The sequence below is a fragment of the Pleurodeles waltl genome, chromosome 7, assembly GCF_031143425.1.
Source record: "Pleurodeles waltl isolate 20211129_DDA chromosome 7, aPleWal1.hap1.20221129, whole genome shotgun sequence".
In the NCBI taxonomy this organism is placed as follows: domain Eukaryota; kingdom Metazoa; phylum Chordata; class Amphibia; order Caudata; family Salamandridae; genus Pleurodeles; species Pleurodeles waltl.
Window position 1 is genome coordinate 843,297,211 of NC_090446.1, and position 72,089 is coordinate 843,369,299.

Sequence of the window (72,089 nt, forward strand, 5' to 3'; positions counted from 1 at the left end):
TGCAGATTATTGACAATGCTGTTATATGGCCTACAGCCAGGAAATGGGTGCTTTCCCTCTGATATTCCAGCACGTCCCACCTTTTTCAGAGGTTCCTACAGTAGCTTGATTGACTATCTGCCTGCCTAGTGTAGCACTAGGGAATCAATTAGTCATGTCTTGTCCCGCATATAAAAAGCAAAGGGCCTGATGGATAAGACCTCTGCAATATCATGGGCATTAGGGACTGCAATTTGGCCCTTAGGATTTGCAGAACTAGTACCCACGGGCTGGTGGTGTGCGTTGTGGCAAAGTTTTTTTTTTTTCGGCAATATGGCGTATTAGAGTACGTTTTCCACATTAATACACCATTTAGTCAATGACAGAGACCACGTTTTTAATTGATGTAATATCGTATTCTCAGATTGTTGTTTATACATTTAGATCATATCAGGCGTCTTATAATACGGGGAGAACACAAAGGTTTTAGGAATTTAAATCCAAGTTTTAATGTGTTACTTGCTTGACTTGGAACACAACTTTGTTTAATCATTTTATTATATAGATTCATTACATTTTAATATCAATTAAGCCATATGTATCTTTTTGATAAAGTACCTAGTGTGCGATTTTTATGTTCTGGGCTTTGGTAATGTGGAACTTTGAGAATTTTATTGTATTTTTGTATGTTGTATTGTGCATCATGGTTTTATGTGTGTATATTTATTGCTTTTATGGTACCTGTGGCCGAAATAAAGCTTAAATGATGATGATGATGATGATGATGATGAATAAGATAGGGCCCAATGAAAAATGTTGCCTTAATCTGGAATTCACACCATCGTCTTGTTATAATCTCCAAACCCCAAATGAGCTTACAACTGAAACATTCTTTTCAACAAGTTTATTGAAAGGTACAGTTCTTACATTCTTGTTACAGAGCTTGTATTTACGCAGTGTCCAATACTGTTTTTTGTTGTTTACATATCCATCCATTCAACATCATTACCACATATAAAGTCTCATTTTAATAACCACTTTTCTACTACATCTGACATGTCAAAAGGTACCACAGCATAACAGACCACTCTAAAGCCCTGGATACACATGGCTTTTTTTCGGCCCGGAGTAAACTCAGCAAAAGTTGATAAGCAGTCTGCTGCAATTAACCCAAGTGTAAGCAGTAAATCACAACACAAAGGTGAACATTACCTCATACCTTTAGCCTGCTAAAACACATCCTTGTTCTTTTCTGGAATCCACTAAATTCAACAACAATTTCGAAGTATGAATTGTTTTAGCCCCAAAAAAAACAGGACTGGTGCAGGTTATTACTTGAAATGTCCTTAAAAGCCTGCGCCTGTTGCAAATAGAATAGTCAAATGAATACAACCAGTTCTGGGTGAGAGATACGTCAGTGGCTAGCTAAGAAGTGAGAAGCTCCTGCCTGCTGTACAAACTAGCAGAAATTATATCTGTACATAGGGACCTCCCTTTCAAGGGCAGGAATTTGTTTTACCTACAACTGCGCTACTGCCTGGGCATTAACTGAAAAGCACAGGTTTTTGAAACATTAATGAGGTTAGAGTTTGATGGATGTTTTTACTTCTCTCTTCAGGGAGAGACTTCACATACGTCCTACCACCAGCAGTGGATGATTCAGGGCAGGCACAGTCACAAAAAAGTCCTTCAGGGTCATTAGCTGTACTTAATGGCCATTATAAAATTCAGTGCATACATGCTTAACATGAATGTTAAAACAATCAGGTCACCTGCTTCCTAGCCAGGTAATCCTTCTAGGTGTATTGTACAACTTTTAATACACCAAAGGAAGAAAACTGTTGCAAGCAACTGGAGATACGTTAAAATGGTGATCAATTTCAGTAGGGCTTTGCCCTATAAGTTTAGCCTATCTCTAAAGTTACAATTTAACATAAAGTGCAAATAAATTTAAAAATGTTCAAGTCCAGGACTTCAAAATTAAACGTTTGACAATGAGGAAACTTGATAACAACCTTCCTGTTCAAGAGCACCACATTCCCCACCCAGCAATCTGTAGTCCAGTACAAAAGGAAAAAACTAACCTACCACTAAAAGGTAGCCAGATCGCATTTCAGTTCCACATCAATATGATATACCTTTCTGGATAAATACATTTTAGTCCTGAACTTTACATTTCAAAAAATTAAATAATGAAACACTCTCGTCTGAACTACCTGCCACATTATCTTCTCTGGTTTCACAGTTTTAATGCAATACTTCATCATCCAATGCTCAATACAATAAGCCAGCATAATGTTCTTTGTAACAGATCTGTGAAAACAAAGTTACACGTTAATTTAGGGTGACCACCATGGCCATCTGTACACATTTGACAGGAGGACAGTAGCTGAATATAAACATGAAGGCTAAAATTGCAACAGTGCATCTTCAGTCTTCAAAATAAATGCTACAAGAAGCTAGCAATTCAGAAGTACCCCCCCCCCCCCCCCCAAAAAAAAAAAAAAAAAATAAAAAAAAAAAAATAAAAGGGGGGGGGGAGCTCGTACCAAAGGAACAGTGAAGAAAACAAAAGCAGGACAGCCGGAGAGGTGGGAATGCAGATAGGCTTGATGAATCCTAATTCTCTGGCTTTCCGTGTTAAACCACTCCACAGGGAGGAGAGCAGTTAAAGTTGCAGCAGACAAAACACAAAATTAGAACCGATTTGATCATATTAAGCTTCAAAGCTCAAACATGCATTTTAATCAGTTAGAAGGAAAATCAACCGTTCCGGTTTCTTTTCTCTCTCTGTATGTCCCTGCTATGTCTGTCTTTTGCAACAGTCAGAACCTCAAATCACTGCAGATACCACAAATTCAAGATTGCAACACTTTTGGTTAGCCATAATAGAAAAGGGGTACTTTAGAAACTCCACTTCGACTCAAAAGCTATGGTTTCAATGGGCTAGATTTGGAGCACTCCTCACTCCACTCACTTTTTCTTTTGTTTCTCGCCAACCTGCTGAGTTCAATGCCCCTCTATTCAGTTGACTAACCTGATACAGAATACAGTGTTGTCTTTAGCAAGCTGCGTCTGTTGGACACTCACTTGTGGGTCAGACAAACACACACCCACTTCCTTTCTTTACAGTGAGTCAGCATTGTTAGGTTTGCAAGTATATCTATCAATACATAAAAAGCCAACTTCTACAGTTTTTCAGCCCTATATGGACAAAGTGATACAAATCAATTCAATTCATTTTAGATTCTTAAGTGTGATCCTCCATTTCGCTACAGTTTCAGGTCGGAGCCTGGGAGAAAAAAAAAAAAAAAAAAAAACACAAACACACACCCCACCCCAACACACCCTACCCTACCCTACCCACCAAAAACACTGCTTTTTGAAAACACTACAATATGGCCAATGTGGTACGGTCTTGCATTGGTTCCGAGATTTCATTCTAGGAATATACCAACTTTTGCAAACAGTGCTTTACAAATTAGTATTTTTTTGTCAGGGATCCATCAAGTGGTATTACCAACCTCTTTACTTAATGTGTTTGATGTACTTAATTTTCAGATCGTTTAGACTATGTTTAAATTAACACAGGCGTATGTGTACTGGTGTGTCAGTTTATTGTAAGAAATTACTGAGGTGTACCTACCCACACTCCATCAATACATGCCTATACTAAAGGAAAAGCTACTTATCCACCCCCATCAAGAGGCTAGAGGCTTAGCAGATTCACTTTTGGTTCCGTGCCAGGTAACCAGAGGACTGTTACCTCTGCTTTCTCATTTTAGCAAGGCACAGAGGTCCCTAGGAGTACAAGCTCCAGAAGAAAACTGGACCTTCATGGGTAAGGCAGAAGGACAAAAAGCATGACAACAAGAAGTTCAGACCAATATAAAACTTCAACACAAGACTGCACGGAGTTCAACGTTTAGATTTATAAAAGGGTGAATGCTTCAGGCAAAGTCAGTTCATTTTCTCAAAGAAAAGTGACAAAGGCTATTTTCCATGCAACCATTTTAATGCCATCAATTGCAATTGGTCCAAACGTCATCGTACCAACAATCAAAACTAGGTTCAAACTATACTGAAGCATGTTTTTGCAGGTGAAATATCTGAGGGAATGCACAAAATGTAGTGTTTGGATTTACTGCATTACTTGTAAGCCTCATTCTTCCATATCTCCTGTCCGTCAAATCAAAGACTTATTCCAAATCTGCAGCGAGGAGTTTAGAGCCAAAAGTAAGAAACACCTAATTTTGTGAAAAGGGGACCAATGTACAAGCATCATGTGGTTTTTACAGATTAAAAAAGGGAAGGATTTGTTTTTGCTACTAGACTACCCAACTAAAAGGAAAATTGGTTTGCTGCACAGGTAGGCTCCACTTTGCTTCTAATCCAGATATTGCACCATCAGAAATGGCACGCTTAAGGTATGCTCCACCAGCTTTCTGGTATACTATTTCAAGAAGTAAGGAAATGTTATCAATGCACCACACTGCACAGCCATTTTGAGTTATAAAATTCCGTGCTATATTGTTAGAGCTAGCTAATCCAATTACATTTTGGATCACTAGCATATTTATTTTTAGTGGAATATTCCTGAATACATTTACCATTTCACTTTCGCTGCCAAGTCTACTCTGGCCATTTTGACCCGAAGCAGGAGATAAGGAAATTAAGGGGCTTGTGCATTAGTAGCACGCCAGCTGGCCTCATGCACAAAACTATTAGCACTAAAACTTCAAAACAAGTGGCCGCTACAAGCTGCTAGTGGTACCAGCCTTACCAATACCTTAAGATCAGTGTGTGCTGGCCAAAATGGTTGTCACTATAGTCTCCACCACTTTTTTTTTTTTACATAAAACTAGAAATTTGGAACTTATCCTTTGTGGTTTAAATAAATACAACTAGTTAGCAAGAAAACATATGTAACTTACTGTACTGGAGCCACTGCATGCTAGCAGTTGCTCTCAGGAATTGTTGGAAGGTGGTCCATCCGGTAGTAACTGTGCCGCAGTTGTCGTGCCGTACGCCCAGACACAATCCACTTCAGTTTTTGGACATTTGGTTTTGAACATTTGGTAGATGAATATTCTGCTAAACATTTTGACACCATCTCCTTCCAAATTAACAAATCTCGGCTTATTATCTATGGTGATAGAAGAGAAAAATAATTAAGCAAAACTCCAAGATAAGATACAATGACCATCTTATAAACACAACAGCTTGTGCAACACTCAAACCAAAATGCAGAAGTGGTTATCAGCTACAGGTTTTTGTAAAACACCAACTCCCACGTTCACAAAATTCAGACGTTGCATCACAATGGATTACATATGTTTATGTTGGATACTGAAAGTGTGATGAACATTCAGAAAATGCACTCCAAAAGGAGACAACAAAATCAGCATAACCAGAGGCTCATGCCAAGACTCTTTTGCAATAATCATTTTGGAAAATAGTAGCCAAATCCAAGTCACAAAAGATCCAACACCTGTGGAGTTCCCCAGGGCTCCATATGGTCTCCGGTCATTTAACCTACAAATGGAGCCACTTTGTGCACTACTCAGATTCCAGAATCAATATACAGATGATACACAACTCTACTTGAAAGTGCCCGCTTTTTCAGACAAACGCCTTGAACACTTCTTTCACAACCACACCTGGATGTCAAGTGCCTACCTGAAGCTCAACCCAACCAAAACAGAACTCCTGTTATTTGCCAAACATAGCCAAGATACAGAACAAATCAGATTCAATGATATGCACCTCACCAGCTTTCACCAAATGCCAAGTCACTTTGATAGGTTTGTGTCCAGGGTGAATCAAAGAACACACTGCCAAAAACAAATGAAAAATAAAAATAGCCTGGGACCACCTCTCTTCTAAAGAAAACCCATTTCTTCCCAGAAAGACTACAGCACTGCTGTTCAATTCCCCCCCCCCCCCATATTCCTGCATCTAGATGATGGCAATGCCCTTGTACAAGGCTATGGCTGAAACGCGTTGGGAGGAATTATTTGTGAATATCTGTAGGATAGTAAAAGCTTCAATTTCACTGGAAGTGTCCTGACCTTTCTTGTTATTACAAGAATTCTTTCTTTTTTTTGTTTTATTTATGGTGTTTCCCGAAACCATGGTCGGGCCGCCACTTTTTTGAGCCTCGGTATTGCGGGTCTCTTTGGTGTATATATATATAAAAAATATACATTTAAAACTAGTGCCTTGTCTCAAATGACTCTCTATAAAACCATTCATTCAATGAGCATTTCAATACATTTTAATTAAGGCTCCCATTTTGCTGTTTTAACTGATTTTTACAGATACAGAAAACAATCCATTTTCCCATCTGCATTGATTTGGACATATGGAAAAATACAGAATAGGTTTTCTTTTAGATGATGCTCCGTAATGTCAACCAGGATTGTGAGGTCAACAGTTGTGCAGAGTGACAAATAAAATGACTTACAAAATGTAAAAGATTTCCTAGTGAAGCTCAAAATAACTGCAGCAATACATCTATTTTTTGTTGTTGCTTCAATCGGTTATTTTTGTATATATAATTGCATTACAGGCATGTAAATCAAGCACAGACATATTACAGTAGGGAAAACTGGAAACAAAGCTCCCAGCACAATTTATAGGTGGACGCGTTAACTGACAATTTACATATCCTCAGTTGGTGTCTATAATGGACATGTAGGTCAAGAAGGGAATGTGTCAGGCCTAGGATTTGTTATAGTCCCCTGGCCGGGGTACTAGTCTCGCCTAGCTTAAAGCAGTCCCGGGGTATCCTCTCAATTGACAGTTCTCACATAGCATCATAGGACAGTGAAGATTCAGCATTAACAGCATGTAGAACAATATAACTACAGAAAGCAATCAAGCTAATTAAGCTGTTCCACACTGTAAACTGTTTAAAATGACTATTGTTCATTAAAATGGCTAAAATCAATTCGACATTCACACGTGAGTACGCGTGTTGGTTATATAAATGTAGAAATCTACCCATTGCAGCTTCATTTGTAACACCAAGCACAAAATAAATAGGATAAATACAGACAGAAATGTCAAAAAATAAATACCATAAAACAGGGAGCCTTAATTTTAACTATGAGGACCACAATCTGCATTTCCACTAAACCAGCTTCATCAACTGGCTGACCCCTCATCTCAGAGTTGTTGGAGTCCAGGGATACCATAGCCAAGTATTTTATGTGCATGCTAGCCCTTTGTAGATCAATTAAAGTGTGGAACTGTGGTTGATTCCAGTCCAAAACTGAGAGGGTACAGGAGGCTTGACATTAACAGGCTATATCTCGTCTAACCAAGTAGACCATAGACACAGGTGTGCATGTGCTCCTTTGACGACACGAAAAGGATCAATTTGAAGACTACTGCTGGTGCTATAGAATCACAATATACATATGTTTCAGGCACTTTACCTATCCATGCATATGTGCCTTAGTGGAAACTTAGGCCTCAAGCCCCCATCCCTGCATTACACTGTATGACATGCAATCTCATTGTGCATTCCAGTACAGGTAGTTGAAATGTCATTGAACGGATACTAGAACTTTCTTCAGCAATATAGCAAATTTCTTTCAGGATGATTAACCACACGCAAGTTTATGTAAAAAAAAAACAAAAAAAAAAAACCCATCTACTTGGTTGTGCTTTTGTTTTACTAACCTTTTGTAAGCAAGATCTATTTGTGTATGAGAGAAAGCCCTGCTATATAAGGTTGGTATGAAACAATGGAACAGAATTAAACATCTCTACAGTTTCGCCAGACAAAAACTTCAGTCAAACTTTATTCGCCCTTCTTTAAGCCATCAAAGTACGTAACGAAGCAGTTCATTAAAAAAAGGTAACAAACAATAGTCATAAAAAATGACAAAGCTTATAAATACAGCAGCAATAAGAGGTAACTAAAACTGTGTGATGATCTGTGTCTATGTATTGTACTGACAGCACGGAATACCAGGACATCATTGTAATGATATTCCATGCTCTCAGTACAATACACAGATCACCACAAACTGCCCCAAAATGGGATCCAACATACATTACAAACCTTAAAATAAGTCAATAAAACCGTGGGAGAAAATACAATCAAGATTTGCAATCCTCAGGAACTGTCTAAGTTAGCTGCAGAACCAAACAGTTCATTATGCTGATCCATACCCATTTCTACTCCTCAAGAACAAAATTTACTACAGCAACACAGAGATCCATGTTGACCAACTTTTGCAAGAAAGCATAGACCTCCTAATAAGAGCTTATACTATAAGAACGTAGATTTGGATGGAAGTAGTGCTTTCTTGCATAGGACTATAAATGACAAAACAGACTGAAGTCAAAACAACAATTGGAGAAGAGGGAGCATAAACGAGCAGTCACAACATCCCTGTTCTAGACATGTAACAAGAATTTTCCCAACAGAAGCAGACATTCTTGTGTTACACGTCTAAAAATAGAATAAAATGCACTGTGCTTTGTTGGGTGACTGTCACAGGGGCATCTCTGCAACAATAAGCCCCACCCAGATTTGAGGAAATATTAATCTGCTGCATTTTCTTTTTTTTTGTAGTACACGTCAATCTTGTTAAATAAGACCTAGGATTCACATTAGAAAAACAGGAGACCTAGGTCTTGCATCCATAGGACAATTTGATTAAATTGTAATTAGAGCTAGCAGTTTGTCAATGTTCACCTGATGTTCTCCACCCTGCCTTCCCTGGGAAGCCTCCTTCATCTGAATTACAGCCTTTGCATTTATATCGGCGGCATTACCAAACAACTTCAGAAAACCTAGCTCATAGAATCCCAACTTAATATAGTTAAAGCAAGGAACTGCATAAACATTATTCATACAAAGACAAACTTCCATTACATCTCTTGATAGCTGTGCTTCCAGATTCTGAGCCATAATAGGATGAGGTTGGAACCTCTCCCTGCTCCCAAAGGAATCAGTCCAACCTCTGAGTGGCACCTAAAAAAAGGGTTAGACTAAGGCACAGCCAGAAGTCTTCACAAATATTTGTTTTTAACCTGCTGAAATGGCTGAGCACCCTCTTAACGGCAACCTTCTGTACCATATGCCACAGAGATACATTTACTCTAATACAATGCTAATCTTTACTCTAATTGGTTTATGTTCGAACCTCCCAGCAATGGTCAAGACAGAATCCATTGCTCTTTGACAATGGACAGCCCTAGCATTATGTAGATTTTTTTGTTATGTTAAATTTTGATCTGGGGGTATTCCAAATTGGTAAACGTCTTAACTATTAAAATTTGAAACACCCAGGTAAGAATATTTTATTTTCACACTTTTTGGGCCAATGCTCACTGAAAATAAATTAATTACTTTTATGATTCAAAAAGCTATACAAATCAACTAAAAAAGCTGCTCTCTATTAGCCGATCAACAGTAAAGCTATATCAGATGTATAAAAAATAAAATAAAATAAAAAACACCCTGGACTAGGTAGATGTTTCCCTACTTGGGCCAGATGAATATCTTGGTCATTATTAATATAAATAAATGAGGAACAGAAGTGGTGCCATCATCCTCACACTCGTCTGCCCCCTAGCAGGGAATGACTATTCAGGGAGAATTTTACCGGGATTAAAAATATTACTAAAATGGTCTACCCAAACTTCCACTGATCTAGCGGTGTCCAGCCATGGTGCCGTAAAACTTCAGTGACAAACCATAACATGGAATTGAAAAGGGTAATATAGGTCTGCAGACACCCCTTCTACTGCAGCACACAAACCACACTGAGGAGCCAATTAAAACCAGCGTAACGCCTTACGCAAGACATACGGTCAGTTACTTGACCAGATGTTGGTGCTTACCTTGGAATGTTTTTGGAGGCCTTCAACAGCATCTGTCAACTCATGTAACTTCTGTTCTTGAATTTCCAGTGCCATTATGGACAGCGCCAACACAGAGGGCTAAGAGACAGATAAGAAATCACCTGGCATTAGATTTCATTAAGAAGAGTAATTTGGGGCTGGGGAGAAATCAGGCAGAAATGTTTTAATCTAGTGTGATTACAGAACTTGAGAATCTGAAGACACAAGCAACATCCTGCAACATTCTTAGCCACCATTCTATATGCAACCTAAACATAGGATGCTCTTCCCTCCTTGCCCAGCCAAACTTTAGATTTTTTGTTTCCAATATTTCTGTGCAATTTACACCCAACCGAACAGTTCCAATCGGGGAAAACCTATCTCAGGATGCTAGTGTTCTGGTTCAGAGAGACTTTGCTGGACAGTTCAGGCTCGACTGTTCCTATTGGAGCAAGGTCACGATTGATTTGCTTATGGCTGGGTCCAAACTGAGGTGTCATGGTGGACAAAAGAACAATGGGTTGGAATGTTAACCCAAGCAATTGTCTGTGGTTGGACTTATCACAAGCATTCCTCCCATCACCTTGTGTGTGGTTAAATCTCTACCCAGACCAGAAGCCCCTGAAGAGACCTCAGTCCCAGTATACTAGTCTGAACGTTCCCCTTCTTATCTAATGCTGTCTCGGGGGGGGGGGGGGGGGGAATATGATATGTTCACAATAATTTGAATGGGGGGGGGGGGGCTTGTCATATGTTCACAATCATTTGCATAGTAAACCAATAACAATTATGTGAAACTTCAATTACATATACCAAGATCACATTTTTTGTAAACAAACTGTTCAGTAAACACAAGTGAGCAGTATGAAAACAGCAAGTGGTCATTATGTCAAAGGACACCTACCCCCCCCCCCCCCCTTCACCCTCCGTTGAAGTCACTCAACTGGAGTAATTGTTCAGATGACCAATGGACTGTGCATACACAGAACGAGGAGACAAGCATAAAGACATTTTAACAGAGCTGCAAACCGCCAGTGATTTACATGACTGGAGGCTATGTTAGTCTTCAGACAGCAGTGAAGTCTGCATACCAAGGGACAGACAATTCACATGAGTATATAGTGAACAGTGCATGGGAAGCAGTGGGGGCCACCCCTGTATAATTAACTGGCCCAGCAATAGGCATGCCACCAGGCTGTCAAATAGGAGTCTAATGTAAGAACCAGTGCACACCTCAAGATCAGTCAGTAATTACTGCTCGAGTATGTGTATTTTGCAATGTTGGGCAATGGAAAGAAGTTGGCGTTTCAAGTGTGGCAGCCTTGGCTTTAAATGTAATATAAATATAATATAAGTTATTTAAAAAAAAAAAATATATATATATATATATATATATATATATATTTTTTTTTTTTCCACTGATCATGGGTTGCTATGTGTGAAGGCATGCACTCTAAGTTGCTGGCAGAAGGAGATAGCTGAAGATAAATTAAAGACACTGACCTCAACAACAACACAAAATCCAAACTTCACTCTGCATAGGTGCTTAAAAAACGAAAACCCATGCACATGGAGATATGAGCCTCCATCTTAAACTGTTTAGATTTCAAAGTGGACTGCTTAACGTACCTTAGCTTTGGAGAAGAGTATTCTGCAATGGCAAGCTTTAAGATGTGCTTCAAGCCTTTCAAAGCAGAAGTTCTTTTTCCTACAAATACACAAAGGCACAGGAATAAACATGGCAACCAAACAGCAACTACTGCAATAAAGCATGTGGTAAAAAGCTTGAACTCAAGTTAAATGAATGATTTTTATTTTAGACCTTTACTTGCAAAACCATATGCACAATTAATGTTAAGGCTACATATCATCTACAAATGTAAATCCCTGGTCATCAGAATCTTTATTCTTTTTAAAACATTAGAATGTCACGAATAAGGTAGCCTGAAAGTGTGTTGGAGCCTAGTCAAGGTTCAGACATTTAAAGGTAAACTGAAGGTATAAAATTCACACTCACTTGTTAAACAGATTACACAAATGCACAGTAACCACACAAACGCGGTCTATTTGAAAGCTCATACAGGAAACTCCTGGCTGAAGTCCATGAAGAGATCTACACCTGCCAGACTGATCAGTGTTGCCTCACCTATTCCTGCCCTTTCACGCAGTGCAGCAAGGTGGCTTGCTGCGCTGCATGAAGGTATGATAAATCTGGGTCTTGCTTGAATTTTTTAAAATGGTAACTTTAAATAGTTTGGTCACAAACTCTTCACTTGCGCCAGTGAAGTGTTATTCAACCCACTTACGGCACAGTTACTGAGCAAGTTGTTCTGCACCATCTATAAAAAAGGTCAGATGGCTCCACGGGCAGCCAACATTAATTTTAGCCTTCAGGTATGCTAGTACTAACAGGGACTACAATACTGGACAAGAGACCCTCCAAAATAAGTGCAAATAAACAACCTTATGCCAAATGAAATTTTCTACATGTAACACTAGCTTAGCTGCACACACTCACTAAAAACAGTAAAACTAAACTACTTAAGTCAGTAAGACATTACCTTTCACAACCTAAATTCTCGTAGACAAGTGAATGATAAAGTTGTAGAAAATTATATGCAGTTGTAGATTTAACTTTCCAACTCAGTTTCTCTATGACAATCTTCTCCATTCTCATCAGATCACAAACTGTAAACTTATACTGGCTGATTCGGATGAGATCGGTGGCTAAAGGTACATTCTTTTCCTCCTCTGTTCCTTTGATGGCCAGGTAAAAGCAACTTAAGCCAACACATCCCAGATGCTTTGGCTGTACCTAAAGACAAAATAAATTGTTATCAATGGGCTTTGCAAACCCCCAATGGCAAAATAAACAGAATTGTACAATACATTTCCTGGGAGTCATGGCCAACTCTGCCCCCTCTGCTGGCTAGCAGGGATATAGGTATCTGCACCTCAACATAAAGTTCCAACAACACCTATAAAAAGGCAGGAGTGTCAGTTTCCTGCTATACCTTTCTATACAGTGAAAAGCTTTAATAAGTCTTAAAATTTAACAAACAAGAAGGGAGACAGTAGATTACAATGGGTCTAAGATGTTACCATATATGGGTCAAGTGAATAGATTAAATACTAGAAACAAATATGGGACCGCACATATCTCCACAAAGCATCAACATATTACAACCTCTTGAGAAACTATGAAAAGTCATACACTGCAGTGTATCAACTACAAACATCACAAGAGAATGGTAGAAGTATTCCATTCCTTTAACGGAAGTTAAAATTATAATTTCTTCACTGGGCCACCTGCTCAGAACACCCAGAACCACTGAACTCTTAAAATAAAGCTAGTTTATAAGAGGAACTAATAATGGTACTGGCAGGGGCTGTAAATGTAGGTAGTACAGAACTTGGGGGGCGGTGGGTGGGGGGGGGGGGGAATTCCAATCGACTGCAAAGGCAACATGCACCCATCAATTAAATCCATGGGTATTCTAGACTAGCACTTTTAAAGCCCATTCGCTACCCAAAAGAACCCGGTTGTAGTGATTGTCTAAGATAAAATAGCTTAGTAGTGGAATACTAATGTTTCCATCAATAGATTTGCGGGACAGCCCTCACCAGCTCACAGTAGAAATTAACATTTACAGTCAGCCCTGTATCCCCCGCAATACCAAGAAAGTAATTAGCAGGCCCTCTTATGTTGTCTGCCAAGGATCAGTGATAAGACTAGTGTCCGATGTAGTTCCCTGCAGTTCACCACTTTGGGTGATTTCTTCTATTAGTAAGTGGTCCCGGTTAAGCCCACAGAGGGGCTAAGAACAATAACAATCGTACTGGGGTGTGCTGGGGAACTCACTGTACAGTGGTGTGCTGCTTAACCCGCTGGCTGGAGAAATGCAGCTTTTAGCAAGATTTACTGCGATGCATTCAAGTTGTATTCGTGGAAAGTATCTTCGTGTGCAGCAGGGGAGCAACTGTCAAAGGCAGAGTTGAAGATATGAATCTATTGGACCCTGGTCCAGTTAGCAGACAGGAGTTGTTGCCAAATCTTAAGTGGGGATGCTACAGTAAACCATTCAAGCTGCTCGAAGCAGTCCTGAATCTCTAATTCAACAACTGGTCTTATGTAATATTTTTTGGCTTCCAGCTTTGATCGGTTTGCTTTGCTCCACAGTCTGTGGACTGCAATTGTTGAATTGACACAGTAAAAACAGGTGTGAGACTGGTCTCCAATACAAGAGGGATCTCTAGTGCTGGGGTGCCAAAATGCCTTACATGTCTGTTATAAATCAAGTTTAAAACTAGGTTATTACACTTCCTTTTTAATGGTAAATATTGCTTCACCCACAAAGTATGTTAAATGTAAGCAAACATACTTCAGAAGAACCAAGAGAGGTTTCCTCAGTTGTGTCATCCAACTTTGAAACGAACACAAAGGTTCAAGAGCGCTTGAAACCCAGCGTTAATTGAGAATTACTGGCATGTTGAAGCTTCATAACAGGTGTGGCGAGCGCAGAGGGTTGCTCATGAATTAGGATAACCGCATACTAGAGGTAGTAGAGATTAACAGCAAGGTCAAAGTTAAAAATGAAAAAGCCAGAGGACGTCACTGCTGTCTAATTTGGAGCTTTAGGCCTGTTCTAAAGATGGCCCATGAATCAAAGCCATTTTTAAGGTGTGTAGTAAGTAGACCTAAATGCTGTAGGAACATAATTAGTTCTTGGGTACACAATGCCAATGAAATTGTGGATTAAATGGTGGAAGCAAATGTGTCAGAGTAAGAGTATTTTCTAAGCGAGTGGTAGTGAAAGAAAAGAGCCACCTATATTTCAAGGCTTTAGAGAAAGGTGTTTTGTATACACTGAATGTTTGGAAGCATATGTACCTACGGCAGAGGGCTATGCTAGGTGTTTGAGGAAATCTGAAGAATGTTTACCACATGGGTAATGTAAGAAACCAATTGAGGGTTTGGGACATGGGAGCTATATAAGGGACAGGGTAGGAGATGGTGTAGGTTACTGACAATAAAGGTCTTTGCTAAGCCGGCCATCACAGCCTGCACTCAACCTCTTTCCTGAAGACTCTTCTTCACTTGGTATTAACATGGCAAGGCTAAACTTAAGTTGTTGAATACATTTGATAATTAACACCCTATAATGTAGATTTGCCACATCCTAGCGGACAGAAAATCAGGATTTTATTAAGGACACAGAGGCAAATATTATGCAGTCTCCTTTACTGCCACTACTAACAGCAGCTCCTTTAAAGAACTTAGAACATAAGAATTCCAACAAAATAAGTGCACAGAACCCCCCCAATGATCATCCTTTTTAGGTAAAACGCTGAACGTTTACCTTGAACTTTAGAACAGTCGGATAGTGAATATTCTTCTGAAAACTGTTGATATGCTTATTTAGCCTTTCCCAAAGATAGCACATCTCGATCTTCTGAACATAGAACTTTTCCATCCATTAAAGGTGCCTTCGAGCTACATGTTAAAAACAATGAATTCAGGGCTGGGATAATAGCCTATGTCTTTTAGGAAGATGCGGATTTTCTGGCCACCAGGCTGTGGAAAATCTACATTTTATGGCAAGATCCGAAGGCTAACATTATGCAGCTTTAAAGCTGCTCCAACAAACATGCCACACTTGACAGGTTTGAAGCATAACCTTCTAAAAGTCATATCATTTGACCAATTTGCACACCTCAAAATGTCTTGCAGTGCACCGCTCCCATCATAAAGACCTTTTACGCAGCACCATCTCACAGAATGAGCCCCCAAACCTACTCACATCAACTACCACTCTACTCATCACCTCTTCCACCCCATCTTACATGCATAGAAGACACCATCTTAAATGGTTTCTTGAAAGAAATAAGCAACTGAGTCACTCCTAGTGGTCTGACAACTGATTTTCTCTTCTAATACACCACCCAATATCATTTTCACTTATAAAGGGAATAAAATTATTTAAAAAAATAAATTAAAAAATCATTTGTCAAATATAAACATACCACCTCAGGGAAAAAATAAATAATTCCTACTTGCTTTCAACATTAAGGGCCTCTGCATTCAACATCCTCCTTTACAAAAATCAAAACACAATAATTGTCAGTTTGAGTTAAGTGCCCTTAAACACAATTCATTTGATCGGAGACTAAGAAATTAAAGACTCTGGAGACAGCCCAAACAGAATTATACCAGGACACTGGATGCTTTGTAATTCTAATGCTACTCATTAACCTCCTTAACAAACGATGCTGACCCACAGAGACCATTAACCAGCACATGACCTGCAGCAATTGCTGATCTATATACGTTCACCATCCTAGGAGAATCCCCCTACATACCTTTAGGATAATGAACTACCTCCACTACAGACACTGGATCAAAATACCCCTTCATGCACCAACAAATTTCTGCCAAGCCTATCTATCCATTTTTCTTGTCCCTGCAGCCCAGGAGTCTTTAAGAAGTGCCCAAGCCTGTTGTGAAAGGCCTGGCACATTACAGACTCTCGAAATTCTCCATTACACCTGCCTCAGGTGGACTGAAATTACCAAATTCTAGAAGAAGTTCGCTGCTGGGCCCACTAATGCTTTCTGAAACACTGGCAAAAGAATTGGAAAATCCATTGATAAGAATAGGGAACCACACTTGGGCCCTCTAAAGTGGGGTTATCTCCAGCCTTGTTTGCTTCAAACTGCACAACATCCTAGCTACCTAAATAGTCACTGAGAAGGAGGGAAATGCTTAAGGCTAGACACCTCTACAATCCGGACAAAAAGCACATATCCCTGCAGATTCCAGATCCAGACGCCAACTGAAAACCTGTTCACCTGAGCATTCAGCCTGTTCGCAAACTGGTCTACACCACATTGTCCCAACACTTCTGTATTTGTAAGAAAACATCTGTTCAACCTTATTGCTGGAATCCCTGAAATTCCTTGAAAACCAGTCTGCCACCACATTGCTCAATCCTGGAATGTGCTCCACCTAAACCCAAACTTTCCTCTACAGATAATACTCCCAAAATACCTTTACCAGGAATGCCAGATCCTCTGATGTGAACCACCCCCACATGCTTGCTCACATATCTTACCACTGAAACATTGTCCAACCGTAAGAGCACCAAGCATTTCACCTTGCTCCTTATAAAACATTGTATCACAAACAACCTTGCTAACAAGGCAAGCCAATTTATGAGCATCTTGCTCGTCCTTTGTCAGACTGCGGTCGTTACTGCACCGCACAACCAAACCATCTAAACTCGCATCCAACTATCACCAATTCTGGATTCTCCAAGCTTCCTTATTCAATAACGACCACAGTAGCTCATTTCCCGCTTCCTCGTATAGAACAATCCCCTCTGAATATCTCAAACCACTTCTTACTTACATTATCTTCAGCCTCTGTAGCATCAATTTAAAAGGTGTTGGAAAAATAGACAATCTCTGAAGATAAGGAGACGAACGACATGCGCCAACATCCTCAGAGGAATGGAATTCCCCTAAAAGATTAGTCACTATCTCAGGACCATTCCTCTTTCCACCTTCCTGGATCTCTTTCTTCCTAATGCCCCACAAACAAGTTCATCGAAATCAAAGTCTGAAGAGCAACTCAGCTCAATCTTTGCACTTCCTAAGGGTCCAGACTACACCATCAAATGCTTACTTCCCTATAATTCTCATGTCTTTTTCTGGGCCTTTAATCTGTCCACCATCTGTGTCCTTGGTGGAATGTCATGTCTCAGGTTGCCAAAGAAACCATGATCTGCCACTGCAGATTTCCTCTTCAACTGTGAAACACCCAGCTCAAGGTACTTTACACCCAGCTTTCCATTTTGTTAATCAGTCTCACCTGCTGAACAAGATTTCTCTTCAGGGCCTGGTCTTACCAAAAAGCAGACTCATTTCTTCTGCCCAATTTTCTGCCTGTTGTCAGTGTGTTTGACTGCGTTTACTGGGATCCTGCTCCCTCCCAACTTAAGTTGTACCATTTTCACCCCACATTTGGCATACTGGTGCCCCCATGTAAGTCCCTAGTATATGGTGCACTGGTACCCAGGGCATTGGGGTACCAGGGGATTCCCCCCATGGGTTGCAGCATATATTATGCCACCCATGGGGAGCCTATGCAAACTGTTCTGCAGGCCTGCCGCTGCAGCCTGTGTGAGAGGGTGCATGCACCCTTTTTCCCCCCATAGGTCACTGCACCAGATCACTAAGTCACCCCTATGGCAGGGGCTCATAGCCCAGAGGGCAGGGTGCAAGTACCTGTGTGTGAGGGCACCCCTGCGCTAGCAGAGGTGCCCCTGCAAACTCCAGTTCTATTTTCCTGCACTTCGTGAGTGCGGTGACGCCATTTTATGCTTGTACTGGACATAGGTAATGACCTATGTCAAGCTACATAATGGTAACTCCGAACATAGGCATGTTTGGTATCAAACATGTTTGAATCATACCCTAATACTGTTGCCAGTATTGGAAGTATGATTCCATGCACGGGGAGGGGGCTCCTTAGAGGACTCCCAGCATTGCTCCTACCAGTCTAGGATTTTCCAGGCAGCCCTAGCTGCTGCCACCCCTCAGACAGGTTTTTGCCCTCCTGCTGCTTGAACAGCTTAAGCCCAGGAAGGCAGTACAAAGGATTTCCTGACTGGCTGGGGAGCGAACCCGGGGGTTAACACCCTCTCCCTTTGGAGATGGGCATGATATGGTTTGGGAGGGGTAGCCTCCCCAAGCCACTGGTATGCTTTGAAGGGCACATTTGGTGCCATTCGTGCATAAACTAGTCTACACCAGTTCTGGGACCTCCAGTCCCTGCTCTGGCACAAAACTGGACAATGGAAAGAGGCCCAGAGGGTCCCTGGGTTCTGACATCTTGAATGTATGGTTGCATGGACCTCTGGGAGCATCTGAGTGGCCAGGCCAGGCCGTGAAGTCAGAGCCCCCTCCTGATAGGTGGTCACCTGGCTAGGTAACCAATCCCCCTTTCAGGGCTATTTAAGGTCTATTGGGTGGGTCCTCAGATTCGGTTTACAAGATTCCAGCAGGACTCCTCTGCAACTTTAATTTGACTTTTAGCCACTGGAACTGACAGTCTGCATCCATGACGAAGACTCTGCTTGCAACTTTGTTTCCACAGCTCCTTCCAGCTTCTGCAACATTTCCCAGGTTGTGCATCCTCTGAGGGTGGCAGGTCTTCAGCCTACACGGAAGGAAAAAGGAATATACCTTGGAGTGAAGGAGTCACTCCCCTGCATCTGCATACACCAACTGCAACGACGACCGGCTGCATGGATCTCCTCTCATCCTGAGCTATGAGGATCCTACATCACAGGTGGTGGTGGTCCGGAGTAGTCCTCTTGGTACCCTCTGCCAGCTGTCCAACCTAGCTGGAGGTAAACCCTTGCCTATCCATGCAAGAAAGTACCCCCGTGCAATGCATCTCTTGCAGCTGCAAAGGCTTGTTTGCATCTCCAAGGGGTCTGCAGGCTTCGTGTAGCCCTAGCACTTCTTCCTGCAATGCACAGCCCTCTGCATGCTTCTCTTGCAGCGCGGGACCCTTCTTCAGTCGTGCTGTGTGGACTCTTGTGACTCCTGGTTCCTCGCCCAGTGGGTCTCTTGTGGAGGCAGCCTCTTCTGTGGACTCTGCCTTGCTGAGGTTCCCCTAGGACTCTGCGACTTACCCCCCCAACCCCCACCTGTGGGGTGAGTCCCCCTGCACCTTGTTGGTCCCTGGCAGCTCCACATTTGCTTCACTGCAACTTCTGCCTTTGCAAAGGCTTGTTGGTGGCTTTTCCACAACACTGACCAACTACAATCTTCCATCGGGTGTGGGAGGTAGACTGCATCCTCCAAGAACTCTGCACCTGCTGCAGGGCTGCATTCCTGACCACGTTGGTCTCACCGTCTACCTACTCCTGCATCCACAGCTGGGTGGATAGTACCTCTTACTCCTCTTGGAGTCTTCTGCACTTGGTCCCCCTTCTTCCACAGGTCTTCCTCTTCAAGAATCCACCGCTGGTTTCTTGCAGTCTTGTCTGGGTGTTGCAATTTCTTCATTTTCTTCCTTTTGGGTATTTTTGGGGAGAATGTAGTGATTTACTCCTTTCCTCTTGGTCGCTAGGGGGGTACTGTGGTACTTACCTTTGGGGTTTCCTAGTACCCCCACAGCTCTCCTCTACACATTCCACTTACCTAGATGGGGGTCCAGAGTTCACATTCCAGTTTTTTTAGTATATGGTTTCAGCTCCCCCTGGGGTCACTATTGTCTAACAGCATTTGCACATTGTTCTATCACTTTCTATGCCTATTGCTGATAACTAGTGTATATATTTAGTGTGTTACTTACCTCCTTATTGAAGGGTTGCCTCTCTAGTACTTTTTGGTATTGAGTCACTAAATAAAGAGCATTTATTTTTGTAACACAATGTTTTTTTCATGTGTTTAAGTGCGGTGTGACTACAGTGGTATTGCGGGTCTCCTAGATAAGCCTTAGCTGCTCATCCACAGTTACCTCTAGAAAGCCTGGCTTCTAGACACTGCCTACACTAATAGGTGATAGCTGGACCTTGTATAACATTTAAGTACCTTAGGTACTCACAACACACCAGGCCAGCTTCCTACATTCTATTACCAATCTCAGTAGAAATTGTCTCAAGTACAGCCTTCAACAAGGTTCCCTCTCCTGACTGAATCCTCTTCATGCATCCTTACTAAATCTAAAATATTTTAAGATAGTCAAAATCTACAGAACCTCAAGTTTTTATAACTCTACAAACATCAACCGAAGAAAGTATATATCCAACGAATAAAAATACAGCAGTGGTAGTGATAGCAGTACATTGTCTTTGCTCTTTGGCATAAGTTTAGACTTCGACACAGAGACAACATTCATGAGCAAGAACAGGATTCAAGAACTCAGTTTAATACAAATGGCGTTACTGGACGCAGCACAACTTTGTTCTCCTTCCCTCACCACCCTCACCCTCTTTTCCAATCACTCATCCATATACATGCACCAGTTGCCGTAAACCATGATCAGGGCTTGAAAAATCATTAAAATGTTTCTAGACCTGCAGGTCGAGTAACTTAAATAATCTACTCATCCTAACCGTAATGTACTTGACCTGTAAACGGGTCTCAAATTGTGTGATCCTAATCAAATAGTTCAGTCGCCTTTTTAATTCTCACATACGATTGCAACTTCAAATAAGTGAGCTCAGCATTTCTGCAGTACAAAAAAAAAAAAAAAAAAAAAAAAAAAGGTTTCATTAAGTAGACAAACGTTTGCTGCATGCATCACAGGAATCTAGCCCACATACCCATAAGGTCTAGCCCACATAACCTAGGACTTTTTAGTTTACTAACATTGCCATCAGGGCAGGGGTGTTTCAGTTTATTTAAACACTCATTCAATTTTAAAGTCATATTGTCATCTATACACAGTAACTTTCCGAGAAATGTCCCAAAACCTCGCCACTAACTTACACTACAGTTTTATCAGTAAAGCTGCATTAACAATCTGAAAATTGGGTTTCAGAAAGCATATCCTTTGCACATCAAGATGTAATGTATTCTGATTTGTTTTCATTCTATTAAAATATTTTCTCATCACACAGAAATATAAAAAAGGGCTTTCACAACTACTGAAATATATTTTGAAATGTTTCACAGTTGACTTAGCCATTTAAATGTTGTGTGTTAGGAAAAACCTGACACCCTATCCTTTTATTTTACATTCTAAGCAGCAGGTCACAGTTCACCTTACAAAGTCCTAGAACTCTGCAGTCAGAAGGAAAATTAATTGTAAGTGAAACTAACTTTTGACCTAGGTCTGTGAACACAAAGCAAATGTTACATAAGATTTAAAGACATCTTTTACTGACCCACCACTTTTCAACTGAACAGAACACCTGTTCATTGTCAACTCGCCAGAAGGGACAAGTAAGTATTAAAAATAGCTTGTCCTGATCAAATAAGACTGGCCAATGAAAGTTGATTTTTCAAGCCCTGCTTGACCTATAAACCCACTCATTCGTATCTAAATATCACAACGACCTAGGAAGGACGATTCTAGTGCCATGTGGTCAAGCATGTGAACGTCAAGATAAGATCTTCCAAGAACATTCATTACAGAGTAGTCGCTCTTTAGTGCATAAAGCCATTCATTCGTTTCACTTATCACCAAGGAGAATGTTTGCTCTCCTCACCTGTACGTCATGAGCCTTGTGATAAGGATGAATCCTGCAAGCCCTCACGGCCAAGCTCATATCGAACAGTGCTCGAGCTACAAACTGTCAGAGGCCCACGTGGCCTCCATGGTGTGCTCACCCTGGAAAGCAAGCACTAGAGCCTCAACTGCCAATACGGCCCAATGATAAAAGTGGTAAACAATAACTTAGTAAGTTTACTTACACAATTAAGCTGCCATACCATAAAAAGTAGTCAATCCCCCCCATTAAAAAAAAAAAAAAAAAAACACACACACACACCACACTCAAACAATACTACACTGTGAATGCTGTAAATTATACCCCATTACATTTAACAGCTGAATATTACATTTTCATCCTATGCTTACATTCTAAAATTCACAAACACTCATTTACAACAGAATACTAGCTCGCCTCACTCAAGTACTTATTTGCAGGGAGAGGCAGCTAAAAGATAGGTTGGGGGAACCAGTACTTTTATTAGGTTGGAATTCTTATGTTGCAAGTTCTTTAAAGGAGCTGCTGCGAGTAGATGCCATAAAGGAGAATGCAAAATGTTTGCCTGGAGACCTTTGTAATACTTGGGGAGAAAAAGGAGGCTAAAGCAAACCCATGTCTGATTCAGTCAAACCATCACAAACCCATCATTGCGCATTGATTGAACCATATCGTACTAGGTCTTATTTTTAGTACTCCTTTCCAAGAAGTACCATTCACCACTGGAACCTGCCTAATCAATCCCAGGGCAATTCCAAAATTAGAATGAGATATACAAGTAATATGATATGCTTTATCATTGCTATCTCACCCCACCCCAGTAAGATAATACTACCAGGGCAGACTGGTAGTATCAGAGATTACCTTGAGGAAGCTATTATAGATTACTTGTCTGGTTATTTCTCTAGGATCCCGTTAGTTGACTAAAAAAAGCCTTTGGTTAAACCACAAGGGTTCTGTTATTTAGTGATATCCCTGTATGGATAAAAATACTAATAAAAATTATTAATTATGCGCATCATGGCCTGTGTCTCCCTATAGTGCCGACATGTTTGCCCTTCTACAAATCATATATTAGGTCTCAAGCAATCAGGGCTAACAGGATCCCTCTACTACGGTCATTGGTGGGTGCAAGTAAGCTTACTTTACCTTAATAGGTCATAAGTAGGTAACTTAGGTATGGGGAACATAGAACAATAGTCAAGTAGATGGTATGTCCAAGCCACAAGTAAATCAAGTGGTCCATACGTTAACATTAACACAATAAATGATACACCTGTGGCAAAACACACATGCTTGATGGATGTAACATGTGCTCACAAAAACATGCTACGTCTAGGTGTGCTGCTCCTTTCTATTTTTTTTTAGCCAAGCCAGTTGGGTGCCTTGCCGCATGGTCTGTGTGGGGTGGGCATCTCCTATTGTCACACACTAAAGAAAACAAACAGCTCAAATCATTCTGATTACATCCTGGACACTGCTAGTACCAGTATTTACAGAGATATATACAGTCAATATAGGGGTTCAAGGTTAGGCCTATACTCCCTTACCACATCTGAGTAAGGTGACTCCTTTCAGTCGCTCACACTTTCAACACCATTTACTTTGTCAATGATAACGCCTTCCAAATTACCAAAAAAAGAAAAGAAAAATCACCTGAATCCTGGGAGGCAATATAGGCCCATTTAGCTGGCAAATCGTGCATTTTAAAAAAATTCTAATATTTATCAATCGAATTTTGTATTAAAAAAAAGTTTTTTTTTAACATTTGCAATTCTGGTCAAAGAAACATAACATTCAGTGCATATTACCAAGTGCAGGTGCCATACTACGCATCCAATATTTCTGACTATGAAAGTTAATACAGAGTAAGTAGTATTACATATACCAAGTCTGTAAGCTAACATGACTGTACATTCATCAAACACACACTTGATGGCCACTGTTCCTATGTTTACAAAACTCAAACACACACACTCTTCTCCTGGTCTCCCTGGGTTGAATCAGGGTCGAGTCCCCATGTTCATTAAAATTGTCCAGAGATGCAGCAAAGATGTATATGTTGTTCTTCCACAACACCACATTCGAGCACATCCCGAATCCACATGGTTGCACACAGCACCTCATCCAACCAACCAATGGCCACCCTACATTTGGCCAGGAGCAGTACCAGCTGTAGGAAGTAGTATACTATCTCGTACCCTCTGGGGCTCATTACCATTCCCAGCGAGCAAGCCCAAGGTGTACCGGGCATGGTAATACCATTGGCCCCCTCAAGTCTACGCACCAGCTCACTCCAAAAGCCATGCACCACCAGCACACTGTCTCGCCAGATGCAAAACAAGTGTGGCTCTCTTCTCTCCACAGCGCACACATTTTGTTGCCCTATTGGGGCGAATTCTATTTAACCAGGACAATGTCAAGTAAGTGAGGTGTAAATAATTGAAGTGTAACAGTTTAAACTTGTTACTGCATAAAATTGCCCTCACCAGACCATATGCAGTCCCAGTCCGAATACTCAAGCCACCCACCCCACGCACCCAAATCCACCTCCCATGCGGTCATTGCCTTGTATGAGCTCTTTAGGTCTTGTTTAAGGGCCTTGTAGAAGAGTGTAATGAAGTGACTCCCAACTCAATCCACCAAATGTCTGAGAAGGCCATGGTGCCGCCAGAGGAGTGTGCCATATCTCCTTTGCCGGGTTTTCTAGCTTTGCATACTGTAGGTAGTGTCCCATCCCACACTAAATGAAACGTGCTTCCAGGAAAGTAACAGACTTCCCCTAGGTATAGGTCAGCTTCCAAGTGGCATCCCACCTCCCTCCATCTCTCCATGGCCATGTCATGATCAATAAATGAGAGGCTCAAAGGTGCAACCCTGTCAAAGGGGACCATATGCACTCCTTCCTTATCACAGTCCACCATATCTGTGCTGTATGCTTCAACTATGGGACCGGGACCTCGGAACGGCTCCCTCATCAGCAGGCATGCTAGTATGACCTCCCCCGTCATGTCCTGTCAGACTTTTTAATCAAGTTTAGGAATGAAGGGAAAAGTGTGCTCCAAGTGCACAATAACAAACAAAAAATAAATAAATAAATAAATAACAAATAACATCCCAGTGGAAAGAAAACGCAACTCATCAACACAAATAAAGATCAAGGAAGGCTCCAGAGGAAGAACAAACCCAAAAATAAAGATGAGGCCATTCACTTAGGACTAGGGACAAAACAGACAAGAAATCCATTCAATCATACGAAATGGGCCACTCTACGTAGTATAGTATGCAATGCTGTTTAATACAGACAGCTAAATCTGCATGTCACAAGACCTCAAAGAAAACAAACAAACAGCTTTGCTAGACAGAAAAGCAGAGTTAACTGGAGAGATAGCACATCAAATCAGCTAAGCTACAAATGCTGTTTCTTTAAATAAAAAAAATAAAAATATATGGTGATGATATGTGCAGGTTACACATATCACATTTTAAGTCCACCTCCCTCCGAAAGTTTTTTTTTTTTTAAAAGTCTTTCAGCTTAGTATGTTACATTTTGACATCTTAAATACTCAGTCACATCTATTATGGCTGTGGTAATTTATACCTTGGCGCATGCCACATTAGTTCTCCCAGCAGAAGAATAGTGTTCCCAACATATAGCAGTTGCCCACTCAAAGAACAATAAGGAAAGCTCAACACATGTAGAAAGCTCAAAGTGGTACACAACTTACCTTCATTTTGGATAAAAAACGATCTAACAGATGAACAGCTAGGGAAAAAGTCTCAGTACTGAACCCAAAAAACTGAGTTAAGCTTAGGAGATCTTTGACTTCAAAATCCCTTAGTCTGGCTGTCATGCGAAGGCCATTGTCATGAGAAGATTCAATAAGTCTAAGCCCACAGGCCTTGGGCTGCCATTTAAGTTCCTGTTCCAGCAATTCGTTTAACTGGTAGAGAAGAGTCTGGGCTTCAGACGTTGCCAGTGTTTCAATCATCTATATTAATAAAACAGAAAAAAAAACGAGTCAGAATATCTCCCTTTGATTGTACATCACAATAAAAGGTCAATGTGCGTTCTTAAGACTTGACACTATACTCACATTGTGTTTTTTTTTTGTTGCAAAGACCAGTAAGTCTGCGATGGTCAACTTTTCAGAGGCCGTGTGAGCTTATCTTCTTTATAGTTGTCCTTTCTTTTGCCAGAGAAGTATTAATGTTGCAGAAAGCTACAGGCTGCAAAGAGGGGAAATATCATCAAGCCCTGAAGTAACTGTTGGACTACTACTTCTCAGAAATGTAAATTTCTTCATTCCCCAACTAAGAAACAATATTTTTAAGATTAGTTTACTTACAGTTAAAGGCACTGTAAGGCATCAGTAAGAACTAAGGTATTTTGACAGTTTTTTTTTTAAATCAAAACTACATAAAATACTGTAAGCATGGAAACAAGATTCTCCTCTGAGACCCAGGTTATGGTCAGCCCAATTAAACTGGGGCATATCAAGTAACCATGGTTACTGCACATCACGATTAATGCGAAAAACGTCACACCCTGCACACACACACAAAAAAAAAAAAAAAAAAAAAAGAGAGAGAAGCAGCTTTCAGCAGGTTAAAGCTACTTACTTTTCTTGAAGATGTGGTGGGGCTTAATGTACAAGTAGACTTTTGGACATTAAGCACCACAAGCAGCAAGCTGAACCCACTTTTTCAGGCAGTAATCTTAACGAGTGCCACTTATCACACTTGCAATTCTGATTCTACGGTCTTGGAATATACTGGGTACACTAAACATTGCACTCAATTTTGGTTCAGCCATATTCAGGGCCATGGACATGATGCTGCTTACTGTTGCCACCCTATGCATGTATGTTACGCTGCTCCCAGACTATCTTGCCACCCCACTCAGACGCTCCGAACACAAAACTGCATACTTGACTGAGACAACATCCCTTGGATCCTGCACTGCTAATGGGTGGTCCAGTCACCAAAATCTCCAATAACTTTGCCTCTTGTACAATGCAAGGTATTCAAATATCGCTAGCACACAACACTGAGCAGAAGTAAGAGTGAATTTTCTAATATGTTTTATTAATAATTTTAATGTATTGACTATATAGTTAATAACATGCAAAACGGGTGACTTTTTAAAATAGTTGCCATAATTCATTTCTGTTCTTTAGCTGAGCAAAAATCCTAACTAAACGTTGTGGTTATTTTCCATAGTTCAATGCTTACATAAAAGTGTGTTATATTACTTAATAAATGTGTACACAGTGCCCCTAGTGGGTTGCTACATTGTGTGTTACAAGGTCATGTTTGACAAAGTTCTTGCACAAGTTGAATGTTCTATTGTCTGAAATTATCACTAATACGTGGTTTATTCCTCGAGGAAGAAAGTAGGTGATACATTGTAATAAGTTTCTTCCTGAGAAGAGACGTTTAGACGAGATGGAACAATAAAGTCACAGACGAGACGGAAGAGGAGAAGTTACTGTTATGAATGTGTCCTGGTTATTGCCAACGTCATTGTGTTTTAGGTTATCAATTAGAACTACTATTGGTTGAATCGTAACCACCCCATGTACTGTCCCAATCATTAACTTTTTGGGATTGGTATAACAATCTGAGTAGGATTTGATTTTCTTTCGTCAGACTCCATGATAGAATTTTATCAGACTTTAAGAGAAGTGAGAGACTCTAGAGAGATCCTTAGTTCGAGTGACTGGTGGTTCGAGTCATACTAGCAGTTTGGGTTGAACTGTCATTTGGCCCGATCTTACAAAGACTTACCTGATGGTATCCTTTGCTGAAGTAGACTGCATGTTGTTCTATGGGTAGTGTATGAAATTACATTGATATACGTGTCTCTTGCTTTGCAGGTACCAGCTGCAACTTAAAATTTGACTGATGCATGTTAATTTCTTCTTTTTTTTTTTTATAATAACCTGAGTTAGTGTGATTTTTCTAAATTTGTGTTACTAAATTATTTTCACATGAAGTCCAACATGTTGATGCTGATTTATTTTTAGTGAGGGGTATTAGTTTTTTTAAATGCTCAAGATTCATATTGACACTCCTTGATTGTTTGTACTAATGCATACTTTACCATTATTACCGACTCTGGTGTTATTAATCAGTGTTATTATTAGAGATTATTTGCTTGACTGTTTTAATTAAACTCAGATACATAAGACGTTCTAATCAGCCACTATTTATTTTATATGCTTATCACGTGTGTTTAAGAGTTATTTTCATAACATTAGCATTGTTAATGTAGGGAAATAAATTCATAATTCTTCTTAATAAACTAGTGTGGTTATGGTTTGAGGTTCAGAATTCTAAATATGATGTATACTGTTGATAATCACATCGTCCATTAATGACATCACCTCAATCCTTTGTCGCTTAGATCCATTGACCTCTTGTGTAAAATCCACTATTCAGCTTAAGTAATAGCTAGGATTTTGTAGCGCTGCAGCAGAAGTGCAAGCTTTTGTGTGTGATAAGTAAGAAACAACTACCAGTAGCTATGTAGACAGGGGCAACATTTGTCGATACACAAAAGCCAAAACGATTTACGCTGCCAATGCTTGGTGAGTATTGGAAGGAGCAGAGGACAGTAACAATGAAATTCTGCGAACGCAAGAACAGTTAACCTTCTTTACCTGTGCACTCGTAATTTTAAATCTAGAAGTCTCAAATGCTACAAATGACAGGATCTAGGGCCTGATGTAGCAAAATTGCAAATTGCGACTTGCAATTTGCGAGTCCTTCCGACTCGCAAATTGCAAGTCGCAATTTGCAATGCAGAACGGTGTCTCAGACACCGTCTGCGAGTCGCTAGGGGGTCGCAAAGACCCACCTCATTAATATTAATGAGGTGGGTCGCAAATTGCGGCCCCATAGCGACTATGGGCACTCACAAACATGGAGGCCTGCTGTAGTCAGCAGACCTCCATGTTCGAGACTGCTTTTAAATAAAGCAGTTTTTTTTTTATTTTTTTTTTTAAGTGTAGCCCGTATTCCTTAAAGGAAATGAGCTGCACTTAAAAAAAAAACAAAAAAAAACTAAATCTTTAGTTTCGGTATTTTTTCAGGGCAGGTAGTGGTCTCTTGGACCACTACCTGCCCTGAAAAAATAATTTGTGGTCCATTCACAAAGTGGAAGGGGTCCCATGGGGACCCCTTCCAATTTGCGAGTGGGTTACCATCCACTTCAAGTGGATGGTAACTGCGACACCATTTGCGACCGCATATGCGGTCGCAAATGGTATTGCATACCACTACGAATCGCAAATAGGAAGGGAACACCCCTTCCTATTTGCGATTCGGAAATGCATTTTGAGAGTCTGTCCTGACTCGCAAAATGCATTTCTGCACAGGAAACTGCGATTTGCGACTCGCAATCGGCATTTTTTGCTGTTTGCGAGTCGCAAATCGTTTCCTACATCTGGCCCCTAATGCGCTTTCAAATCGCTAAAAATAAGCAAACACTTAGTGACTTTACAGATTTCCTGTAAGCCTATTTAAACTATAATTTGATCACTTTCGTCAAGTACATCTCTGCGACTTCGCAAAGTTTCATAAGTAGTTGATGACCGTTTTAACTTCGTGTATAACACGTTGTATAAAAAAGGCATTTAAAAATTAGAGATATGAAATTTACATCAAAAAATTCACCACCATTTCAGAATGTTGTTGTGTACGTCAGTGACTCCGTTTTTGAACCGGCATCAGTTACGTTATATCTACAGCTTCAGTATAAAGAATGGCAATATGCTGAACTTATAGTATTGAATGTTTGCGATACCCGATTACCTTGGTAGATATTGCCCAGCCTAGGCTGTTTAATGTCATTTACAGTATTTTCCCCGAATAATTACAATATTTTGTGATTCTCATTGAATTCTCCATGAATTTTCTATTTAGTCGAGTGACTTTTTTTTTCTGGCCAGGGCGTTTTATGATCATTTATGTCGGTGTTTAATTGGTTAGATATACCTGTGCCGTGAAGCTACCTGGTGGGGATTTTCAGCGCATTACAAGTACAGAAAAAAATGCACTTAACAGATACCACTGTTATAAAAATCCTATACAGTTTATAGGGCCTTCAAACACAAATGTAAAATATTCTAAATAAACAATAACCATTTACGTTAAGCGACTACATGACCACTAGTTAAAGCATCAACGTGAGATTAAAAAATTAAATATATGGGAAAGTCAACTGTTTCCCTGAAACAATCAGCGGGCGAGACACGACATATGTGCAATGAATATAAAACAATTAATTGCGAACTGCCGACAGGCTCCGTTACGCTCTGCTCTTCTCCTTGCAATGTTATGCCCGGACATGTTCTGCGGTTTAAATGCCAGCCCCGGTTCAGCGCGCTTCAGCTACAGGGAGTCCAGGCTATTAGTGTGAAACCCAAATCTTAAGTCTGCACTTTTCAAAGTACCTCCCCAGCTGAAGAGACTTGATACCTCAGAACACTGCCCCACACACGAGACAAATACAAAATCATATTAATAGTTTAACGCTCTACAAATTAGAATACAAACGAACAAAATATTCACGCATTCTTTTGGGAGGTTGCCACCAAAACGTTTTCTTGCTGCTAAGAAAGAGTAATAAATAAATAATTTTTAACAGAAAGGAACCTGGCTCTGTATACGGAGTTAGAAAGCCCTAGCAGGTGGGTTGTCATACTTTTAAAGCAGGGAGCGCTGCTAATGTAGCGAATACATTTCCCAATTGAGGAAAAGGGAATTGCATCCCACACTCAACTCCCCAAAGGGCTAGGGGGTCTGAAACACAACAGATAACGTGAACGCTCACTGAAAGGGATTTAACATAACGAGTGTGAAGCGGGGGGACTGTAACAGGCAGAGAACGTTTGTGCGCACACATACCACTGGTGAGTGAGGACCACCAAAAAATGCGGGGATGGGGGCTACGACACCAGCAGGTATTAGCAGAACCCGAGTCACCTTTGAATGGAAGCAACTGATTTCCAAATAATCTACCCCGCTCTCGATAAAGACGTAGAGAACACCATTACTTCAAACCAGCCCGGTGACAAGGCATAAACATACCTTGTTACGAAGCGGAGATTTCTTGACAGCTGCCGTTCGGATTCAGGCACCGATTCAAATTCGAGAGGAGGAATTCAAATAGATTAATTTATCAAAGGGGTTAAAACAAACTGCGAATAAAAAAAATAAGAAAATAAAAAAAGTCCTTCAGTGCTCATCTCCGGCCACCTCCCCTTCGGACCTTCTTGTCAGCCCTGCTGGTGACAGGGAAAGGCAGGGCCTTATCAGGAAGGTTGTATTGGAGGGGCGGGGCATGGAAATGGAAAATAGACTAATACAGACAAGTAGGAAAGTAACATTGCAAAGCGGCCATCTTGGAATGGGGCTCCCCTTCCACTTAGGTTTAAAACCAGAGGGATCATTTTGTATAATACCCACGACACTGAAAAACGAAGGAGTCTACGCTAGTATCCCAATAGCTGAGGCACCCCAGACTATATACTCGGTATAGCAAACAGTGGCTGTGATTCAGTCTCATTCACCTACAACAAGACTAGGGTTTAACTTTTTCTCAACTCCGGGTTTTATAATTCGATGGCTGCGGTCCCAAATCCATAGATTTAGCTATACGCTCTGCTGTTGAGGACGTCTAAAGCCCCATGTACACGTATACGTACAATACGGGCAGAGACGACGAGCTGTCAAAGGTCTCATAATTTAATACATTCATTCGAGTTGGCTCCAGGTGCCCTAACCCAGGGTGGGGCTTTGCAGTATGCAGATGTCTCACTGCATCCCTCCATCAGTGTTGCCAGATTTTGAGGACTGTCCTAAACTCAAAGCTGTCAAAGTTCAAGCCCAAGCTTAGCCCAATGCAGACTAATGTAGGCACAGTTGCAACTCTCAAAGTATGCAAAAATAGCCTTCAGGAAACATTCTGACCATAATTTTATGACAAGACCGGAGGCTCTATTATGCGTTCTTTTCTTACTTTAATTTCAACAGCAGCAGTCAAGAAACTACAACTCTCAAGAGGGTTAGCTATAGACTAACCAATGGGAGCAAAACAATAACTAGAACTGGACCAATAGGAATAGGCCAAAAACCATAGAGAGCACCCTTGACTGCAAGCAGCCCTCTTTTCTTGCTGCTCGCAGTCAAGATAAGTACTCTCTTTTGGTCTTCTAAGTACTTAATGGTTTGCAGATGTTGTATTTGTTGTTATTTATCTTTCTAGCGTAAATTTTGTTGTTACCAAGTTGGGGGAGTAATTTGTTTTGGTGCCTACCGCTTCGCGACCGTTTTATCCCGTTTTTACCCCTTTTTTCCAGCCCCCCTCCCCTCTGGCACCAACTGTTGTGGTAGCGCGCGCTCCATCGAGCGTTCGATCGCGCTCTTCCTTCTGTTTAGTCAGCGCGTTGTACGCGCGTCGCACGGGGAATCCCTTACCGGTCCTCCCGTCAGAGGCAGCCTTCCTCGGTTTCGCCTCTCCGGCCGTGTTCAGGAACCAGCGTCCAGCCTCCTTCGAACGGCTTCGCGCATCTCCGACAGCGCGCACGGAACAGCGTCTGTATCGCGGCCTCTCCCCAGCGCCTCTTCGCTCCTCATTTGTTCTTCTGAGTCCCCGCCCCGGGGAGGAGCCATTTTTCCAGCACAAGGAGCGTGTTGCTCCTATTAACCCTTAAATACCCTTTCTTTGGGTTTCTGCCTACAGCACACTTTTGGGCTTGTTTCTTCTTGTGTTTGCCCACACTAACTCCTTTATTATTATGGAACTGGGGAGTTCTCCTTCAAGGTCTGCCTCCGAGGAGGATGAGGGATCCTTTACACAGGATCTTAATAAGTGTATCCAGTCCTCTGTGAAACACGCTATGAAAGCATCTATGGACAAAATGTCAAAAAATATTGAAAATTCTGTCATGTCCATGGTGTCCAAATCTATGGCCCATTCTACGGGGGAAAGCAGAAAACGAAAACTACCCTCTTTTAAACTAAGTAAAGGCGCACAAACAGGAAGTGAGCTTGCCTCACACCAGACTGAGGACTTGATTCCTCCCAGGCCTCCTTCTAAGGAGGGGATTCCTGCCAAAAATACGGCATCGCAATCTAAATGCAAAGCAAAATCAAAACATATCACTGCGCCAAAAAAGATTGTGATTTCAAAAATTTTGGACACGGACGACGAGGACATGGATGATTTATCTCAGTCCGATAATCCTGATGATACTTTTTCCCCTTCCTCCCCTTCCCCCAAACGCATAAAAATTTCGGCAGGTGACCCCTCTACCAGTGTTGTCGACTCAGAGGGTGTTCCCATGTTCGACCCATCTCTCATACACCACCCTAACTCGACAGAATGGCTCCCGTTGGACCATGTAGGGGATTACATCGCTTCCCGCTTACGTCTTCCTCTAGATAAGCAGACGAGATCCAAGTTAAAATCCGAATGCCCCAGACCATCGTTAAATTCCAATATTACCGCAACCCCAACCATTGATGACTCTCTTATCACTTTCTTTACCAAATTTGGTAAGGATCCTCGTAAAGGAGTGGACAGGGCCTGGACCACGTGTCAGGACAAGCTTCTGGACGTGGTGGGTCCTCTGGCAAGAATTTTTGATCTAGCCGAATCAGCCAGGTTAGAGGACTCGACTATTGATCCCTTGGATCTTTCCCTTTGGATTCAAAGAGCCTTTTGTTTCTTGGGCAATGCGAACTCTGCTATTATTCATGAAAGGCGCAAGGGCCTTCTGCTCAAAATGGACCCCAAGTTAGCTAACTTCCCCACTCGAGACCCCGGCATTCAGGCCGACGGGAAACTCTTCGGTGATAATTTCATCAAAGACATCAGTCGTTTTGTGTCGACATTTTCTTCATTGGACAAATCCCAACAAAATCTCAAGAAAGTTTTCAACCAACGTGTTTTTTCCCGGGCCGGTAGAGGTAGGAGCCGCTTTACCGGCCGCACATACAGGAAACAAGGCTCAAGAGGATCCGCCAATTCCTTCAATACCTATTACCACGAGTTTAAACCCCACTTTTATCCACAAAGATCTAGGGGTTTCCGCAACCGTGGTCAACGTTTCTCCAGACCGCCCGTTAATCAAGGTAAGCCAACCTTCTGGCCCTCCCGTGGGAGGTCGTCTTCGTTTCTTTCTTCAGAAATGGAAGTCAATCTCAGCAGACCCTTGGGTCCTTTCCACTGTTCAGGGATATCAGATCGAACTCCTTTCTCCTCCCGTCCAACACTGTCTTCCTCCTTTTCCAAAGTTTTCTCTAGAAATGTCCTCTTTAATCTATTCAGAGATCCAATCTCTCTTAGAAAAAGACGCCATCCACCTTTGCACTCCAGACCCGTCCGGATTCATCAGCTCTATATTTCTTGTCCACAAAAAGAACAAAAAGTTAAGGCCGGTTATCAACCTGAAATCTTTCAACCAGTTTGTCATCTATCGACACTTCAAGATGGAAACCATTATCCATCTCAGGGACATTTTGCTCCAATTCGATTGGCTAGTCAGACTAGATTTACAGGATGCATACCTGACCATTCCTATTCATCCTTCCCACAGAAAGTTTCTGCAATTTCTTTGGAATTCAAAAACTTATCATTTTTCCTCTCTCCCGTTTGGTCTATCCTCTGCACCCTGGTGCTTCACAAAACTTTTGAAACCGGTCGTCACCTTCCTTCGCTCCCTAGGCATCAGGCTCATTATCTACCTCGACGACATTCTGATCATGCACCAGAGCAAATCATCTTTGCTGACCCATCTACAGATAACATCCACACTCCTCTCAGATCTCGGTTTCCTGATAAATCACGAAAAGTCAGTTCTCCTGCCTTGTCAACAAATAGAATTTCTGGGCTTCCAAATAGATTCCGTTTCGGCCGCTCTATTCCTTCCCCGTTCCAAAGTTTCCGCAATCAAAAAGGAACTAATCTTAACTCTTCAAAAAGATACTATTTCTCTCAGGGCCCTCGCAAGGGTCGTCGGCCTTCTCTCGTCCTCTATCCAGGCCATCTTTCCAGGACCCCTTCACTACCGCGCCCTCCAGCGTCTCAAAATCCTTCATCTTCGTCGAGGATTGGCCTTTTCCGACCTCGTCTCGTTGGATCAGGAATCTCAGATGGAAATCCAATGGTGGATATCCCATTTAGAGGCTTGGAACGGCAGATCCATCTTCCCCTCTGTGCCCGATCTTGTGTTAGAATCAGATGCAAGTCTCACGGGTTGGGGCGCCCGCTGTGGTTCAATATCGACTGGCGGTATATGGTCCGCAGAGGAGTCCAGATTGCACATAAATTGTTTAGAGCTTCTTGCAGGCTCCTTTGCGATCAGAAGCTTCACAAAAAACAGAGCACGATGCTCCATTCTGCTCCGTATGGACAATATATCAGCGGTGCGTTACATCAACCATTTAGGGGGCACCAGATCCAGACCCCTGGCCCTGCTAGCCAAGAGCCTCTGGGATTTTTGCCTGTCCCACAAATTTTCCCTTGTAGCAGAATATCTACCGGGTTCATTGAATTCCAATGCAGACTGGCATTCACGCCACCTCTCGGACTCCAGCGATTGGAAATTACACCAGTCAGTTTTTTATCAGATAGAACGGAAATGGGGTCCTTTTCAGGTAGACCTCTTTGCGTCCAGACTCAACACCCAGCTTCCCCACTTTTTCAGCTGGCGCCCGGACCCTCTAGCGTTGGCTACAGACGCCTTCCTACAAGATTGGTCCGGATCCCTCAATTATGCCTTCCCTCCCTTTATCCTCATCAACAGAGTCCTGAACCAGGTCAGACGTCAGAAGGCATCCATCGTCCTGTTGACTCCCTTTTGGCAATCTCAAGTTTGGTTCCCTCCCCTTCTCGAGCTCACAGTGGATTTCCCCATCTTACTCCCGACTTTTCCGTCCCTTATTCAAGATCCTTTCGGTCGCCCTCACAAACTGATTCTCGACCACTCTTTAACACTCTCAGCCTGGCTCATTTCCGGTCTGCCCAGCAGACCCATTCTATTTCGGCAGAAGCTTCAGAATTCATTAATAATGCATGGGCACCCGGCACGAGGCGAGCCTATAAATCAGCCTGGGCTCTTTGGGCAAGCTGGTGTCTGGGAAAATGTTCCAATCCCTTTTCAGCAGATCTAAACCTAATTGTTAATTTCCTAGCCGCCCAGGCGGGCTTAGGTAAGTCATATCGCACAATAAATCTTTACAGATCAGCTATATCCATGAACCACTCAAATATTGATGGCAACCCGATTGGGTCCCATCCTTTGATCTGTCGTCTCCTGAAGGGAGTCAAGCTCTCCAAACCCCCTTCTGCCAAGTATTCACATATCTGGGACGTCTCCCTTGTGTTAAATCTTTTCCTTTCCTGGCCAGATAATCCAAGTCTTTCTCTTAAAATGCTCTCTGCCAAGCTTACTATGTTGCTCTGCTTAATTTCTATTAAAAGGACTTCGGACGTTAGGTCCTTAGATGTTTCTGCCCGGCAATTCTTACCTTCTGGGGTCCTATTTCACATTTCCAAACGCACCAAAACTAACTTACATTCCGTTTTCTATCCTTTCTTTCCAGACAAGCCAAAGTTATGTGTGGGTCTTTGTTTAAAAGAATATGAAAAAAGAACTGTTAACCTGAGAAAGTCCTCTTCCAATCAATTATTGATCTCCTTTCGAAAACCTCACAGTCCAGTGACTTCGGCAACTTTGGCCCGCTGGATTAAATTGATTATGTCTCTAGCGGGTATAGATATTTCTGTTTTTGGAGCACATTCCTCCAGGGGGGCTATGGCCTCCAAAGCTTTTGCCCTTGGGTCCAGTTTAGAGGACATTCTCAGGTCGGCAGATTGGTCAAACAATAATGTTTTCAAAACCTTCTATTGTAAACCTGTTAGAACTGCTTCTTCCTTAGTTATTGACAAGCTTTAAACGCGCATAATAGAGCCTCCGGTCTTGTCATAAAATGTAGATTTTCCTAGTAATTTATGACGGAAAGTCTTAATTTTATTAAAGACACGGAGGCGAATATTATCCCACCACAGTACTTCTATTAATATGTACTTTTTCTTTCCCTCCCAGCGACTCCAGCATTGCCTCCAGCTTCCGGATAACGCCTCTAGCTCAATCAGTTCCTTCTTCAAGAAGAGACCCCCGGAGGCATCATCGCAACCTGTCCAGGATCAGCTTCCTCATCCATCGCCCTCTCGGCTCATAACTGTGCTTCAAGACTTTTGCTCCATTTTGTTATCTTTTGCAATAATTGGACTTATTTACCCTTTGTTTCATGACTCTATTTGACTTGCTCGTTCAAGAAAAGAGGGCTGCTTGCAGTCAAGGGTGCTCTCTATGGTTTATGGCCTATTCCTATTGGTCCAGTTCTAGTTATTGTTTTGCTCCCATTGGTTAGTCTATAGCTAACCCTCTTGGGAGTTGTAGTTTCTTGACTGCTGCTGTTGAAATTAAAGTAAGAAAAGAACGCATAATATTCGCCTCCGTGTCTTTAATAAAATTAAGACTTTCCGTCATAAATTACTAGGAAAATCTACATTGTAACTTATGTTCAATATGTGTATAGTGGTATGAGTTTGAATGAGCACCTATGCACTTCTGCAATCATGTCCAAATTCTGTTTATGATCACTGATTCTGAGGATTGGTCCCCTCTATGACCTAACTGCATTTATGTAACCACAAATCTAAATCCTTATTAATCCCAAGTCTGGAAATGTTGAAACTCTTTAAGTAATGTAGCTCCTAATACAGTACAGTACAATTAATGGATTTTGCAGGATTAACACCACACAATGATACGCATATAACAAAATCACCTTGGGGTTAAAGCAATTCCAGCACAACTTGTTTGGCAAACTGGAAGGGTCATGACAGTACTATGAGAGGCTCAGTCCTTCTGGTTAAAATGTAAAAAGGCCAGAAAAGAGATAGTCACTTACTCCAATGAGTCCCCTGACTTCTACTCCAAAGTCCTTCACCATGAAAACTTACTCCGGCACTAAATGTTATACAAGACCTACACTGTTGTGTGGCAGCACAGACTAGACTAAACATCCCAGTGTTGTAAAAAAGAAGGTGGGCTTGTTTGGGGGCCTAATGAAAGCAAGGCATTTGGAGCAGAAAGTAAAAAGACCCATTTCCCAATACCTTCAGTGATACCCTCTGCCAACATCTCAACTGTAATGCTTCTTCAAGTCTGCTGACACTGTCATCACTTCCCCTTTCCCAACCTATTCCATCCCACTTCACCATTAGCACTGTGCAACTCACTTTTTACTGCTGTCCCGTGGAGTCTCATTAGGCTGCGTAACTCCTTTACACCTATCAGTCTACCTTTAAGAACGGCAAGTCCTAAAAGGAACTTTGAAATGGGTCCCTAAGGAGACCTAGGTTCATATCCTTAAATTTTAAGGTATAAGCAGGGATTTATTTCTCAGTAATGCATGTAAAAAAGCGCAAGGCAATCCATGTCAGCAAAGCAATGTCTGTTTACATTATATCTTCATTTTCATTTCATCCTTCATTTCCTGGAAGTATTTGCATTTTTAGGTGCGCATCTGTAGGTATATTTTCATGCAACATATGACTCTTGTATCATGCACATGGGCAACGTAGTCACCTCCGGGTGTCTAGGAGACTTCAAATTGCCCGTGGGTGTTTATGATGGGCACAACTAAGTTCTGCAGCTGAAAGCAGTATTAATTTCTCACCTTGCCTGCCAATGTGCCATTAAAGTGTTTAGACTACATGCACATCCGATCCTTGCTGTCTCTGCAAAGCAAACAGAATGGTGGTCACATGTAAATTGCACCAGTGCAGCTGGAAGCTTTGTCACAATGGGTTTCATATGTCCATCTTTCTGGGCATAGGGAGGCTCGGGCTATGGGGCCTCTTTTCTCTACATCTTTCTGAAATCCTCCATTTGTATGTCTCACACCATTGCTTTTCTCTTCAGGACCAGCTTTTCTCTCTGTCCTTCATGTATACCCTTTCATTAGTGTAGGATATGATGGGGCCTTAACCAGTTCCGGCAGCAAATATTGATCAGGTGCTGGGCCAGCATCAGTGAAAAATGCTCAATTTGTCCTAGTGTAATTTGCTGACACTAGGACTATCACAGCAGCTACTCATCCCAGAATGATGGTAGGCTGTCAAGGTGCTATATATAAATGCAACACAAGACAAAGAGGGTTACAAGGTGTAGGAGTCACATATCACCCATACTAGTATGCGTTATACGTTTAGAGTGTTTGGTCTGGAGAAATACAAAAGTCTTACTTGAACACATTATGCAATAGTTGGACTTGTCTATACAAAAAATAGTATTACTATCCAAATTAAGGCCCTCATTATAAACATGGCGTTAATGACCGCATCGCCGGCAGTGGCGTTCATTAGCGCAAATGGCATGGCAGTTCAGACCGCCATATGATAGTGCCAGTTGACTACTACCCACCGCTAGGCCAGATTCGACCGTGGGATAATTTTCCCATTTCCACCATGGATGTCCTGTAATTCCTGGCAGAAAGCATATAGGTGATGGCATATAGGCAATGTTCCTAAAATATTTTGCACCTAGTTCTATTGGGATTACACATGTTGTCCCTAAAATCAGATCTAGTACCAATACAATGACTATAACAGTAATATAATTGGTAAAGTTAAACAATTTGAATGAGCGTCTTCTTCAGCTTAGTTTCTTCTAGTTAGTCTTTTTTCTTTTATTCAGTTTTTCTTTATTTTTCTTCTTTTTAATCTGTCAGACTTGTTAATGAGATTATGATCTTCCTATAAACAATCCTTAACCCGACTCCATATTCTTCTAAAATGTTATCCCTATTTATTAACTGCTCTTATCTTCTTTTTCTAATTTAAATATTTTATTAGTCTTTTTTATTATCTTAAAAATTCAAATGCAATCTCTGTCTTTATGAGTTTCTCGAGTTCTGTAATTTCAGTACAGTCTTTCTACAATTAGGGACTTTCAATGAGGCTCAAGCAGTTCTTTGCTGCAATCAAGTAAGTCAGAAATAGGGACATTCACAATTTGGTTCACACAATATGTTCATTCAAGGGATGAGTATCTTCCACATGGTACTCTAATTCTTTTTGATCTCTGACTGTGTTTGGTTCTTCTTCTGTATCACTGATACCACTGGATTCTGTTTCTTCACTGGTTGTTAGTGGTATTGATTCAGCTGACACACTCAATCTTGTTCTCTTTCTACTGTCAGCTTTGTTTCCATTTTTCGTTGTGGGTATCAGCTCTTATCTCTGTTCAAGAACAAGTTCCTTTTCCTGACTCATCAAAGTTCACTCCTCTTTCTGAAGCAGATTCAGAAGTTACTTCATCTGTCTGTATTAACAGGTCTTCTCCAAAGTCACTGTGTGAGATGTCTGACAATTGGACCTCTTCACCTGTTAGAGATTCTTCACCTCTTTCTTCTTCCTGCTGTCTCTGATCACAGTCTCTTTCTTGAGCTTCTTCTCGTACAACATGTCCTGGTATGTACACCAGTGCTCTTAGTTCTGGCTGATAGAACACTATTTCTTCATAAGGATCTCTTGTTCTCCGGGTATGTGTTGCATGCATCCAGTTCGGGATCCCATCACATTTAACTGCAGTATTCGTGACCAGAAACATCTGATAATGCCTTCCCAATGTGGTTCTAAACAGGACTTTCTCACATGTTTTTTAATAATGACTGAGTCACTAGGACCAAAGTCATGTCACTGCTTCTGGATCGGATTTGCGGTAGCAGCTTCAACCTGTTGAGAGACAGATCAGCCAATCCGTTACAGCAATCAAGTATCATGGCATCCTTAATAATCTCTAGTGCATTTGCTGGAATTGCAGGTAGTCTCATTGCTCTTCCCATTAGGATCTTGTGGGGTGACGAACTGAGTTACCTGTCAGATGTACTTCGCAGAATCAGCAGAACTAAAGGTAAAGCATTAGGCCATTTAAAAGAAGTGGAAGCACACACATTTGCCAGTCTTGATTTAATAGTGCCATTTAATTGCTCCACTATTCCAGAAGCCTCTGGCCAATAATGACAATGAATTTCTGTTCAAGTTGCAATGCTGCACATAACATTTTTATTACCTCCTTATTGAAGTGAGTACCTCAATCAGATTCCAGAGAGACAGGCATGCCATACCTTGAAATTAGCTCCCTTCAACATTAACTTTGCTACAGTGAGACTATTATTTCATCTGTTTGGATAAGCCTCAACCCACCTTGAGAAAATACAGACAGTTACCAGAACATATTTCAACCTGTTGCAGATAGGCATTTCAATGACATCCATTTGCATGCAGTTAAAAGATCCTCCTGATCTTCCTACATAACTCAGTGTCAATTGTGTTTGTTTGCCTACATTTATCTGTTGACACGCCACCCATTAATGCCACAGTTTTTTTGCTTGTGCTCTAAATCTGGGATTAAACCAGAACTACTTGAAAGTACAAATCACAGCACCTCTTTCTAACTGAGTCTTGCCATGGAACTGCTTGTTTATTGGGCATAACACACTATTTGGCAACATTGGTCTTCCCTCCACTGAAAGGCAAACTTAATTTTCATTTATTCCACATCCTGCTCGAATCCAACTCTGCTTTTCTGATTCTGGAGAATGTTCTCGCATTCTTCTAAATTCTCCCAATTGTCAGCAATTGTCATCATCATGGAAAAAACATTTTCACTTTTTTTTCATTTGTGAATGAGTTCTTGAAGGTGCAGGCCACAATAGCGTGGCTCTTCATCAGCATACTTGTTGCTGACTGTGACATTTACAACTATTATCACTCCTGCGTGCCACGCTCTTCACAACAGCAATTTCAGTTGGGAGTTGCAAAGCCTCCAAAAGACGTTTCACCTGCTGACCATTGTGAATGGGCAACCGAGGTGAGGTCATGAAACCTCTCTGGGACCACAATTGCCCAAAATTGAGAACAACACCAAATCCATACTGGCTATCTATGAATATGGTCACTCTCATTTGTGTGTCAAGCTGCAAGCTATGGGAAGGGCAAGTCATTATGTAACTTGGGCTGAGCCTCAATTGCTTCTTGAATTGTACAAATTGCATAAGCAGCTCTTAGGGAACCCTCATTTGTTTTTGTGCATCAGCCAGCCACAAATAGAATATAATCAGGACCAATTAAAGGCTTATCTTTTATGCCAGGTCTGGGTTTGGTGCATAGGTTCGTAACATCCAGGCAATGATGTTCAAAATGGTCAGATTCATCTCCCTCGAGAATGGATAGTAGTGTGCTAGGATTAAGTTTTCAGCACAATATTGTTTCCACCAAATTTTGCTGCTCATAACAGGTTAATCTAGTGTTAGTCAAGTGCTGAGTTTTAGTCCTAATAAGCAGTACCTCTACAGAGTGAGCGACCATTATACTTAAAGGATACCCCATCAGGTGTTCACATTTTTCAAGACTCGCACTTACTGCAGCTACCGATTTAAGAGAGTCCGGCAAAGTGGCGACTACAGGATCAAGTATCGCAAAGAAATAGGCCACTGGCTTTTTGGCATCTCCAGGAATTGGAGTTAAAAGTGAGAGAGCACAGCCCTCCATCTCTCTGCAGAACATTATGAAAACTTTGGTGTAATCAGGCATTCCCAGTACCAGGACATGACAGAAACTTTCTCTCAGCTCTAGGAATGCTTTCATGCATTTGTTGTCCCATGGAATTAGATCTAGTGCATCTTTGTGTGTAAGTTTCAACAAAGGTTCAACAAAGCCAAGTAGTAGATGCAAAGAGAATGCTTGAGGAGGCTGATGGCATGCAACCCAAGCAGGTCCTCGGGAGAGGGCAGAGCACTGTCAGCACCAACACCGTGAGGCTGTAATTGTAAAACCATTGAGGAAGCCCCGCAGTGTGGGACGCGCTTATTCACCTGTGAAGGAGGGGAATCGAAGTCCCAGCAGCCCCAGCAGGCCCTTGGGAGAAGGCAGAGCACCGTCAGCACCGACACAGCGAGGCTGTGCTTGTAAAAGCCCTTAGGGAGCCCTGCAGCGCAGGACGCGCTTATCCAGCCATGAAGGAGGGGACTTGAAGTCTGAGCAGCCCTTGCAGGCCCTCGGGAGAGGGCAGAGCACCGTCAGCACCGATACCGCAATGCTGTGCTTGTAAAAGCATTGAGGGAGCCCCGCAGTGCAGGACGCACACGGGCTGTGCCCGGGCAAAGCTCGGGCCAAGGGCAGGCTCATCCTTGCCCGTCAGTGGCCGGAGGAGGCTGCGCTGCCCATCTGATACTCGGCAAAGTTGGGTGAGTGAGGGTTCAAAATCTATTACTTCCACCATCCCCCCAACCCCTTTACTGGAGAGGGTGCTTTGTCGCTCCTTCCTATAGTAGTTAAATGCTCACTTTGGTGAGCAGTTCTTGTGAAATAGCTGGTCAAACCAACAGGATAGGCAGGAAGAGGACCCTGCAGAATGGGGAACAGGGTGTGGGGGGGAAGGGATCATCAAATTCAACACTAGATTCCTTTCTTGCCCGAGCGGTTGGGGTAGTTGTGAAGGAGATAGACCTGGCTGAGAGACAGCTTTCACTGGAAATCAATGACTGGCAACGACTGCCACCTAATGTTGAGGTCCTGGAGTCTACTGTAAATGAAGACGGGCAACCACCTGTAGGGCAAGGGGCTCTATCAACATCTCCCCCAGCCATGGGGAGAAATGGGTTGGATGTCTTACCAAGGATCAGTAAGAGGGTTTTGTCTGATTCTCCTGCCGAAGGCAGTAGCCCTCCACCCTAGAGGAAAAAACCTCAGCAGAAACCTGGGAAAAAATTCAAAGTGGTATTATCAAACATTTTGTGCTGTGCTGATATCCAGGAGGGTGCTGATGCAGATCTGTGCCTAGCTCCCGGTTTTGGGATTCTTTTGTAAAAAATTAAGGAGTTGATTGAGGTAAGCCTGGTCCTGATAAAAGAAAAACTGCAGGCTTTGGAAACTACGTATGAGCAGCAGGGGAGGGCCAGATAGGGTATCAACAAACCCTGGGCCATTGGATCCAGTGTGTCATGGTCCCACAGACAAGGAGGAGATTCTGGTGGAGGATAATCCAGGAGCTCAGGAGACAGGTACTTTGCAGCCCCTTTATCGCTGTAATCTAGGTATCCCGGCAAAGGGCATAAAGTTGGCCCGTGCAAATGCGCAGACAGATGTAAGGGATATAAGTAGACTTGATGATGGAGGGAGATTTGGGAGCGGGCCCGGAGAGAAAGCAATGGTATCCCAAGAACAGAGGCACAATTTACACTCTGACAATGGCCTCCCACTTGTCTGCTTGGAGCTTCCTCCTGAGTGTGCTCCCTATGTGGTCGTACTTACAAATGTTCCACCTTTAGTGCTGGGTGCAAGTGAATCCCAGGATCAACTAAAAACAAGACAGGACACTGGCTGGGCAAAAACTGTGACCTTAATTGTAAGGATTTGAAGGACATTGTATTTGTTAGAAGGATTGGGTGGATGGCCCCGGGTGGGCCCCTAGGTAAAAGAAGATATGGAAGATTGTATCATTGTGAATTGCAGATATCCTGGGTTGGTACAGCAACTTCTCTCCACATGTTATGTGTTACCCCAGGCAAATGAAAAGATTGGTATGATCCCCCTTGGCTTCTTCTATAGGCACACCTGGCCCATAGATAGATGTCGAGCAAGGGGTTCCTGCAATCTGCAGGAGAAGCTGCACTCGCCAAGATTGGAACGTAGAATCAACAGAAGCCTGGATTTGAAAGAGAATGACTGACAGTATGAAGAGAGGTTACTGGTTGCACTTGAAGAAAGGGGTAGGGTAGCTCCACTGTGGCCCTTAAATGCATCCTCAGGTATGGGAGAGATGTGTGAGATAACCTCCCAGACCTGTTTAATTTTTAGAATGTGGCAGGGTATGATACCAAGCTCCAAGATGGGCAATGGGTTAATTTCATGGTAGAGCATGATTTTATTTTACTTCAGGAAACTTGGTCTGAAGGAGAAGCAGTTTGGGATGGTTTCCAAAGGTTTGCAGTTCCGGCTGAGCGGTCGTTTGACGACCGACCAAAGGGGGGTCATGTCCTCCAAGATAGTGAAAGCATACTATATAAAGTGTAACCATTGGGATCTCCTCATTATATAGGTAGTCTTTCCAAACAAGTATAATGTTTTTCTGGTAAACTTCTACAACGCAGTATGGGACTCCGGATGTCAATTAGGGGCCCCTTTTTCAGCATTGCAGATATTGAGGGGAAGAGCGGAGGAGCGTAGTATGGAATTTTCACCGTTATTTCGGGACACTTCAATGCGAAGATAGGGGGGTACTGTACAGTGGTGAATCCCTTTGAGCTGGATAACAGTGTGTCTGTAAACGAGGGAACACAGGATGTAAGGGGAAGGTCACTCATCAAGGGGATACAGACTCTGGGATTGTTGAATATATGTGACCTGGAGTCTGTAGGTAAATCTCAGGAGCCAACCTTTGTGGGGAGAGGGGTTGGGACGACAATTGACTATATTTTTATATCTCCTGCACTGAGAAATCTGGTCCAGCATGGTAAGGTTTTAAGGCAGTATCTTAGTGATCATAACCGTCTCACGATTTCTATAAAATTCCCATATAACATGTGTAAACCTGTTCACCGAGGGCCGGTAGCCAGTAGCCGGGAGAATAAAGTATCAGGGAGGGAGAATGGGATGGAGACCGGCAAACATCCCACAGATAGTGGAGAGGGTAGTGAGCCAAAATCTAACTCCTGGCAGAGTCACCCTCACCAGGGGATATTATGGTGGCGATGACCAGAATAAATGAAGCCGTTAAAGAATGCATGTTTAATACTGAAAAGCCCACTCCTAACCCTAATGGAGGTTGGTTCAGTAAGCCCTGTTATGAGGTGAGGAAATCCCTTAAGAAGGCTTTAAAGGCATAACCGAGAGATAAAGTTTACGTGAGCAGTGCGCAAGCACGTTATAAAACTGTCTTACACAAATGAAAACAGCAGCTCAAGAAGGAGGTGTGGGAGGATTTGGAATGCACATTGCACACCAAGAACTCAGGCATGTTCTGGAAGATTGTAAATAGGGGTACCTTTGGGACAGAAACAACTGCAGGACTGGGCTGTAATATTCTACCTGATGTTTGGGTGAACCATTTCTGTAGGGTTTTCTTGGATTGCACCCAAGGGGGAGAAATGGATGAGCTACATGGACATACCTCTAACCTGGCAATCAAATTTCTTATTATTAGGTGTGGGAGGCTATACAGGACAGCTCTAGCTATAAAGCACCTGGCCCAGATGCTATTCCTATGGACCTATATAAATGCTGCCCTCCACTGTGGGCACCCATACTGCTTAATGTCTTAAATGCGGCAGTCAGTGTAGGGATCCCCTCTTTGTGGAAATCAGCGTGCATTGTCCCCGTTTATAAAAAGGGAAACCGGAGTGATCCCAAATCCTACCACCCAATCTCACTCCTTGTCATGACCACACAAACTTGCCAAGTCAAATCAAAGAAGTGCATGAGAAAAGCAAAGAGATATCCTCAGTGGAGACAGCAAAGCCCAAACTGGAAGAAGGTTTGCAGAGTAATCTTGCGCTTATTTCAAAGGAAGAATCAAGAAGAGAAGATCCAAGATGGCCGCTGTGAGTCCTGAAGGTTAGTTACAGTTCTAGTCTTGCAATCGGTTGGTTGCTAGGTTACGAGCTCTCCAGCTGGAAGCCTTGCACTTCAACTGAGGTCTGACAGGAATCAGCTGTGTGGAGAGAGAGCGCGCTTCAGAACAGAAACTCCTGTGAGGTAAAATTACATTTGAAGATTATATTACAGAAAACTGATAAATATTGTCAAGGTTTATTCGAAGAGTTTGATAGTAGACCGTTCCCGTGGAAGTCGGCAAGGCTACAGAGTTAATGTATGAATTAACCTTATGTTTACAAGGTTCTTGTTTAAGATATTAAAGTCAAAGAAAAAACGAACTTTAAAAGAGCAAGTATCTACAAATGTCAAGGTTATAAACAAAGGCCAAGTTTAAAGGAGAAACGAACTGTTAACAAATAAGCATTTACAAATTCAATGGTAATAAACCAAAATAGAGTTTAAAAGAGAAGCAAACTTAAATAAACAAGCATTTACAACTACAAGTTATCGATATATGTCGAAGTAAGGAAGGAGAAACTAACTGTAATAAACAAGCATTTACAAATACAAGTTATCAACAAATGTCAAAGTAAGAAAGGAAAAACTAACTTTAATAAACAAGCATTTACAAATACAAGTATTGACAGAAGTCACAATAAGACAAGAGAAATTAAATAACATCAGCTGATTTGAAGAACGCATTATCACCAACTATATATATATATATAGCAACATAAAACCAATCTCTAACAAAGGTTGAGAAGTTCTTCCAGAATCAGTAATAAGCATTTTTTTAAAGAAGAGCTATCATTTATAGAGAGAAGCAAGGCTACAGAGAACTCAGGGTGAGTGAAGAAATAGAGGCAGACTGAGTACTGGCGTTCGTCATCTCTGTGGCAGTCTCTCTACCATCCCATTCCCCTTTCCCCCTCCGGGGTACTCAGCACGAAGGATTAATATTCGTTGTGAGTAGCTCGGGTCGGGACTGAGGAGTTATCTTCTGCTTCTGAGGAAATCGAATTGAAGTATCCTGACACTCCTAGACTCCTCAGTGAAAATCATGGGGTGAATCATTTTAAGATGAGGATTGGATGAGTGGGAATGATGTGCTTGACAGAAGTCACAATAAGACAAGAGAAATTAAATAACATCAGCTGATTTGAAGAACGCATTATCACCAACTATATATATATATATAGCAACATAAAACCAATCTCTAACAAAGGTTGAGAAGTTCTTCCAGAATCAGTAATAAGCATTTTTTTAAAGAAGAGCTATCATTTATAGAGAGAAGCAAGGCTACAGAGAACTCAGGGTGAGTGAAGAAATAATAGAATTAAAGAGAATTAAGTGTTGAGAGTAGAAAGTGAAAAACTGATGTTGTATGTCCCTAGTAATTGCGACTGTGACTCTTGCAGGTGGTGTATCCAATCTTAGTTGTGAAGAGGCAGACTGAGTACTGGCGTTCATCATCTCTGTGGCAGTCTCTCTACCATCCCATTCCCCTTTCCCCCTCCGGGGTACTCAGCACGAAGGATTAATATTCGTTGTGAGTAGCTCGGGTCGGGACTGAGGAGTTATCTTCTGCTTCTGAGGAAATCGAATTGAAGTATCCTGACAGATTGAAGTGCCATCACCCTAATTTTAGGGAAAAAACAGATTTCCTCCTGAGCAGAATGGCAGAAGGAATTGATATAAAAGCATTAGCCACCATTTTGGAAGGGTTACAGAAACAATTAAATAACACCATAGAAGAAACAGTCCAAATAAAACAGCAAATAAATGAGTTAGGGAACACCGCTAAATCAAATGAATCTGTGTTTTCACAAATCCCTAGCCCTTCACAGTCTGCAGGTATATCCACTCAAGTAATTCATGCGGTTTCCCCTATTATTCCTTTGGCTCAACCCGAGCGCTTCGGTGGGGATCCAAATAAGGCGCAGATTTTTCTTACCCAATGCTCATTGCATTTTTTATGTAGACCAGTCATTTTTTTCCGAATACCAGTCCAAAGTGGCATTTATATTGTCTTATCTGACAGGAGATGCGACCGCATGGTCCATGCCAATAATTTCCAGAAATGATCCTGTTTTATATAATTTCCAAAATTTCAAGGAAGAGTTCTTAAGAATATTTGATCGGCGAACTGCAGCTCAAGCCACTGACAATGAACTACTGGAAATCAGGCAAGGTAATAAAGATCTACTAGCCTATCTGGCTCATTTCAATAAACTCATTGTAGAGACTGCCTGGCCGGAGTCAAAAAGAGCCGCCATATTTTATCGTGGACTGAGAGATGAATTGAAAGATGCCTTAGCACAAGTTCCAAATAGACCCACCGAAATTTCGGAGTTAATTGATCTTGTGTTACAGATTGACCACCGGTTAACTGAATGAGGAGCAGAAAAGAGAAGAGAGTATCGACCATTTCCCCTGAGAATTGATCGTGTAAGAAATGATCATACGAGAGCCAGAGAAGGGATAACGATAGAAGAACCAATGCAAATTGGTTCCATCCGAGGTCCTTTATCTAAGGAAGAAAAAGAGAAAAGAAGAGTGAATCAACTATGTTTATATTGCGGTGCATCTGGGCATTTTGTTAAAAACTGTCCCAAGAAACCCAAAGCTCTTCAGTCGGGAAAAGGCCAGCTTCATCAGTAGAGGGAGTTGCCCTGATGAAAGCAGAACCCAAGACAACTCCTTTAGATCAACGAGTGGCGAATACCTTACAAACCGCAGCGAAACATTTGGTACAAACAGTATCAGTTAAGACCCTTGAGAAGGAAATTCAAGGGATCTCAGTTATGATAGACTCTGGAGCTACGGGCAACTTCTGTGATATCAAATACGCTCGTAAAATGGGTATTCGATTTATCAAGAAATCTACTTTGGAAGTAGTAAGAACTGTGGATGGATCCAATCTTTCTTCAGGACCCATTTCCCATGAGACCAAACCAATTCAGATGCAAGGTTTTGGTGGACATCAGGAGCAGATCATCTTTAATTTGATAGATGCTCCACAATTTCAACTCATTTTGGGTCTGCCCTGGCTTACAGAACATAATCCACAAATTGATTGGAGCAAAAGAACGATCAAGATGAATTCCTCTTACTGCAAAGAGAATTGCTTTCATGATGGAGTGGAAGTGTCCACCAAGTCCCAAGCGGCCTGTTTATCATCACACTCTTCAATGATCTGTGCACTAAAGACAGCAGAAATCCCAAAAGAATATGAGGATTTAGTCGCCGTTTTTGATGAAAAGGAGGCTGAGAAATTGCCACCACATCGACCCTACGACTGCAAAATTGAACTGGAGCCAGGTGCGATATTGCCATGTAGCAGAATATACGCATTGACCGAAGCAGAGAATCAACATTTAAAGGAGTATTTGGATCAATATCTTGCTAATGGTTTTATTCGTCCTTCTGAATCTCCAGTGTCATCCCCACTATTTTTCATACCAAAGAAGGATGGGAGTCTTCGAACTTGCATTGATTATCAAGCCCTCAATCAGGCTCATTACCATCAAGAATCGATACCCACTGCCTTTAGTGTCAGTTTTATTAGATCAAGTAAAGAATGCTAGAATCTACACCAAATTGGACCTGCGAGGAGCATATCATTTGATTCGAGTGGCTTCAGGGGATGAATGGAAAACCGCTTTTCGGACTCGATACAGATTATTTGAATATCAAGTGATGCCTTATGGGTTATGCAATGCTCCCGCTGCCTTCCAGCATTTCGTTAATGATATATTACGAGAATTCCTCGACCGGATTGCCGTGGTTTATATGGATGACATTTTAATCTTTTCCGACAATCTACAGGAGCACATTTCCCATGTTCGATCCATCCTCACAAGGTTGCAAGAAAACCATCTCTATGTAAAATTGGAGAAGTGTGCCTTTCATGTGGAACGAGTTGAGTTCTTAGGATTCATTTTGTCACCAGAAGGAGTTAGTATGGATCCTGCCAAGATAAAGACAGTGCAACATTGGCCTTCTCCTTGCAATGTCAAAGAGATCCAGAGTTTCTTGGGGTTCGCTAATTTTTATCGAAGATTCATATCCAATTTTTCTCAAACAGTTACACCCATTACTCGATTGTTGAAAAAAGGAGTGAAGTTTGAGTGAACAAAAGAAGCTGATTTTTTTTTTTTTTTTTTGACGAATTCCTTCGTCTCAGCTCCAATCTTGCTCCACCCCAATCCAGATGAGCCATATTATGTGGAGGCAGATGCTTCAGATGTTGCCATAGGAGGTATCCTTTCCCAGCGTCATAAAGATACAGGTCAATTACATCCAGTGGCTTATTTCTCTCGAAAATTAACACCACCAGAGATAAATTATTCAATTGCGGATAAGGAGCTATTGGCAGTCAAAGAAACTTTTCGTGAGTGGAGGCATTACATTTTGGGAGTTAAGCATAAAGTGACCGTTTACACGGACCACCGAAATTTACAGTTTTTAAAATCAGCTCTAACTCTAACAGCTAGACAACTGCGTTGGTCCCTATATTTTGCAGACTTTGATTTTGTTATAACTTTCAGACCAGGAAAAGTAAATGGGAAGGCAGATGCTCTATCTCGAATTGATACCGGTGCAGTTAAAGAGCCTCCAGAAAAAGAATTGATTATTCCCCAAGAGAAGTTCATATCTGCCATATTGTATGAAAATTTAACGAAAGAAATTCAAGAAAACTTAACATTCGTAGGAATGCTGAAGTGGTCCAAAGAAGGCCAAGGAAGAGAAATCAAAAAAGGTTTGCCATACTTTAAAGGTGCACTGTATGTTCCGACTGTGGAGCTGCAAGAAAAAAATCTTCAGGCTTATCATGACGATCAATTAGCTGGACACAAAGGATTTCAAAAGACTCAAAATCTAATACAACGAGAATTTTGGTGGCCAAAAATGAAAACTCAGATAAGACAATATGTGTCAACTTGTGACAAATGTCAAAGAGGGAAATCAAATAGAACAGCTTCACAAGGTCTGTTAAGACCTTTGCCCACTGCACCCCATGCCTGGCATACTGTTACTATGGATCTTATAGTGGACCTCCCTAGTAGCCAAGGTTTTAACACTATCCTAGTTTTTGTAGACACTTTCACTAAAATGGCGCATTTCATTCCTTTGAAAGAAATCCCTCGAGCCCCACAGGTTGCACAGTTGTTTACACAACACATAGTACGCGCCCATGGTATCCCAAAAATTCTAGTTTCAGACAGGGGGTCCCAATTTGTTTCTCGCTTTTGGAAGGCCTTTAGTAAAAGATTAGGAATTGATTCTCGTTACTCTACCAGTTACCATCCTGAAACCGATGGGCAAACAGAGAGAGTGAATCAAGAGTTAGAACAGTATTTAAGACTCAATTTATTCGATAAAGAGAAGGAATGGCCCGAGTTGATGTGGGCAGCTGAATTTGCTTACAATAATGCTGTTCATTCCACCACTGGGTTCACCCCCTTTTATCTGAACCATGGTAGACATCCTAATGTAATGTTGGGTAAAGAAGATGATTCAGTGCCTGCAGTAGAAGAGATGGTGAGGGATTTGCAGACCACGTTAGTTAGGGCTAGAAAAAACATCATTCAAGCAAAAGACTCATATAAGACTCAGGCTGATAGAAAAAGAAGAGAGAGCCCCATTTATTCGAAAGGAGACAAAGGCCCTCACTCTGACCTTGGCGGGCGGCAGAGGCCGCCCGCCAAAGTCCCGCCGTCAGGTTACCGTTCCGCGGTCGAAAGACCGCGGCGGTAATTCTGACATTCCCGCTGGGCTGGCGGGCGGCCGCCTTCAGGCCGCCCGCCAGCCCAGCGGGAAAGAGGCTTCCACGATGAAGCCGGCTCGGAATCGAGCCGGCGGAGTGGAAGCTGTGCGACGGGTGCAGTTGCACCCGTCGCGCATTTCACTGTCTGCGCAGCAGACAGTGAAATACATTTAGGGGCCCTCTTATGGGGGCCCCTGCAGTGCCCATGCCAGTGGCATGGGCACTGCAGGGGCCCCCAGGGGCCCCGCGACCCCCCCTACCGCCATCCGGTTCCCGGCGGGCGGACCGCCGGGAACTGGATGGCGGTAGGGGGGGTCGGAATCCCCTCGGCGGCGCAGCTAGCTGCGCCGCCTTGGAGGATTCCAATGGGCGGCGGTACACTGGCGGGAGCCCGCCAGTGTTGCCGGTCCGACCGCGGCTTTACCGCCGCGGTCGGAATGCCCATTGGAGCACCGCCGGCCTGTCGGCGGTGCTCCCGCGGTACTCCAACCCGGCGGTCATGGACCGCCAGGGTTGGAATGACCACTAAAGTTTGGTTATCCACTCGTCATTTACGTCTCAAAGGAAATCGCAAATTTCAGCCACGATTTATAGGCCCATTCAAAGTTGACAAGATGATCAATCCAGTGGCAGTTAAATTGCAGTTGCCAGCTCATCTAAAGATACATCCTGTTTTCCATGTCTCCTTGTTAAAGAACAGTCCTCCAAATTTACGTCAAAACTCCCCTCCAATTCCTATCCAGATTAGCTCTGCAGAAGAGTATGAGGTCAATCAAATCTTAGATTCCAAAATCGTAATGGCCAGCTTTATTATCTAATTGATTGGAAAGGTTATGGTCCAGAGGAACGATCCTGGGAGCCGGACGAGTATGTACATGCTTCAAGATTAGTGAGAAACTTTCATAGAACCTACCCAAGCAAACCTAAATTGGAGAACTGTTCCTTGAGGGGGAGTACTGTCATGACCACACAAACTTGCCAAGTCAAATCAAAGAAGTGCATGAGAAAAGCAAAGAGATATCCTCAGTGGAGACAGCAAAGCCCAAACTGGAAGAAGGTTTGCAGAGTGATCTTGCGCTTATTTCAAAGGAAGAATCAAGAAGAGAAGATCCAAGATGGCCGCTGTGAGTCCTGAAGGTTAGTTACAGTTCTAGTCTTGCAATCGGTTGGTTGCTAGGTTACGAGCTCTCCAGCTGGAAGCCTTGCACTTCAACTGAGGTCTGACAGGAATCAGCTGTGTGGAGAGAGAGCGCGCTTCAGAACAGAAACTCCTGTGAGGTAAAATTACATTTGAAGATTATATTACAGAAAACTGATAAATATTGTCAAGGTTTATTCGAAGAGTTTGATAGTAGACCGTTCCCGTGGAAGTCGGCAAGGCTACAGAGTTAATGTATGAATTAACCTTATGTTTACAAGGTTCTTGTTTAAGATAGTAAAGTCAAAGAAAAAAACGAACTTTAAAAGAGCAAGTATCTACAAATGTCAAGGTTATAAACAAAGGCCAAGTTTAAAGGAGAAACGAACTGTTAACAAATAAGCATTTACAAATTCAATGGTAATAAACCAAAATAGAGTTTAAAAGAGAAACAAACTTAAATAAACAAGCATTTACAACTACAAGTTATCGACAGATGTCGAAGTAAGGAAGGAGAAACTAACTGTAATAAACAAGCATTTACAAATACAAGTTATCAACAAATGTCGAAGTAAGAAAGGAGAAACAAACTTTAATAAACAAGCATTTACAAATACAAGTATTGACAGAAGTCACAATAAGACAAGAGAAATTAAATAACATCAGCTGATTTGAAGAACGCATTATCACCAACTATATATATATATATAGCAACATAAAACCAATCTCTAACAAAGGTTGAGAAGTTCTTCCAGAATCAGTAATAAGCATTTTTTTAAAGAAGAGCTATCATTTATAGAGAGAAGCAAGGCTACAGAGAACTCAGGGTGAGTGAAGAAATAATAGAATTAAAGAGAATTAAGTGTTGAGAGTAGAAAGTGAAAAACTGATGTTGTATATCCCTAGTAATTGCGACTGTGACTGTTGCAGGTGCTGTATCCAATCTTAGATGTGAAGAGGCAGACTGAGTACTGGCGTTCGTCATCTCTGTGGCAGTCTCTCTACCATCCCATTCCCCTTTCCCCCTCCGGGGTACTCAGCACGAAGGATTAATATTCGTTGTGAGTAGCTCGGGTCGGGACTGAGGAGTTATCTTCTGCTTCTGAGGAAATCGAATTGAAGTATCCTGACACTCCTAGACTCCTCAGTGAAAATCATGGGGTGAATCATTTTAAGATGAGGATTGGATGAGTGGGAATGATGTGCTGAGTAAGGTTCAGTATGGCTTTAGGGAAGGGCTTGCAACCCAAGAGTAGTACTTAAATCTGCTTATGCTGACTCGTAAATATACTCAGGCAAAGAAGGGTACCCTGTACCTTGCCTTTATGGATCTTAACTGTGCATTCGATAAGGTGAACCGTAGTAAGTAATGGGAAAGGCTAACTGTGATGGGCTTGGAGCCCCAAATTGTGGAATTGCTCTGTTACTTATATTCAGGAACAAATGCAACTGTGAGGTTCGGGATGGAGGGAGAATGCACTGAATCTTTTGGGTCTAGAAGGGGTGTGAGACAGGGGTGTGTTCTGGCCCGCCCTCTTTCTATTACATACAAATAGGCTACATAACTATCTGGTGGAATAATGTAAGGATGTTTCCAAAATAAGTGGAAAGAGTATCCCGGTTGTGATATATGCTGATGATGCAGTACTTATGGCCCGGACCATGGATGGTCTCTGCGAGCTGATTAGGGCATGTGATGATTTTATGTCTGACTTGAATTTGGAGGTAAATAGCAGTAAGTCACATTTCTTGCTTTGTGGTAAACCTAGGAGTAAAGTGGGTGCGGTTAAGATCAAAGGGCAATGTTTTAGCTGTGTACGGGAATTTCCCTATCTCGGGGTAACATTTGATGATAAGGGTACATGGAAGCCCTGTATTTCAAAAAGGTCTGCGCGCTTTAACGCTGCTGTAGGAGCCACCTTTAAGTTTGCCTCAAGAGTGGGAAATATACCCATACAGCCCCTGCTTGAAGTGTACTGTATAGTCGAAAATGCCTTCCAGTTTTGACGTATGGCGCAGCACTCGGGGGCTATTCGGGAAGTAAGGCTCCTCTGATAGAGGAAAATCACTTCTGCAGAAGGCTGTTTGGTGTGGGACAAAATACCTCCTGCTTTTGTATGCATGAATAACTGAATTTGGAGTTCATAGATGATGCTATTAAGATGGTGCCCTTTCTGCTATGGATCTCAATTTGGTCAAATGAGTGTGCCTTCCTAAATAGGGAAATTCTACTTGACTGTATGGCTTGCGATCACACTTTAGCTGTTCCCTGGCTGTTCTATATAAAGGAACTCGCTGCATCCCTTGGTCGCCCAGAAATGTTTAAAGTCCCAGAGTGTCTAAAACGCTCTGATAGCCGGTGGGCTAGAGAGAACCTTATTCAATTTCTAGGGCCAAAAGGGAGGCAGTGGAATTAAAGAAACAATCAGTGAGGGAGTTCCTAATATTAAAGATGTCGATGGGGCCAGAGCTGTATCTCTCGACGATACAGACTGTATGGGAAAGGACACTCATTTTGCGCTTCTGCTTTGAAGTAATTAGATGTAATTTGTGTTTCCCGCTTGGTCAATATGAACCAAAATGTATACATGTTTGCCCCTGTGATGGGGTGTCTGCACAGTCTTTGCTCCATTTTACCCTGTTCTGTGATTTGTATGCACCTTTTAGGTGACAATTTCTATTCCCCCTGTTGAGGAAAAAGGGCTTTTTGCAGTATTGCCCGGCTTTTGTGTGGCTGCAAATGGCCGCTGATAAGTTGGTGTGCCAGGTGCTGGGGGCTTTTTTAAAGGGAGCCACAACTTGGCAGAATGGCGTAAATTTTAAACTATTTGTAGGATTTTACTTATTGAATTTTGGTTGAAAAATGAAATTGGTAGTATTTTAAAGTTTTTATATGCATACATTTTTAGCTTGTTTTGTTTATCATGTGTTGTATAATTATGTGATTTATGGTTGATGCTATTTAACCGAATAAAGACTTCACAAAGGTTTTGCCACCAGGGAAAAGTTAGGTAGCCACTGTCTACAGTAGCCAACCATTCCCATAAAACATCCTAAATTCTCTTTGTGTTTTAGGCAGACTAATTTTCAAGATTGCTTCAACTCTCTCTCTTGATACTTTTCTCGTTACTTTCTCAATTGTATGTGCAAAATACTGGATCTCATTTTGGCAATATTACAATTTATTCAGTGACAGTTTGGGCATAATTAGGATCTTGGCGGCTGGAATACTCTGTCATAAATATGATGGATATTCCGTCCACCATATTATGATTTCCACAGGATAAAATTGAATTGCAATATGGCGGACCGGATATATTGGTCACATTTGTGATGGAGTAACCCCATCCGCCAAGATCGTAATCAGGCCCTTTATGTCCATTCTCTGCAAATGATTCAATAATACAATTGTGTCAACTTTGTAAGATTCTTTTGTCCTTGATGCAATCAACAGATCATAAATGTATTTGATTAAAACTGAACTTCGGGGTAGAGTCATTGATTCCAAATTCTTTTTTAATATCTGGTTAACAATCGAGGGACTCTCAGTGTGCCCTTGAGGGAGACGACACCATGCTAATATTTTCTCTCGGAGCACAAAAGAGAACAGATAATGACTGTCTTTGTGCAATAAAATCGAGAGGAAAGCTTGGCAGAGGGTAATCACTGAAAACCATTCAGCTGTACATGGAATCTGACAAAGTATGGTGGTTTGGATTCAGTACCACAAGACAACATGGGATTACGATGTCATGCACCGCTCTTAAATCCTGTATTGTTCTTAACTTGCAATTCGGCTTCTGTAGTCCAATAATTGTCGAGTTGCATGGGCTCACAATTATTTTTCTCAAGATGCCCTTTTCTCACATATCATTAATTAAGGGTATTATTCTTTCTCTCACTTCTGGTGTCATGTGGTAAGGCAGTGTTCTGGGGTAAACTGCATCTGGTCTTACATTTAGTTGTACAGGTTCAACTCCTTTTATTAATCCAATATCCTTTCCAGTGAAGTCCCATACTTATGGGTTCACTTTTTCAATCAGATCTGCAGGTAATTTGTGTTGTTGATAACAATGGGCAGATTCCTACTGTTTCTTGCTGAACAATTTTAAAATCTACATCTTCATCATGGGTCTGAAACTAAACCCTGCGTGGTGTGCAGTAGATTGTGCAATTTAACTTGCACAACAAATCTCTGCCTAGCAGGTTGAAAAGACTGGAATCGCACACCACAAGTTGATGATTCTCTTCAAAGGAACCTTATTTGTACAGGAAAGTCTTTTGAAATCTGGTTTGTCATCTGTCTGTCTGTGACTCCTGAAACTTGGATCTCTTTTCCCGATAGGGGTAGGTCTGGTAAATTCACTGTTCTCACAGTACAATGGGCAGCTCCTGTGTCAATAAGAAATGACACTTGGTATTCATTCACCTCACCATCTACAAATGGTCCACTCTGGGCTACCTCTAAGACTGTGCCAAGCACACAATCTCCACCCCCTTTAGACACTGCCATTGTGACATGCCTGAATATGACATTTCCAGATCATCAATGATAAGACATTGTGACAGGCTGAACGGCATAAACCAGGCGGAGATTGGGTAGTATGGTAAGGAAGAGTTTTTTTATTATTATTTTCTTTCTTTGCTCAGGCGTTTCAAAACCAAGAGTTCAGTTTGGTATGGCGTAACCCGATTAGTGTCTCTTCTTCTAATTCTGTCGTTCTTCTTCCTCTAGGTCCGTGGATTCTGAGAACTCAGGGTGGCTCCAGGAAGGTTCCGGTAAGAGAAACAGAAGAACGCCACGGTAAGTACAAGGATATTTCTGGGGTTTTCTCTTTAGATAGGAAGCATGGAAAGGGTAAGTGGGGAGATAGAAAGAGAGTGCATTCACCCGTGCGCTGTCTCTCCACAAAAATGCCTGTGATTCATTTAGGTGCCCCACAGTGCTCCCAGGTAAGTCAGGATAGTCAGTCTCTCTTCTCCTTAAAGGGACTGTGCCCTTCCTTTATCCCCCCCTTTCACTTCTCACCCCTCCCCAGTTCCCTTCCCCGGTGGGGTTTTAGCGTCTCTTTCCCTTGTCCCTAGGAGGGACCGTACCTTTGTGAGCCATCGCCCCTCCGGGGTCGTGGCTGGGCTCTTTGGTCCTTGCCTCCTGCGCTCCTTCCTCTACGGGCTCGTTCTTCACGTCTCCTCCGTTGTCGGCCCCTTGCTCTGTCGTCTCCTGTTGTCCTGCTCCTTGTTCTCGCTCCTCGCTTCTTTCGCCGTTTTCTCCTCCTTCTCCCCTCTCGACGCGTTCTGACGTCTTTTGACCTCCCGCGTCCCGGAAGGTCTCGAGCGTTTCCCTGGAAACAGAGAAACGCGGTAGTGACGCCTCGAGCGTTCCCATGGTAACATGGGAACGCGGCTCTGACGTGTCTGGGAAACCCGACCCGGAGTCGACGGCCGCTGTCCAGGAAGTGATCGGGGTTGCCCGATCACATACCCCATCCCAAGAACGGTCCTGCTCGAGGACCGGAGTAGAGCAAGGAAACCTGGACAAGTAATCCGCAGGACCCTGTTGCGACCCAGGGACATGGCAGACCTGGAAGGAAAAAGGCTGTAGTTCAAGAAACCAGCGCAAAATCCTAGAGTTGGAATACTTATGTGAGGCAAGCCAGGTAAGAGGCGCATGATCGGTATACAGTAGAAAAGGTCTACCCAGGAGATAATACTGCAAGTTCTCCACTGCCCATTTAATGGGCAAACACTCTTTCTCAATGGTGGGGTAATGACATTCCCGGGGAAGAAGTTTCCTGCTGACAAACACAATTGGGTGATCCCTACCGTCCGGGTCAGGCTGCGCGAGCACCGCCCCAAGGCCCACATTAGAAGCATCTGTGTACAGATGAAAAGGTCTCGAAAAATCAGGGCATTGCAAAACCGGTTCCGAGGTAAGAGAGGATCTTAAACGTTCAAAACTAGTCCAGTGACTTTCTGAAAAAGGGACCAACTTGTTGGGGTGATGTTTGGATAACAAATCAGTAAGGGGGGCCGCAATAGTGGAATAACCCGGTATAAATCTACGGTAGTAACCCACTAACCCAAGGAAGGAACGCAAATCTTTTTTCGTTTTTGGGATTGGTGCGTTTTGAATTGCTTCAATCTTAGTCATTTGTGGTTGCAGTGTACCATTGCCTATCTTATAGCCAAGATATGATATGTTAGTCTTCCCTAATATGCACTTTTTAGGATTAGCCGTCAACCCTGCTCCTGTCAGTGTGGTCAAAATTTGGTCGAGATGGTGTAGATGGTCTATCCAAGTGTCGCTAAAAATGACGACATCATCGAGATAGGCTGCAGAGAATGAGTGGAAGGGTTTTAATAACCTATCCATCAACCTCTGAAAGGTTGCCGGGGCTCCGTGGAGACCAAAGGGTAGCACTGTGAATTGATAAAGGCCGGATTGAGTAGAGAAGGCTGTTTTCTCTTTATCTTCGGGGAAAAGGGGAATTTGCCAATACCCTTTAGTGAGGTCCAATGTAGACATGTATTTAGCTCTTCCTAGCTTCTCTAGGACATCATCCACACGGGGAATAGGATAAGAGTCAAACATAGAGATTGCATTGAGTTGTCGGAAGTCAATACAAAAGCGAACTGTTCCGTCAGGTTTTGGGACCAGAACTACTGGAGAGCACCAGGGACTGACAGAGGGCTCAATTACTCCTAAGTGTATCATCTTTACTATTTCTTCTTCTATGATATGTTTCCTAGCCTCGGGAATACGATAAGGCCGTTGTCGGACAGTTTGCCCTGGTGGTGTTCTTATTCTGTGATAGATCAGGGAAGTTCTGCCAGGTATGTCTGAAAAAACCTGTGGGTATTGGGTTAACAGGGAGTACAACTGATCCTTCTTGGACATTGTCAGGGAAGTGTTGATACAGGGTATATTTTCCTTTTGTTGATTCCCAAAGGGAAACATTTCTATCTCTACCTCCTTAATGGGAGATACAAGACGGCCCACTGCTACCGTCTCGCTAACCTCATCCTCTGCTTCCCATTTCTTGAGGAGATTCACATGGTAAATTTGTTTTTTTTGGGGGTTGACACTTAGTTCTAAGAGATAGGTGACAGGGGAGATTGCTCTAATAACCCTATATGGCCCCTGCCATCTGGCTAACAATTTTTGGTCTGACGTGGGTCGCATAATCAAGACTTGATCATTAGGAAGAAATGTACGCAATTTACTTCCCCTATCATAATATTGTTTTTGAGTCTCTTGGGCCTTTTCCAGATGTTGTCGTACATTCTCCCATAACTCTTGTAAATGTGATTTAAGCTTTTGGACGTATTCTAACAATGGTCGTCCTTCCTCTTCCTCTTCTTCCTCCCAGGTCTCGATGGCCATATCTAAAAGGGAACGGGGTTGCCTTCCGAACACCAGTTCGAACGGGCTATGTCCTGTTGAGGACTGCTCGTGGGTTCGAATGGCATAGAGAACTAAGGGCAGTTTCTGGTCCCAATCCCTCCCCGTTTCGTCGACTATTTTCTTTAATAGAGTTTTAATAGTCCGGTTGTATCGTTCAACGAGCCCGTCTGTCTGTGGATGATACACTGAAGTTTTGATTTGGGTAATCCCGAGTATCCTACATATCTGTCTCATGAGGTTGGACATGAAGGGCGTACCCTGATCAGTGAGTATTTCTCGGGGAAACCCTGTCCGAGTGAATACCGTTATCATTGCCTGAGCTACCGTTTTCGTCGTCATGCTGGCAAGGGGAATGGCTTCGGGGTACCTTGTTGCATAATCTACGATAACCAGTATATAAGTGTGTCCCTTAGATGAGGGAAGTAAGGGTCCAATTAGATCCATTCCCACCCTACTAAACGGGATATCGATGATGGGAAGAGGTAGGAGGGGTGCTTTCCGGGGTCGGCCTGGTTCTGTGAGTTGACATCTAGGGCATTGCGAGCAATATTTCCTGATGTGGGCAAACACCCCTGGCCAGTAGAACCTCCGGAGGAGATATTCCTCGGTTTTTTCTCTGCCGAAATGGCCCCCTCCCGGTTGATTGTGGGCTAGGAGGAGTACTTGGTCTCTATATGCTTCTGGGACTACTAATTGGTGTTTGGGTTCCCCGGCCCTGGTAGTGGTTACCCTATACAGAAGGTTTCGTTGTACTAAAAAATAGGGACCCACCTCGTCGGTTTCTTCAGTTTTTGCTGTTCTCCAAGCATGAGTGAGGGTAGGGTCCTCTCTCTGATGTTGGCGGAAACTTATGGGTGCTCTATAATTCTCTGCTATCACTCTTATGGGTTGTCTGGTTTCTTTAACCTCTCGAAACTTCGCCTTTCCGTCTCTTTTTTCCCGACGGGAAAGTTTCCTACGATATGGGGGACACTCAATGGTGCTATAAGAAAAAGGGGCCTCGGTCCACCATTCGAGGCTCTCCTTCTGATTTTGGGTACCATTTAAGAGTTGTTGAAAATGCACATAGTCGGTGCCAACAATACATTCTTCAATCAGTTGATCCATAACTCCCATGGGAAGAAGGTCTCTATATTCCCCCCACTCTAACTCTACTGTGGTAAGGGGGTATTGCTCCTTATCGCCATGTATACAGCAAATGGTAACTCTTGGGCTGGTGTTCTCATCCACCGGGTCTATGAGATCTTGTCGGATGACCGATTGACTACATCCAGAGTCTATGAGGGCAGAGAGGAGGTGACCATTGATTTTTAAAGTCTGTTTAAATTTGGTGTCCCCTTTCCCAGTACATAGGACCCTGCGTCGTGTTACTCCTATCTCCATAGGTTCCACCCCCTCTGTCTTCCTGGGGCACATGCGAGCTATATGTCCCCATTCTCCACAGTTAAAACATTGGGGTCCTGGTATTGGATGACCCTCCCCTGGTTTACGTGGGAATGGGTCTTCTATAGGATATCTCGGTGCGGGCTTTGCTGGAGGTGTGAGGGGTTTGAGATTGGGCCGAGGTTGTAGTGATCTCACGTCAGTGGACCTGTGGTACGCACAGGCCAAGTCTATAGCCATGTCTGTATCCACATTTGGATGTTGTCTTATCCAATTTTTTGTACTAGTTGGTAAGGAGTCCAAGTATTGTTCGAGGATGATTGTCTTGATAACATCTTCTCGGTTAGTTCCGATAGGCCCCAACCATTTGAGTGCCAAGTCCTTAACCCTGAAGTAGAAGGTTCGGGGGTCCTCATTCTGTCCCCACTTTACTTTACGGAATTTTACTCTATAGTACTCAGTATCGTGGCCCACACGTTCCAAAATGCTCCTTTTTATGTCCTTGTAGGATGTGGTACCGTCTGGATTGGCTGCTTGATAAGCTGCCTGGATAAGACCGGTGAGTAAAGGAGCGATGTATTGTCCCCATCTGTCTTCGGGCCATTGAGCTGAAGAAGCGACCCGTTCAAAGTTAGTAAAGAAAGAGTCCGGATCTTCCCCTTCCTGATATCGTTGTAGAACCGAACTGGGGACATTAGGGTGAACCTTACTGGCAGCTATGGTCTCAGTTAACTTTTTCATGGCTGTTTCATGGACAAGCTGGTTGTTCGCCAAGATGGTGGCCTGACTTTTTAGGGCGGACTGCAAGGCCTCCCTATCCTCCTTGGCTTCTTGCTGGTGAGCTTCCCAGACCAGCTGTAAATGGCTCTGGCCTTCTGCCAGCTGCTTAATCATGTCCTCTAGGCTAGGACTTTCACTCATTGTTTATACCGTTCCTCAGCCGTCGCGGTTTAATCCCACTTCTGACACCACTGTGACAGGCTGAACGGCATAAACCAGGCGGAGATTGGGTAGTATGGTAAGGAAGAGTTTTTTTATTATTATTTTCTTTCTTTGCCCAGGCGTTTCAAAACCAAGAGTTCAGTTTGGTATGGCGTAACCCGATTAGTGTCTCTTCTTCTAATTCTGTCGTTCTTCTTCCTCTAGGTTCATGGATTCTGAGAACTCGGGGTGGCTCCGGGAAGGTTCCGGTAAGAGAAACAGAAGAACACCACGGTAAGTACAAGGATATTTCTGGGGTTTTCTCTTTAGATAGGAAGCAGGGAAAGGGTAAGTGGGGAGATAGAAAGAGAGTGCATTCACCCGTGCGCTGTCTCTACACAAAAATGCCTGTGATTCATTTAGGTGCCCCACAGTGCTCCCAGGTAAGTCAGGATAGTCAGTCTCTCTTCTCCTTAAAGGGACTGTGCCCTTCCTTTATCCCCCCCCTTTCCCTTCTCACCCCTCCCCAGTTCCCTTCCCCGGTGGGGTTTTAGCGTCTCTTTCCCTTGTCCCTAGGAGGGACCGTACCTTTGTGAGCCACGACCCTCCAGGGTCGTGGCTGGGCTCTTTGGTCCTTGCCTCCTGCGCTCCTTCCTCTACGGCCTCCGTTGTCAGCCCCTTGCTCCGTCATCTCCTTTTGTCCTGCTCCTTGTTCTCGCTCCTCGCTTCTTTCGCCGTTTTCTCCTCCTTCTCCCCTCTCGACGCGTTCTGACGTCTTTTGACCTCCCGCGTCCCGGAAGGTCTCGAGCGTTTCCCTGGAAACAGGGAAATGCCGTAGTGATGCCTCGAGCGTTCCCATGGTAACATGGGAACGCGGCTCTGACGTGTCTGGGAAACCCGACCCGGAGTCGACGGCCGCTGTCCAGGAAGTGATCGGGGTTGCCCGATCACAGACATGTTAAACGGGATCCTGATTTTGGACATGCATTACATTTCAATTCATTTTATGCAAATTATTTTGATTTAATCTATCATTTTTTTACATTCAGTTGAACCATAGGGACTTGTGCCACAGGTAACACCTGAGATTGATTTTGCATCAGCATGTGTACTTGTCTCTTTGATGAATTTGGCTTTTGCAGTTGATTCACTCCCTGCATTTGATTATTGACAATTCTATCTGGATTTAATCTACACTTGTGCTTCCAATGCTCCACCTCATTGCAATCGTGACAAGGTGTCATCTTCTTCAGCATTGTAATATCAACACCTGTAGTTGGGTCAATCGGCCCACCTCTTCCTCTGCCCTGAATCATCATCGTTTCTCCCGGTACACCCAGCATCCCTGTTTGAAAATCACCTGCCTGCAGTCTACTCATCTCTTGTAATGCACAACCAGTTCTAACAAATGATGGATTTGAAAACCCATGTTGTGCAAACTTAGTCTATGCCAGCATAAACTTCTCCTTAAGCTTTCACTGTTTCATTTCTTGCTCATCACTGCAATACTGTGCATATTAAAAAATCTAATCTAAAGTCTTAGTATGCCCGCAAATCACATTCTGCTGAATATTTTGATAAATTTCAGGTCTCAAACCAAGCACAAACTGTATAATGAAAAAAACCCTATCTGTTGGCTCAAAATGATGTGTTTTTCCTGTATGCTGCTGAAATGCCTTCATCAACCTTTCATAATACTCATGCACTGTCTCCTTAATTCCCTGCTGCATTTGATTCAAATTCAAATCTTTATGTGAAATTCTACTTTTCAGGAATGTAATCGCCTCAATATATTTAGTCATTACCACAGGCGATGGTGCATTATTAACAGGATCTCTCACTGGCTCCGCATCTGGACATTGAACAGCAACTTTACATTCTGCCCACAAGTCACTTGGAACCACAATGTCAAAGACAGAATTCAAATCTTCCCATAGTACTTTGGACATGTTAACAAATCGTCCCTCTTGTGTATATCACTGAATTGGGCTTTCTCTCAATTTAGGAAAATTGTTTATAAATGCTGCAAGATCTCTCCTACTCCACGGAACATGTACATACCCTCCACGCTGCTGCTGTCTATTTCTTTTCTGACTGAGCTGCTTGTTTCTTTTTCTCTTTAGCCTGTTTCTTTTTCTTTTCGTATTTTTGTACCCATTTAATTTCAAATCTCTCTAACCTTTTCCATTTGCACACACATTTTCTTAATTCTACAAGATTAATTGCAGCAATTGTAGCAATTTGTAATTCAATTGAATATATAACAATTTCAATAGAAATCACAACTCACCATATGTATTTTCGGTGCATCAACCCTATTGATACTCACACCAGTCACATTTTTCACCACCAACTCTTCAATTGCAATCTGCAAGTGCCTGAGAAACTGCACCTCATCAGTCTTCACAGTCAGTTTCTGGGCACTTGGTCTTTTTATCTAACTTTTAGGCTCTTTTTACCTATTTGTAGCTTATTTCCCTAACAGCCCAAACCATAGCTCTGTTGCCAACTGTTTGCAGCAGCGCTGAGGTCTAATTAATATACTCCACATCTCCTGGCCCCCAGAGGTGAGCTTGTGAGCAGGTATAGGTATAAGTAAGCTGCCATCAATTAAAAACAATTGTTCATATTATACCTTAATTCGAAGTCAGTAATGAGAGTTGATTTTTGATTTAAATGTTTTATTTTTCTCATTAGTTCTCAATTTGTATTGGTCAGTCACAATTTCAGAACATTGCATCAGTCAAGCCCCAAAATCTATCCCTATTCTAATATACTAAATCCATAAAGAATATGTCGTAGCAGTCTAGTTAGAATAATTATCAACACTCATGAAGAATACTGTAACAAAACTAGTCTAGGCAGAGAGCAAACTGAATGTATCCAGCTAAGTCTGAGACAATGAAAGAGTCTTGCCTTGCATCTCAATCTGTGTCCGAAAAGAAGGAGATTTTCTGCAGTTTCCCTGGGACTTGTTTATACATCAGAGTGAACATTTACAAACTTTAAATTAATTATCTCAAACATTTGCCCATGATCAATCAGTTGTTGAGTATGCTTGTGTGAAAGAATCTTCTTCAGCTTGACATACCAGGCGAACAAAGCTTCATTCTCCTGTTTTATAATTTTGTTTCTTATTGAGTCTAGTAAAGACACATCATAAAATTTTCTCACTCACTTGACTCTCAACAAAACAAGACATTTGTATGAATTTATAATGCATTCCAAGTTCATCACTTCCTTTCCCATTCTTTTCCACACTATAAGCTTATTCATCAAGAAGCAAGTTTTGTTAATTTAGCGAAGTTCAGAATTCCAATGGCATTTAGTTTGATAGAAAAGAAGTAAAGAATGTACCTCTCATTGTTTTAGCAGGTAATAAACTTGATGCAGCGGCCATGCTAAGGTTAGGATAGAAACACTTCACATTAGTTGAAACATGCTGGAATTTGTTAATGTTAGCAGTTCAAGCTAGTCAGGCCATATACAGGTCATGCAACGTTTAAAAAATAAATGCTTTTTTTAACAGCGGCTTCTGGTTAGGTCTAGGTTTCACTCGTATTAAGTTATTAACTGTATTTTAACTTTAAGAAATCACCCTATTCAAGAAGAAGTGGCTGGGTCTTTCAGGGCAGCGTGTTCATTGGGGTACCATTCCCATTCTTCTGTTTCCCACTTTGGGTGAGTGTAGCAACCTACTCTGTGCAGGCAGGTAGGAAAAATCACACCGGGCAGGATGTGATCAAACACGCAAATAGTGGTGTTTATTTTTTAACTAAAGGACCAATGAGTAAAACATCAGTTTAAGCCAGGAGATCGGCAACAACTGCCAATCTTAGGAACCCACATACTACAACCCCACTGCATTTCATGCATAGAAACTTACTAAAAGTATGAGAAACAAGCATTGATGAAAAAACAAATAACTATACGCATGACATTCACTAAATATTACAGTGAGAGTGACTAGTAGTATCCTGCTAATTACTGGACACGGTCAGGCTGTTTGGATAACCTGTTTACTCTTGGGATCTTCTTGAACCACAAAATGTTTTGAGTGACTATCTCAGTTTCCCTTGTGGTAAGGGTTCCTTTGCTTGCTACCATCGTCCCCAACCCTCTTTTGTATGGTGCTTAGAACGTATACTAAGGGTATCGGTGATCAATACTTAGTCACCTTCTCACAGTCTCTTTTGGACGGCTCTTCATTTCCAAATTTTATTCTGGGTGTTTTCCTCACTTTGTTGCTATCTTTCATGAGGTTTTGAGCTATTGGGTTGCCATTGTGTTGTTACTGGGGCAGTGTCGCCTAGGGGTCATCAAACAATAATGTGGAATGCAAACTCTGTGTAGCACTGCAATGGGTGTTCTGATATTCACTCAGGAAATTATGAAGCATCCTCTCCAGACCTTCTCCCTGGTCTGCTCTGATTCTTAGCGTCTTATTGGGGTTACACATGAATTGTTCAACATCTACATTGGCTTGAGGCCATCTTGAAGTTGATGTTGATCTGGTAGAGGTAGAGTTTTAATACATGGACCTGAAACAGTGAGGTGTTGTACATTTGTATTTCTTGGGGCAGTCCATATGAAGCAAACACTTCTAAATTTGGTGTCACTTGACTAAAAACCATTGTCGCTACGAGTTGAACTACTGGAATTTGATGCATGTGTTCATGACTACCAGTGTCAACCTGATTATACTACTGAATACAGAGGATATGAATATTGTGATGCAAGAATGCTGTGGACAAAATATTGAAGACCAAAATATTGAAAGGTAAGTGCATATAGAGAAAGTATAGATTTACTATTCCTAACTCCACATTAATGTACCTTGAAGACTTAAATATATAAGATACATATATAGAGAGAGAGAGCTGTGTACGTAAGTATAGGAAAGCTATGCTTAACTTTCCATAGTTTGGCTTCTATATAGTGTCCTCACTATTTTTATACCATTATATTCTATTTTTTATATTCAGGGGGTGCACATCTTACCTCTCATCTGTGAATATTCCAAAGTCTATGCTGATTTTCATCTACAGGAAAATGCAGGTATCTTCAGTAATGACCTGAGCCAGGAACGGTGGATCTCTGTTAAGTTGGCATGCTGGGCACTCACTAACAAATTGATCCTATCATTCTGTTGACTACGTCGAACCACAACTTTTTCAGTAGACTTGCCTTTGTCTTCATGGTCCCCTAATGTTAATAAGCCTTTGCCAGTACTGCTTGTTGCAGACTCAAAGGAACTGCAATATAGTAGCCTTGTAGCACAAGTCTATCTGACATGGCACTCAGGCCCTAATTATGACAATGGTGGTAAATGTCGCCTACCGCCGCTGTGACGGCCGCCAAAAGAACGTCGCCGCGGATAACATCCATCCACCATAATATGACCACAGCCTGATTTCTGCCACAAGAAGGGTGGAAATTCAGCTTTGGCCATGCTGGCGGACGGTGTTAAGGTGGTGCTGCTACCACCAGCAGGGCCACGCCACCAGACCGCCACCAGCCGCATTATGTCAAATAATATGGCCTGGCGGTGTTCTGCTGGCGAGCGCTGCTGACGGTAGCAGTGTCCCGTCCAGTCCCCTGCTGGAAGCAGGTAAGTTGGGTTTCCGACAGGGGAGGGAGGTGGGGGGTGTTGTGTGTGTGTGGGGGTGTGTGTGCATGATTGTGCAAGTGTGTGTGTGAATGCGAATGAGTGTGTAGTATTGTTTGCGCGTGTGTGTGCATGTGTGAGAACGTGTGTATGAATGGAAATGTGAATGAGTGTCTGCGTGTCAGTCTAAATGTGTGTACGGAAGTGTGTGAGAATGAATGGATGCATGTGTGTATGAATGGGTGTATGCCTGTGTGAGTGTGTGAATGTGTGATGTATGCCTGCGAGTGTGCATGTATGGGGGGAGGATTGGAACGGGGGAGCGTGGATGGAGCGGGGTGTGGGGGTTGTCTGGGGAGTGTTAGAGGGGGTGGGTGGGCCTCCTACCAGTGACAAGGTAGGAATTCCCTGTCATTGGTAGAGCCTACCGCCATGGTTTTAGTGGCGTTACAAACATCACGAAAACCATGGCGGTAGGCAGGGTTATAATGCCGCCGGCGGTACAGTAGCGGCCTCCGGGTTGGAGATTGTTATCTCTGGCCCAGCGGCTGCTACCGCCATAGCGGTCGGTGTTGTATATTGGCGGGTTGGCTGAAGCCAACTCGCCAATGTCATAATGTGGCAGTATGTACCGCCAGCCTGTTGGCGGTACTACCGCCACATTTACACCAGCCACCGGGGTCATAATGACCCCCTTAGTCCTTGCCCTCTAGGGCAGTGTCAGGGTGGCACGGGTCCAGGGATTGTGCTCTTTGAGCCATGCTGTGAAGGTTTTCTACGTGTTCTTCTTGAGTGTTTCCTTTCATTTTTGTATGCTGTCATCTGACAATGTCGCTTGGGTGATTCTCTTGGAAGATCATAGTTACGCTTGAGCAATGAGTTTGATATATTCTTTTGTCGTTTTGCCTCATCCAGGAGATAACATGCCTTTTTTGTTGGGGTGCTTTGTCAGATCTGCACCAGGCCAGTAGCTGACTGGGAAACTGTCCTGCTGCAGTTGAACAACCCACCTCTTAATTCTCAGGAGGGAAGAGGATGTTGTGATATCCCTAGTTTTACTTCTTTCTTGGTCGGGGTGGCTTCCTATGGCTGGATTCTGGGGTGGCTGATGAACTTACTTGCTGTATGTTCCTTTCCAATTCTCGTATGGTGTGGAAAGCCATTGTGCACTCGTAATGGGTTTTGGCTTATGTTGTACTGTTGGGCTGAGTGCGGTGATGGGTCTTCACAGCCAAATGGTATGATATATATCTTTGTCCTCTTTCCTGCTTATCAGTGCAGCGTTGGCTATCCTCCTCCAGGTGCCCATTTTGTCCATGGAAACACTCCACTTTCTGCTGATTCAGGCTGACAGCATGTGGCCTCATCCCCTCCACACTGACTCCAGGGTTAGTCCAGGAGTGCCTCTCTTGTTCAGACAGATAGTTGGGCTGCAGGCCGCTGTGAGGCTTTGGAGTCACACCTGGGAAGTCTGGCTGCGTACTCGGAGGGTGGCTGCCAAATGTGTTGTATGCTTCAGTCAGCCTCAACGGCAGTGCAGCAAGTCATGATGTCATATGTTTAGTCTTTGGATCTTCGTATTCAGTGAAGAGGCCTCTCACACTGGCACATTGGTAACGCCCAACTCTCCCCAGACAGTACACTGATAGCAGTATGTACAGTATGGGCCAAAAGCACAAGTCGTTCAAGATTCCTTTATTTATCCTTTTAACCAAGCCTGGCCTCCAGGTGCATGTGACCTCCAGTTGGGTGTGACCTGTGGCCAGGTGGCTCACCACACCATACTATACTAGGACAATGGTCTTCGGATATATTTCTGCGTCCCTCACCCCTTGTAAAAAAAAAAGCTCATCAATGTCCCCCAGAACAAAAATCATATTTTTTCACAATTAGTCAAAAATTTCAACAAGTCAAACATTGTGGCCATCTTCAGTTATCCATTTTGAAACTGGGCATACAAGATTGCCAACATTCTATTGGCAGCCAGGTCTCCCTAATTGTTAAAGTACTCACAGTATAACCTTTCATCATAAATAGGAGGAGGTACTTTGTCATTTGAAGTCCCACTCCCATCTTGACACCTACTACCGTCTAGGACTCAATGGATAAATACTTTACTGATGTTCCACTACAGAGCAGCTTATGATGGCCATGGTCTTCTTTCACTAAAACATAGCACTGTTTTCAGCATGATGCTTGCCTCTGTTCTTTGGAGCATAATAATTGTTCCTAGTGAGACAATGTTTTTTTGCACTTCTAATCAGCCCAGATTGTTCGCTTTTTGATCACCTGGTTTTTGACCTTTTACTGTGGTGAAGCCTCATAACCTGTGACTCATCATCGGTAAACTCATGGTAGATGGAGTGCACGTGTTTACCACCAGTGTCTGTCTTTTAAGATAAGGCTGCTGCAACGCAGCACGGGTAAGAGGCACTTGGCTGGTTACACATAAACATGTGTGCACACGCGTGTGCACACGTGTGAGGGTTGCACATGGGAGCCTCCATATGTGGTTCCAGCAGGGATGCACCTCTGGCCTATTTCTGGAGTGCCACATCACCTCTCTGTCCCTGTCCCAAACTTTCTGCACATCCAGCTGGGTTATTTTAAAATGGTGTCACCCAGGAGTCACTTACCACATCTGCCTTGGGGGGTCTCAGCTCTGCCCCTGCTGACATCATGGTCAGGGCCTTCTCCATCAAATCGTCAAAGGGAGTCCCCTCCTGGATTGGCTCCAGAGGTCTGGGCTCCCTGCTTTGTTTAGTGGGCTTGGGAAGGCCCATCACTGGCAGAGTGTGACAACTGGCTGATTGATCCAGAGCAGTGCACCTCACCCCTTTCCTCCTCAGGAACTGAGTTAAGCACTGTTAAGTGCTCCCTTTGTGTGGGGAGGCCTTTGTTCCTGCCTCTGGAGAGACATTTAATTAACCCAACCCAGCAGGGTGAAAAAAAGGCCTGGGCTCTGATCCTGAGATGAGCCAGAATATTATGACCTTCCTGGATGACCTTGAAGAGATACAGATATCTCTTTGAACTTTGCAGAATTGATCTGTTCCTACAGGTCATGTTCTAAATTGGTATGTATCTGGTGTCTGTAGGCCAGGGGGACGTG

At 42.6% G+C, this 72,089-nt stretch overlaps 1 protein-coding gene across 1 annotated transcript; it reads right to left on the reverse strand.

The window, feature by feature from the left end:
• Nucleotides 1-868: 868 nt before the first annotated feature.
• Nucleotides 869-31,392, reverse strand: CCNG1 (cyclin G1). The gene is made up of 8 exons (XM_069199361.1): nt 31,167-31,392; nt 26,168-26,300; nt 25,799-26,062; nt 12,405-12,658; nt 11,473-11,551; nt 9,844-9,942; nt 4,914-5,125; nt 869-2,292 (listed from the first exon to the last, which is right to left on the reverse strand). The coding sequence occupies exons 3-7, from the start codon at nt 26,060-26,062 to the stop codon at nt 4,934-4,936; spliced, it is 888 nt and encodes a 295-aa protein (XP_069055462.1). The 5' UTR covers nt 26,168-26,300; nt 31,167-31,392; the 3' UTR covers nt 869-2,292; nt 4,914-4,933.
• Between the last annotated feature and the right edge of the window lie 40,697 nt (nt 31,393-72,089).

Excerpts from the sequence above, each read along its gene's own strand:
- CCNG1 (XM_069199361.1), bottom strand. The coding sequence starts at position 26,062 with ATGATTGAAACACTGGCAACGTCTGAAGCCCAGACTCTTCTCTACCAG. Across the intron at positions 11,552-12,404 it reads GAGAATTTAGGTTGTGAAAG|GAAAAAGAACTTCTGCTTTG; the intron begins GTAATGTCTTAC and ends GTGTATTTGTAG. Across the intron at positions 9,943-11,472 it reads TACTCTTCTCCAAAGCTAAG|CCCTCTGTGTTGGCGCTGTC; the intron begins GTACGTTAAGCA and ends TCTGTCTCTTAG.